We start from the raw sequence: 72089 nt of genomic DNA on the forward strand, positions 1-72089 counted from the left end.
GTCAGCCAAGGGCCTATCTTGTGTGGCTTTGGATTTTATTCTAATTGTGATGGGAATACATTAGAGGGTTCAGAGGTAGGGAGTGACATCATCTTTTACTGCAGAGAGAATTGCTTTATGAACTATTTTCTTCTCAGAGAGCTCTTTAGGGGATTGGCTGAGAATACAGTGATTCTTGAGAAACTTGAAATTTTTGGCTAATACTTCTTATACATCAGGCTCTGTGCTGGTAGCAAGAAGTTCTGGAACGTGTTCCCAGATTTGCAGATTCCTTCTTGAGGGGTCTTGGCTAGGCCAGTCTTTCTGGCTTAACACTGCTTCTTCACACTCTTGTATTCAAGAAAGCATAGAGAGTGAGGAGGAAAGACAGCAGAGCACTTACGGGAATTCCCTGGCTCGCTGAAGCCTCAAGGAGAAATATGATATAAATAAATTAGCATGCAGAAAGAGTTTGGGCCCTTTCCATAATTAATAAAAACCATCCAAACCAGTAAGGTCTCCTTTGGAATAGTTTCTGAAGGTTGAATGATTCGTGTGCATGAAAGACAAATGTGACTCTGTGTAAAGCAAAACAATCTCTGGGCTTTGTTTGACCTAAGGGTACTTGAATAACCCTCAAGGGTAGCCTAATTAAAAAAATTTTTTAAACTGACTTTCTCACATGTTTGGGCTTTATAGGTGAGGCAATTTCTGAATCAACCAGGATATTAATAAGTAAGTAATTACTAGGAAGGCCAACGAAGGACGCTTTAATGCCTGATCATAAATGGAGAAACGAACCAAAAGAGAATTCTCAGAGGATGGTGTATTCCATCCTTGAATTCTGGAAAGACTGCATTTGGATATTGTATTTTTAAAGACATGCACTTTTGTTTGATATGATTAAAATTGGGATGGTCCATTCATCTGGGACAACAGTGAGGAAATGGAGTCAGGCCATTGCTCTCTCTGTTTGGGAACCATGGTTCAGGCATTCAGCCACAGGTTTCCTGGGATATCCCTGCCTTTCATTTTCTTCTCACATTAAGTGAAAATCAGGTCTTCCAAGTACTCAAGAAAAACCTAAAATATCCCTCTCTGTGACTACAGAGAAATTCCTTCAAACCAGAGATTGAGTTATTTTCTACCTGAGCTTATTTGGGATACATTTTGTTGCTTCTTACAAAGGTGTGAAATGGAGGTTTGGGATTTCCTCATAAATGACCTTTTACAATGACTTCCTGTTATTTTATTTTTTCTGGGGAACCAGAACAGCCATGCAACACATTCCCACTGTGTGAGGTTGAATAAATCTTTGTAATTTGGAATTAGTCACTTGTGAGATCCTAATTAGCATTTTGAGTAAAGTGTCTATATTTATTTCTGACCAGTCATGGAATAAGGCTGTGTTAAATTCAGTGTAACATTTTGTTGGCTCCTGCAGTTTGAGAAGCTGATGTCTCATACAAGTGTTTAATATCGCCATCCTAGTCTATTTTTTTTTTCTTCTGTATTAGTGGGCTCCACTCACTTTCCCACCTCTTAACCACTGTTAACTTAGAACCTAATCATGTTTAGTAGTTAATGTGTACCTTGTGAACTTGGCAAACAAAGAACTGATTCAGAGAGAACTCAGAGAAAAGCAGGCTGGCATTTAAACTTTAAACTCAAAAGCAAACAGCCAGGCAAATAATAAAGCACAAAAATGGGCTGTTCAATGATCCTGACGTGGTGATTACAAAGCCCTGCTTTGTATTCTTCGTTTTCTTGTTGAGTATTGCAGCCTGTGCATTGGCACGAGTCCTGGTTTAGAGAGAAGAAAAATAAGATCAACCTCTGACAAATCAACTAGTAAAATCTATAGGAATGAACCACGTGATCAATCTTGTGTGAGTGAAGAATTTTAGAAGTATCTAAAATGCAATTAAAGTGTGACCTTGGAAGCAGGACTAAATTGTATTTACAGTCTGGTAAATGGAAACCTAGTCAATTGTCATGGACTCTTGTCTGGAGATAGATGTGACCACAGAGCAGGCAGGGACTGAAGAGAGAAGGCAACCTCAAGAAGAACAAATTTGGTGGTGTATCACAGCAATTTTACAGAGAGGATGCTAAGACCACTGAACGCTTCTGGAAGATTTGGCTGTTGGATCTCTGGGGTGGTTCTAGACTCTGGGGTGGTATCATACCTTGGCAACACTGACTCCATTACCAAATGTATCCCCCAAGACACCATCTGTGTATGGCTCTGGCTTCTGTGCTGTGCTTCTTTTTTTTTTTTTTTTTTTTTTTTTTCAGGGAGAGAGTTTTCTGATCAGCTACTATCTTATGCTGGATGGATAGTCTGATGGGTGCATTTCTCATGATAAACTAGGAAATTGACATTCTGGCTCTTGTGAGAGCATTTAAGGTGAATCTTTCCCAACAAGCAGATCACCCCTGGAAAGGCTGGCAAAGAAGAACTTCAGGGCTGCCAAGCCAAGGACCTGACCCTGGTTCCCACCCAGCTGCTGGCTCTTAACCTGCTGTAAAAAGAGTATAAGTGCCATAGTGAGGCCTAATAAGAAGCCACAGCATCTCTAATCTGCCATGGTTATAAACTGCATTTTTAATCACTGCACCATTTTGCCTCAGTTTTGCTTATACACACATACTTTGGTGATCTAAAGTCTGTTTCTTTCATACACATTTCCATATTTTTCCTTATGTGTCCTATATGGTAAATTTATGTCCAGGTGCAAGTCATTAATATTTTAGAATAAAATATCTATAGAAGAGGAAGAATGTTGAATACTGGGTATCCATTTTCTATAAACACTGTATTACTACTGCACGATGACAATTTTAACCCCTACTTTAGTTCTGAGCTGGAATTAATACTCTAAGTAGAGACAGTTGCTTTAAAATGTCCTGAAAAGAGAGGAGAGGCATCCTTCCCATACCGGATGCTTCCTATCTGGTGCATTTCCAGTGGGAATACACAAAAGGTTTTTATGAGCCAGGCTCCATAAGCACACAGGGTAGGAAACAGAGCATTGGGATCACATGAAAGCAGAAGAAGAATATTGGTCTCAGGAAGGCTAGAATAGGACTACAGCACAAGAGCCAAGGCTCTACTCCTGTAAAAGAGACCATAAAACCCCTCAGTGAGAACTCCAACTTTCCAAAAATAAGAAAAAAGGTTTTTCAAAATGAAACATGCTAAAAGCACCAGAATCTCTTCACTCAAATTGTTCAGAGTGTATGATCTCATGTCCTTACATACATACCCCTCAGTAGAGTCATAAGGAAGAGAAATCGCAACATTATGTTTTTGTTGCTGCTGTTAGCCTTTGAGAACATGAATTGATTATTAACAATGTCATGAAAAACAAATAGTATAGAGGGACAGTGATGATGGGAGAGTATAAAAGACGAGGAAAAAAACTAATCTTTTCTCTACAACACATGAATTGCTTTTTTACTGTCTACTCCATGGACAAATATATTGGGTAACAAGATGTTGGAAACAAAAATGCAAAGAGGTTATCTTTTCACCATGGTGTAATGCCCAGGAAGGCAGGGATTCTTATCTTGCTTCACAAACTACTATGTCTCCAGCACTTAGTCTCATGCCTGGAATATGGTAAGGATTCAATACATCCATTGAATAAATTTTTGAATATTATCTTATGGAAGAGAAGATGATATCATGATGAAAATATGAACTATCTGTGCTTAATTTCTGGTTCAAGTGCCAAATGTAGGCCTGGTTTGCCTGACGACTTAAAGAAAGTACCATATTTTCTGTGGGGTATTTGATTGTGCTGCTCATGCACTTTCCTCTGCCCTGAGCATAAGGAATCTCTCTCTCTCTCTTTTCCCTGCATGGGTTCCCATACTGCTATGAAAATCTAGTTCACTGATGACTGCCTCATGGAGACTTTTCACGATTAATCAAATTGGAATCATTATCCTGCCTTACTCTGTGCATTTGCTACAAGGAATAATAATTGGCATGATGGCAACATTAGAAAAACTTTATCTAAATTTACTTAGACTTTCCCTCTGTTCCTCCCCTCGATTGTCATTTCTTCTTATAATATCTCACTGTCCATTTCTTTCCTTACTGGCCTGGTCTTTCACAGGGTCTAAGATTTATTACTGACAATCTCCAACCCCTGCAACCTCCCACCACTGTTAAAATATCTGTTATATGAACATTTCTCAATATCTAAGACACATTAAATGAGTAATGAGTAAATGACTCATTCTCGTACTACAGAACTCAAGAGATAGTTGACGCCAGTAGACAGAATACTGATCTGATAATCCTGTGACCTTGTTTCTAGAAGATCTGTCACTAACCAGTTTTGTGAACTTAGGCTACTCAATCTGCCTATGCTGCTCTTTTCTCAGGTGTAAGAGTGAGAGTTTGTCTAGAACAGTGCTTCTGTACTTCTGTAAGTACATATGTATGTTCTGTAACACCGATCCTGAATGTGTCATTCAAAAATATGTTCTGAGATTATATTCACTTCAGAATTGCTATCACCTCCTTGAATATTAGAAAGTTGAAGGATCTGACAAGTCCTGAAATTAAGAAACTGTTTTTCTTTACCTAATAATTTTTTTAAAGGCAGATGTAGCATATTGGTAGTTCCCTAGAGAACCTTATGAGGAAATCACTAGTTGAACTTTCTGAGGAGCTTGGGTGCCATTGCAAATCTCTGTAGCTCTAATGCCAGCTACCATAGGTACAGAGGTGGAATAGGGTAAGATTTCTGCTTTTCAGGCATATAGAATCAAATCTGGGGGAGAGACACAAATAAATGGGACATAGTGGCAATTGTAGATTAAGGTCTGTTCAAATAATAATGGGCTTGAGGACTGAGAAGTAAGTAAATCTGCCCAGAGTGGGGACAGAGGATGAGGAAGGGAAGGCTCCACAGGGATGCTGCAATAGAGAAGTTTGGAAAGGATGTTCCAGGCAGAAGGAACAAGGCATAAAATCCAAAGGTGTGTTCTAGGCCTGGGAAATAATTCTGAGGTTATGGAGCCTAGAAGCGGAAGCTGCCTAGGAAGAAAGTGGAGGGACAAAGTTCTAGAAAGTGGGTGGAGGACTTGTTTGCCATGTGCCATAAGTGCTACCTTAAGGAATCTGAACTTAATCTTATAGGTAAAAGGAAAATATCCTTAGATTGGGTTTTCATCATTATCATTACCTAATCAATAAGTATTTCTCAAAAAGAATTTTAAAGTGCTAAGGCAGAGAGGAGCTGGGAGAGGCTGCCAGGGAAATTCATTCTCATTCTATTGACACAGCTCAAGTAAGAAATGATGAAGGACTGAATAATGAAATGCAAAAGGATGAGATGGAAGAAATAGTTTTGACAGTAATTTAGGAACTCCACAGACCAGTAAGAGTGATTGGATAGAAAGAAAGAGGAATACAAAATACCTGTACAAATTCAGCCTGGGAGAGTGTTGTATGATTATAATATTAATAGGGGTAGGAATTTCCAGGAGTGAACTGTTTCATATAGGTTCTGAATTGGACTAGGGGGTTCTGTTACACAGTAATTCTCCTGTACAAACATATCCATTGATTTTTGTGTTACAGAGTTCAAGAGTGATTTAACGAAAGACTATACAGGATTATTTTTAAGGATGTTCAGCATCCACCAAAATATCTATTTCAAACTAAAATGTGGTAGTATTCAAAACATTCTTGTCAACAAAGCAGCATTTAAATCTGTACTTTTTTTTGATTTTAGCCTCTAAATAGTAAATAATCATTTCTGGGACTATAATTCAATTTTGGTTTTCATTCAACCTGAAATTATTCTTTCAGCCATGGATTATTCTATATACAGAATATCTCAATAGAAGGTTGTGAAACTATTTCCATTTTCTAGTAGGAAACAGAACACAAACAATTTTAGTGATGGTTTATATATTAAGCCATTATTTTTGGAATTAATCCTAAATTTGGCCTTTAACACTAAATATTATTGTTGATAATGGATTAAAATATATTGTATTTGTAGTCAGGGAGTGGGATTGTTTCAAAAACATTGTATGCCAGTGAAAATTAGAAATAATACTTTTCTTTTGTAAGGAATTCATGCTTGCTTATCATGTAAAACTTAGCAAAGATTCTAAAGAGTAATTTTCTTAACAACCTTTTAAAGTAGAGGGTTCTTTTATTTAGGGGGAGAAGAACTCCCTTTGAGAGGCAAGATGTGGAAACTAACATGACCCAGGCTGTTTACACAAAGCAGTCCACACCTCCCTGATTATGTCAGATAATTTTGCCTTTACCTGAGACAGCTGTCTTCTATTAGCACTAGAAACAAATAGTAAAATCTATGGTCACTGATCCATGACCACCTTCTCATTTTGAATGTTTTGTCCAAGAGGACCTGGAATCCAGAAACTGAGTTGGTGGAAAAGAGCTGTTGCTAGACATAATTTATCAGAGGAAGGAAAGTACAGTGTCCACCTTAAAAACAAACCAAGCTATCAAAATGACTATGCATTATCAAATGAACACAATGTGGCAGTCAGTGCCACTTTATGATTTCTTTCCCTTTATATCATAAAAAAAAAAAAGATAAAAAGCAAATGGTCTTATCACCACAGGCAAGGCTGCCTCTCCCTCTGCAACTTCTGTGGAGCATTTACGGCAGCTCTGGAATTGTTTTGAAGTAAATTTAGATGTTTTGGAGGGCAGATACATGTAATGGTTGTTTTACTATTCTGGGTTTAATGATAACAGGTTGCTATGTCTAAGCCTTGATATTTTGCAGATTTCTAAATGCATTTTATTGCATTTAGAAGAAATTTTGTAATGTTGAGAAAATGCAATGCAAAAATGAGTAGATACAATGTCCACTTAACTCAGAACAAAACAACCTTATTTCCCCGTAGTTGAAATGGAGGGCAGGGAAGTCAGGCAGTGGTTTCTGAAAGCCAAGAACATAGTAACACTGTGCCATTCTCTGGCCTGATCCAGTGCCACTCCCTTCACTTGATATCTGTTTACTTTGGAGGAGGCAGTTTTTGAGAAAGGATAATAAATATCATGGCCCAGTGCCCCAGGAGCCATGACAAGCAAAGGCACATACTTGCCTGGAGATAGCCTTTGCGATATTTAAATGTGTGGGTTAATTTTTTATCCACTTTAATAACTGTTTTATTCCTCCTTCTACTTCTTTGCTTTCTCTTTCCACCCTGAAGCCGTGGGTACAGAATCTCTGCAGACAAGTTGCTCCAGAGCATATTGCAGGACAAACCTGTGACGAATAGTTAAATTCACGGCATCTGGATTCCTAATCCTTTTCCGAAATGGCAGGTGTGAGTGGCTGTGTAAAATATTCTATGTTTACCTTCAACTTCTTGTTCTGGGTAAGTGTTTTCCTTTTAATTATCAATTTTGTGCAAGAAAGGGGATCTTGATATACATATCATAAACAAGAACAGACTGTACACTAGAGAAATAGGAGAAGAGAGAAAATATATTTTCCGTGTACTTGTTTGGATTTGTTTGCTCTTTCTTTGGTTATTTCAGTAATTGAAAATGAGCCAGTGATTCAGAAAAGTGCACTTCAGAATCTGTGAGGATAAACATTTCATAAATGTTTTGATATTGCTGTAAAAACAATCACAAAGGAAAACAAATACCCCTTAACTAAAGGACAGTTATTCTTAGTTGTATATCAAGCAGGCCTCCCTAATTTAAGGACTCTGTGATAAAAACATGGTCTGATTCCATCCGGAGTCCGGGTCCTGATTCCCACCCTTCACTTCTGGGTTTGAACAGGTGAATCACAGGGTATGGGGCAATAAAGATCATTTTCAGAGCCTCAAAGAAAAAAAAAAAATGGGTCATGAAAAACTTGAGGGGGAAATGATAAAATTCCTACATCATAAGAAGATCAAACTAAGGCAGTGGATATATATATGTATTGGCATTTTAAAGTCAGTATTTTGATGTGTCATCACCCCACCTTTTAATTGACAGTATTTGTATTTCAGCAATTTGTTATGTTTCTGTTGAAAGCTCATTGACATAGACATAACCAACAAATTGATAAGTGACATCTGTCATTGGAAAAATGAAAAAACAAGGTGTGAAAAGAGCAGGCTGGGATGTTGGGAAATTGACCTTATCGTTTTTAGCATATATGGTACAATTAAAGATTGTTTAAATGTCAATCAGTGGAACTAGCACAAAGTATTTAAATGAAAAAAGTATTTCGTATACAGGATTAAAAGCTAGCTTATCCACTCCAAGGATGAAAGAACTCTGGTTTTCCTTCTTTAGTAGACCTCTGTTTAGGTCTTTAGTAAACAGACATCTTGTATCTATGTGTTGCTATATTTCTGTTCTATTAAAATAATGATGAACTTAATTAAACTTAGCTACATGAATACAGCTTTATTGTATAGACTGATTTTCCATTCAATGATCAGTACAGATACAAATAGATATATTGAGTACAAATAGATATATTGGTGAATTTTAAATAACTAAATATTTTGAAAAGTAAAATAAAGAAAGTAAAACAAATGGACTGTTTTTAGGTTAAAAAATGGGCTGCTTTTGCAAATACTAAATGTAGCTCGTCTACATATATGTCAGTTTTTTAGTTAGTTCTGATACATTTCTTCCCTTGAGATATTTAAATTGATTACGCATTGGGAGTAGGATATATATAAAAAAAGAAAGACCTGTATTCTTTGATTTTGTTTTGTTTCTAGCTTTTTTTTTTTTGTTATGGAAAACTTTGAATAGTCACAAAAGAAGACAGGATAGGTAATCAACTCCATTGTCCAGCCCCAATGACCACAGAAAGATGGCCAATCTTTCTCCATTTTTACTCTATTCACTTCCCCCACCCCATATTATCTTGAAGCACATCTCAGATATATAATTTTGTCTGTAAGCATTTTAGTATATATATATATCTCTGAAACATAATAATTCTTGAAAAAATGTAACCACAGCCAGGGCCTCCTGTAATCCCAGCACTTTGGGAGACCGAGGTGGGTGGATCACAACGTCAAGAGTTTGAGACCAGCCTGGCCAGCATGGTGAAACGCCACCTCTACTAAAAATACAAAACATTAGCTGGGCATGGTGGTGGGTGCCTGTAGTCCCAGCTACTCGGGAGGCTGAGGCAGGAGAATTGCTTGAACCTGGCAGGGGGAAGTTGCAGTGAGCCGAGATCGCACCACTGCACTCCAGCCTGGGTGACAGAGATTCCATCTCAAAAAAGAAAAAAAGTAACCACAATATCATTAAACTTAAAAACTTAATAAGAATTTTTCAAATCAATTGTTAAATTGATTTGACAATTTTAATCAATTGTCAAATTTGAGCCCATTCAGGGCTGAAAATTCCTATTACCTCATAAATGTTCCTGTTAGAATCAGGATCTAAATAAGGTCCACACTTTGTGATTGGTTAATGTATATTTCATGTCTATTTTAATCGGTTGATTCTCCCCCAGTCAACACCTCTTTTTCTCCCTACTGAAATTTTATGCACTGGTGTGTGCTGTTTGTTTTATCACATTGCCCACAGTCTGGATTTTACTATTTGCATACCTGTGGTGCAGCCTGATACAATTCAAGGTCCTTTTTTTTTGGCATGACAGTCATAAATGTATTCTTTCATGAGGAGGCACTAGATGTTTGATTGTTTCCTTCTTTTGTGACGTTCATAGCCATTGATAGTCAAGGGCCAAAATCCATCATTAGTTCATTAAGAGGTTCAAAGTGATGATATTCTAGTTTCATCAACTTTTCTCTATTTATTAGCTGGAACCCTTTCTATAAGGAGAAATTTCTCATCTACTGTTTCATTACTTGGGTATCCCATTTTTAATATTTTTTAAGTGACATAAAATACTTCTTTCTTATTCTTTACTTACCAGATTGCAAGTGATGAGTTAAGTTACTAGTATTATCCAACAGTGATAAGTTAGTATTTCTTTAAGTATCCTTATGAAATGATAGATCAGCTCCATTACAATGTTTACACTTATTAATGTGCAATTTGTTTGATCTCTGGCCATCAGGAGCTTCTTCCAAGTTGACCGAAGTTCTTTTGAAATGATTCTAATGACTTTGATAACCTCTTTAGTATTTGGTTTGACATGTTCCAGATCACTTGCTTATTTCCTGTCCAGACCTGGAATCAGCTATTTCTCCACGAAGTTCTAATATCTGTCTTAAAGAGCTGTAGTCATTGTTTTCCTTACATAATACAGAATATATATGGCACATGTAAACAAACCAAAATATTAATATGCTAATAAATGCAAGGCTCCTATTTTATTAAAGATGTTTCAAAGCACTCAAACCAGTAGCAATCTTTAAATTATGAAACAGTTAAAATATATCTTTGTTGTATTAAAACATCCTGGAAAGTGCTAATAGCTATTATGAAGACATCAGAGGTCAGTGTTTCATTAAACAGCTAATCAGAAATTTGAAATGGGTATGAATTATCAAAATAACAGTCTAGAAAGGGTAGGTTATAGATTCAGGATTATTTACCTACCTACCTTAATAGGGTTTAAGGTAGATTGTAAAGGTCTGTATCATGCCACACCCACATCATTGCTTTCTGGGGAGTTCTTCTTCTTCTTCTTCTTCTTATTATTATTATTATTTTGAGGAGTCTCCCTTTGTACCCAGGCTGGATGGAGTACAGTGGCATGATCTCGGGTTGCTGCAGTCTCTGCTTCTCAGGTTCTAGCAATTCTCCTGCCTCAGCCTCCCGAGTAGCTGGGATTACAGGCATGCGCCACCATAACTGGCTAATTTTTTTGTATTTTTAGTAGAGAAGGGGTTTCACCATGTTGGCCAGGCTGATCTCGAACTCCTGACCTCAGGTGATCCACCCACTTCCGCCTCCCAAAGTGCTGGGATTACAGGGATGAGCCACCGTGCCTGACCGGAGCTCTGATTATTTTACGGTTACATTATCTGTTTCTTTGATAACAGAGACAAGTCTTTCTGATGCTGTAGATTTCAGTTAGACCTTTCTAACTAATGTCCCTTGGCGATTCCTACCACCAGCATATGTGGTGAGATTTACAATCTCTACGTAAGAGATTTTGAAATGGAGTCTTTCAGTGAGAGCAACAGTTGTAAAAACCAGTGATAATTTCTTAGCCAAGAGGTGGCATCAATATTTTAAATTCAAATATAGGCAGCAGGAGGAATCTCTGAGGTTAGGGAAGGTTCCTATATCTACTGTCCCTTCTATGCTCACCTCTGAGCTCTCAGTTGGAATTTTACAATCCTTCATAGGAAATTAGCAATTTGTCACATTCCTAATGCTTACTTAAGTGAAAATTTTAATGACCCCACTGATGTGGTTTTGTTATAGATGCCCAGGGCCTTATGTTTTCAAATGCGTTCTTTCTGGTATAACTTGCAAAACTGAGCCTTTGCAAAGTAGAGCCAGATGTTAAAATATCTCTTAGATATGCATGTGGTCATTTAATCTAAACAGACCAGGTTCTTCTGGGGGACAATTTGAGATATACCACATAAGCATATGGTGATTTCCGTTTGTTAGAATTACTAATTGAAGAAAAACATGTAAAAGTGAAAGTTATTCCTGATTACTCATGCTGGAGTTGGATGCAAGTTAGAGAACTGGAGGTGCTAGAGATAATAGATAAATTATAGGTACAAAACCTATTTCCCTGAGTCTTGTTTCAAAAATAGATGAAATGCCCCAACTTTTTAATGCTTGTCTCACATAGTTCAAGCCTAGGAATATTGTAGATGCTTATGGTGCCTTAGGGGTCTGAGTAAGTATGAAACATGGGGCCTTTGGCTGCTGGATGCAATGGAATAATGGCTAGAGACAGAGAGCTATGGAAAGGCCAGTTCTTAATGAGGGAAAGAAGAATAAGGTACATTATCAATCTCAAATGAGTCATAGGGAGGAGCCAAATTGTAAAGCTGAATGTATTAGTAACTGAAGGAAGCCACTGCACAAGGAGGTTTGAAGAAAGCAGAAAGAAGCTGGAACTTGTAGAGAGTCCGGGATCCAGCGCTTCAATATCATCATTTTATTTTATTGAGATTGGATGTGCTGAGAGCAATTAAAAGATTGGAGGCAAAGCAGACATAACCCTGAGATGGTGGTACACTGAAAAGAATAGGACACAATTATATTTTATTGTGTCTGTTGATGGCATCTTTCAAGATGAAGACCTAACAATGGCTGAGGTGTATGAATTTTGTAAATACAGTGGTTGCCTGACCCTATGTAATTAGGATGGAACTAAAACAGCAACAAAAGGCATTAGAATCCACTGGTTGACAGAGCAGGCTGAACATCAGCTCCTTCATCAGCAGCCATGCTTCTCTGGGGAAACTGGTTAACCTCTCTGTGCTTTATGTGTTCTCATCTATAAAAATGGGGATAGTAGTATCTACCTCATGGGTTTGTGGTGATGATTAAATAAGTTAATACATATAAAGAAGTAGGAATTAACACTAGATAAATGTTTAAGAAAAAGACATTTCAACAGTATTTTATAGGCATTTTTATGAAGCAGATATATGTAACGGTTTGGCATAGTGATGAATAAATTTAAATGTTGAGTTTTAAAACAAAGAGGAAATAAGATAGCAAGAATATGGTAAGTCAGAAACTCTTCTATCATAAATTAAGGGAACGGGGGAAAGGTGGATTTTGTAAACAGACTGGCTGAGATTTCAATCCTGAATCTACCCCTTCTTGTTCTGGAACATTTCCCTTGGCTTTTCCGTACTCCAGTCTTTGCATTTGTGAAATAAAAAATGATCATTTTATCTGGCAGCATTAATTGGAAAGATTAACTAAGCTATTTTATGAAAACCTGTAACCAAGGACTGACCATCAATAATAGCACAATTAACATATTTTTCCTGATTCCAAACATCATAATTGCTTTTTCATTTACAACTGTTAGAATCTACTGTGACAGTGTTTTATACATAATGGACTTTCAAAAGGTAAATATAATTTTAGCCCTACTCTGATCCTCTTCTCATCTCACAGGGCGAGGAATATGCAGGAATAGAGGGATATGTCAGCCCCAAGGCTGCCTTGAATATCTAGGACCCAAATTTCCCTGCTCAAGTGCCCTGAGAATTCTAAATCAAACCTTTTCCTCCAGGTGATTTAAGTGGGCACATTTTTCAAGATAGGAAGATAGGATACATGTTGTCTGTGCATATTACCTTGACTTATAACTTCCTGATATAATGCCCTGTGGCCTGTGGGCTGTCATTTGTATTTTTCCTAGGCTTTTCAAATGGATGTACAGTTCTACAGGTGTTACTTATATGAAAGTTATACTTTTGAAACAATATGGTAAGAATATTACTGAAATTGTGTCATTTTTTGATTCAGAAACAGCAGGATACAGATTAAATGCTGAACATTCCTCTCTACATGTTTTGAAGTTAAATGAATATAGGGTTTTAGTGGTTACTGAGGCCCTTTGTGGGAGGAAAACAATGTGGTTGATTTATTTTCCCTAAATTTAGAGTTATTTAAAAATTAGAATTTGCAGCAGTTATACCGAGTGCTTGTTAGAAGATGCACATGAATGCAACCATGGAGACACATGGAGTGTACACTTAACACTTGTATTAGTCTGTTTTCACGCTGCTGATAAAGACATACCTGAGACTGGTAATTTATAAATAAAAAGAGGTTTAATGGACTCACAGTTCTGTGTGGCTGGGGAGGCCTCACAATCATGGTGGAAGATGAAAGTCACATCTTACATGGTGGCAGGCAAGAGAGAATGGGAGCCAAGCGAAAGGGGTTTCTCCTTATAAAACCATCAGATCTCGTGAGACTTATTCACTACCACAAGAACAGTATGGGGGAACCACCCACATGATTCAATTATCTCCCACCGGGTCCTTCGCACAACATGTGGGAATTATGGGAGATACAATTCAAGATGAAATTTGGGTGAGGACACAGGTAAAACATATCAACACTCAATACAATAAACACCATTCATATGAGGCTGAAGATTTTTTAAAAACCATGATTGCAGAGTCTGCTAAAAGTTGAAGATTTTAATTTACTCCACTGGTTTACAGCATCAGAAAATCCAATATTGCATGAGGCTTAGTAGATCAGAACAGCATCAGGCCATGCTTGTAAAGGGAATGCACATTCTACTTTTATTTATTTATTTATTTATTTATTTATTTATTTTGAGACAGAGTTTTGCTCTTGTTGCTCAGGCTGAAGTGCAATGGCGTGATCTCAGCTCACTGCAATCTCCGCCTCCCAGGTTCAAGCGATTCTCCAGCCTCAGCCTCCTGAGTAGCTAGGATTGCAGGCATGTGCCACCACACTCAGCTAATTTTTTTTTTTGTATTTTTAGTAGAGACAGGGTTTCGCCATGTTGGCCAGGCTGGTCTTGAACTCCTGACCTCAGATGATCCACCTGCCTCAGCACATTCTACTCTGAATGAACTCTAAATCAGAATTTGTCTCATCTTGTTCAAGGAAATTTAGCATAAGACCTAATAGAAAATACTGTTGAATAAGTTAAAGATATGTAACCCTGAAGACTTAAGAGGACAAGCACACATCCCTGAAAGAAATACTCTAGAATCTTGAAAAAATGTATGTAGAAATTGGTATCCACAATGTGATGCTAGAAAGTAACCCCTCATGAAACAGTGGATGGAGGCCATAAGAGAAGATAAAGTTTATTGGTGGAAAACAGGATGAGATAAAAATGGAAATAAATAAAATATGTAAGGACTGCAAGTAAACTACAAACATAATAGCAGAATTAAACTTCACTGTAGAGATTACATTAAATAAAGACGGTGACATAGAATCCCAAACTGATAAGCTCTCCCACAGGAAAATCAAAAAAGAAATCAAAATGTTGTCAAAGAAGATAATGGATACAGACAACAGAGAATGGAAACCCAAAATAAGCTGTGTTCCTGAAAAAGAGGACAAAATAAATGGAACACAAATAGTAATCAAATTAATATATGGAAATTTTGTGGAGCTGAAAACATACCTGTATGCAGATGGCAAGTGCCTGTTCTACCCCAATGAAAGAAGACATCTATGCCTAAATAAATATTAAGAAAACTACTAATTTAGTTAAAAGATAAATAAACATCTTACAAATGTCTAGGTACAACTGACAAAAAAGAAAACAAGCAAATAATGCATAAGCAAATAAGGCTGGTGATATTCTTCTCCTGTTTAACCCTGAAAGTCAGAAGACAGTGGAGCAATGTCTGCTGAGTATTCAGAGCCTTTCACAAATGAATAAGAGAGAAAGAGATCTTTGGGTATTCACACTGTAAAATTGACTGAAACGTATCCAAAATGATTAAGGTATAAGTAAAAATGGATAGTTGAAGCATGGGAAAATCATGGTTAAATGGCTTACCATTTTAGGTCTGGAAATAAAGAAGTCACGTGTCTTGATAGTTATTTTTTTATTATCTCAAATGTAAATTGGGAGGATATTTGGAAAGAGATGTAATAGAAAATAGCAGTTTAGTGACATTTACTCTGTGCTAAAGCCCAAGACTGATTACACTAAATAGCGTTTATTAGATTATATGGAGGAAACACTGTTAGAGATACAGAATAGTAAATGCAAACTCCACTAATGCAGCTTAATACAACCCGCCTCTCAGTTTTTGATAACTCAGGAAGGACAAGAAAAAACATGGATACAGGAGATCTAAGTGATTTAATGAATAAAGTATATTTAATAAATTTCTAATAAACTTTGTAGCCTCTTGAGACTTTGTTGTCTTTTCTAGTATCTCTGAATCTTTAGAAATTGATGAAGGAAATGCAAAAAAACTCAAAAGTAACAATCCTACAGTCTGCACTTTCTTACCACAATGCAATTGAACTAAGACTTTAAAATAAATGTTTAGTAAAAGAAGAGACTTGAAAATGAACAATAACAGTAGCAGCAGCAGTACAGTCCTAGTATGTTAGGGCTTTCGGAATCCTTGCTCCCTGTCATCGTGGAGTCGCCTCTAGTGTTCTGTGGTTATCATAAAAACAAATTTTGTAATTATCCACTTGCATATTTTCTTATTCTTTTTTATCCTCTCAGGAGCAGCACAGGAAGAGTTTCTTAAGCTTATCTAAAAGGTGTCCATTTTGGGACCAATTATGATGTAATTCAAAATCCACTCTTCCTCCTCACACAGCATTTTCAGCATTCTCCAAACATACTTCAATAAACACCCAAATAAAAGGATAGAATTTGGAGGGAAGGAGTAGGGATGATTGGAGACACATTATTAGAGAAGGGGACAAATCAACATTCTACCATTTATTTTTGTTCTGGGTGGTATCTTCCCCCCTCCCCTCCTTTTTTTCCCTGATATTTTATGTTCTTCAGCGTCTGCCTGTTCTTAGTCATCTGCTTGGGCTGTCATAACAAAATACTGTAGTCTGGGTGGCTTAAACCACAGAAATTAATTTTCTTATAGTTCTGGAAACTAGGAAGGCTAAGATTAAGGTGCCGGCCAATTGAGTTTCTGGTGAGGACCCTCATTCTGTGGCCATCTCATGTTTCTCACATGTTCTTTCCCTGGGTGTGAGTGGAGAGAGAAAGATATCTCTCCTATAAGGTCACCAGTTCTATCAGATTAGAACCCCATCTTCATGACCTCATTTAATCTTCATTATCTTCTAAAAGCCTATCATCAAAAACAGTCACACCGGAGGTTAGGGCTTCAACGTATGAATTTTGTGGAGACACAATTCAGTCCGTTGTAAGCAAATATCAAAATTGCCTAATTTCTTAGGATGCTGGTTCAGACATATTGCATCAAAATTCCATAAAATGATGGCTGTTCTGTGAAAGCTGAATGAAAACCACAGTGATTCTCTTCAAAGAGAAACCAGAAGCAGGGAAAAGTAGGCCTAGTCAGTTCTGCAGGGTCCTGGAATCACGATACTAACCCACTTTACTTTTATAATGTTATCAACAGAAAGTAGAGAGCAGGCATTTATTTATTAATTTATACTTTCAATTCTTTAAAATAGTATAAAAACATTAGGGGAAAAACCCTAAAAGCTAAACTTGGTAAAGGGCTCAAAGAACCATTATAATGGTCAATCTTTTAATAATGGGATGAAATAGTTCAGTATTATTCATGGCTCTAGGATGGTCATTCTTGATAGAAAATAAATTTACTTTTAAAGTCATTCAACAAAGTTATGAATAATTTCATGATATTAGACTGATGTTTACATGGGAATGTCTCCACTCAGATGAGAATGATATACTCTAAACATTTGTTTCATTTTTGAAATGAAGTTTGAAGAAAAGGTAGAGTTAGGGATGGAAATGATACTTTGGCCAGCTTCAAAGTTCCTGAAAAAGATTGTCTAATTCTGAAGATTAGTTGGGCAAAATATTTTTTACTTCTGGAACAGTTGGGTACTCTTTCTTTTAAATGTTAATGTTACAGAAAACTTTCAGTGGCTGAGAGCCGAGATGGGCGGATCACGAGGTCAGGAGATCGAGACCATCCTGGCTAACACAGTGAAACCCCGTCTCTACTAAAAAATACAAAAAACTAGCCGGGCGTGGTGGTGGGCACCTGTAGTCCCAGCTGCTTGGGAGGCTGAGGCAGGAGAATGGCGTGAACCCGGGAGGCGGAGCTTGCAGTGAGCTGAGATCCGGCCGCTGCACTCCAGCCTGGGCGACAGAGCGAGACTCCGTCTCAAAAAAAAAAAGACTAAAAGTTGCTGTCTGAGGGGCAGATATGATTGATTTAATACGATTTGTGAATGATTTGATGTCTAAATACCTTGAAAAAGTAAATAGTAATACACAAACAAAAAAGTTAAAGTTTTAAAAAATATCGCAGTGAGTTCTTACTAAGCTCTTACTAAGAATTCTTAAAGTTTTTTCATTGATAGTTTAACAAATATCAGGAAAGAATGCTACTCATAATAGCTATAAGGTTCATTAGTTACAACTAAAGGCCAGAATGACTGTTAAGCCAATCATTATGAATCTGCCTGTGAAAAAGAAAAAGAAAGAAGATAATCAGTGAACAAACTAAACAACAAACAACAAATTCAGTTGGTATGAAATTACTGAAAATCCCAGAGGGTCTCATTATCATTTGACATAAATTATCATTCACAAACTGTTTAACAAAAAACTGCTAAAATGAGCATTTGTATTCGTTTGCAAATGAAATTAGAATTTAGTGAAAGGATGCTGTAAATCTCAGGGTTAAAGAAGTAAGGAAAATTTTCAAACACAAAAGCTGTGTTTTTTAATCATTTGTATTTTATGGTGTATGTGTGTTTATGTGTGTGTATGAGATAATTGCGTAGGTTATTTGGTGGTTAAAGAGGTTTGGTTTTTAATTGCATTCGTTATTTTGTAGGAGTTGAAGTATCTTGTAAGGGCGGGTTGGTTAGGAATTGTTCCACATTTTCATGATATGATAATTAGCACCCAGGATTCCAATTTCTCCATTCAAAATGAGGGGTTTAGACCTAGATGATTTTCAGGTCTTTTAGGGAGCACAGAGTCTATGGTTACTCCACTACTCATTGTGCTTCCTAGTCCTTAACAGAGCCCTTGACTCTATTTCCCCTGCAAACTCAATGAGAAGCCATTAAAAGTGCTGTCTGGGGGTTCTAGGCATATGTCTCAACCATGCATGAAAGCAGTGATGCTCCAAGGACATTTGTCTGTTGGAGCACAGCAAGGTCAGAATTGTCTACTAAGTCCTCCAAGACCTGCTGTGTCTGGTATGTTACCAGGCCAGCTCTTAACATTCTATCTAATAATAGATCTTTGATTTTTGTTTTTGAAACCACAATGCATAACTTTTTTTAAAAACCCTGAATGACAAGAGTTTGCCTTACACTAAAGTAAAATGTGTTTTACATTTTATTGTGTTGGCATTGGTCCAAATTAAATAATCTGGTAAAGTCATTAAAGGAATTTAAGACTTTAAGTTCTGTCTTTCATTGTTCCTTCTCTCTGAGTAAACTTTACCACCTAAAAGAGCTTGTTTTTAAGATAGTTTTTTGGGTTCAAAAACTGTTGATTATTGTGTAGCCTTGTTGCTTAACTGCACATCTTGTCAAATGTTTTACTTTTTCCGGTCTATCCCAACTTCTCCCTTCCTCTCGAATCTTAAATGAATGGTGACTATTCAATCATTCCCTTTTCTCCTGGTCCAACATAGCTTCTCACAAACAAACCCAGAGGCATGATAAAGATATTTTATCTTTAAACTGTTGTGACTTTTCTTTTGTATGCTACAATCTAGCAGAAACACAAGGCTAGAGTTACATGGAAAAATAATCTTTCCAGGCCTAATGGAAATAACTTCTTGTCCATAGACCTATGAGTGAGTTGTGGATGAGAAATAGAATTATTCTCATCAAACTTACAAATTGCAATTTCAACAATGATCTGTACATGAATATGCCTCATGTATGTCTTCCAGGTTGTGATAGTATAGTCAATGATAAACTACTGTCACCGGATAGATGAGAGGGTATGGAATCAGAGTTTCATATGATCCTAATTGTATTCTTTTTTTGTTTTGTTTTTTTCTGCAGCTATGTGGTATCTTGATCCTAGCATTAGCAATATGGGTACGAGTAAGCAGTGACTCTCAAGAGGTAAGTATGCAAAAACAAGTCACCCTTTCCCCAGTGTAGTTTATTTCATTTATAATAATGAAAGTTATGACAATAATAGTAATAAACATGTCTAAAGTGTTTCTCTCAACTACTTCATGTAATCACTTATGCTGTTACGTGATTTTATAATTTAATTCAATCCATCAAAATTACTATGTAGCTGGCACTGTGCTAGTTGTGGAAAAATCTTTCTAGAGAATGGAGGAGGTGTTATTCAAAAAATTCAAAAACATTCAGTGAGATGCAGGTGGGAAGGCGCCAAAGTGGAAATTTTCCTCCTTTTACTATTTGTTTAAGGCCACCATTTGTTTAAGGCCTATATTGAGGATATAGGCCACCTCTCCTTCTCACCAAGAAGAACAGTTTTTATAATAGAAGGTATTGACAATAATTTAATTGATCCCAATGTGGTTGGTCTAAAAGGAAAGAAGATGAGAAGTTTTCTTGGAGAAGAATAATTTGAATCTGTATTTTAAAGGCAACAAGGTACAAGGGTACTTGTTATTTACCTGTGGCAACTGGCAGTGAAGGTAACCGCTTGCCAGTAGTGGCTGATCTAACTCAGTGTAACTCAGTAATTCTCTGGGGATGTCCAGATTTTTGCTATATGTGTAAGATTAACATGACCCATTTTCCTCCCCCACACACCATTCCGTTCCCAGTGCCAAAGCTCTTACCCAGATCTACAGGACTGGAGGAAGTGTATTTCGTTTGGTTAATTCTGGCTCCAGCTATTGGACTCCATATGTGTGGTATCTGTTCCATGCCACAGTATCCCAAATGTGGGAAGAGTTGCAGGAAGAGGGAGGGGGCAAGTGTGCGGGGATTGTTCTGTCAGTTTTATGGAACATAATGCCACCCTGGCACCATTTCCTGGCTCCCGTGCTTTTATTCTTTTCTCTCCCCTCTTCTATTCTGGGGCTCCATCCCCACAAATTATTATTCTAACACATTCAGAGCCATTTATTTGTTCTTTGTTTTCTGGGCTCTTGCCACTAAAGGATCACCTCTTCTATTGCTAGAGCCTTTTTAAGGTATTTGCCCACATAAAGAGAGTTTCTCCTCTCTGAGAAGAACTTTGATTCCAAGCTGATAATTACTGAGAGATTATTAAGCCAGCAATTAAGACAATGTATTTTCTACTAAAACATATTATATCATGGTGCAGCTAGATGTCTTTGAACACGGCCTAGTGGAAAGAAAGATGAAAAGGGAATTAACGTCTGCTCTGTTTCCTTTGCTACAGTGAGTGGCTTTTCTGAAAACTTCTTTCTCACTCTATCTCTGTTTTTTTGTTTTGTTTTGTTTTTTCTCTCTCTCCTGTTGTTCTTTTCCTTTTAAAATTTGCTTTCTGTCTTTAGAAAGCCCGGAGAATCACAGTGGCAATTAGTGGCTTCTACATTCTGTGCCTCACCATGGTGAAGAAATTGGGTGGGAGATGGGTGTGGCAGCTTTTTAGTAACATCCTAGTCCATCAGGATTTCACTGATTGTTTTCTACTGATAACTGGAATTGTGACTTCCTGATGGCCTGGAGCTCTGGTGTTTGAGTCCAAGAGGAGCATTTGAAGATGTGCAGAATTTCCATCCTGTAGAATCTGAAGTCTGACTTTGGGACTCATAATTAAGCACAGAGATTAACAGTCACCTACTTACAGGGTGCTTTGGCCCTTCAAGATGTGTGTGCAGCCTGCAATTTATTTTATTTTATTATTTTACTTCCTGTTGATATTTTCTTTCCTTTCCAGTGCTTCTAGTAAACAAATTTGGTGTTTAGTCTGTTAAAAAATTGTACATATTGGATGTATTAAAGGGGAACTGTTGTCCTTGAGAGGGTGCTACTCCACATCTGGGGATGAGAATGAATTAATAGAGTTAGACAGCATCTTTAGTTACATTTTGACTCACGCTTCATCAGCCTGTCACCCTGAACAAAAGCCAGTGTCTACCAGGACAACATTAACCAGCTTGACTTATATAAAATTGGCTTGGTTTGTATTTATCTCAAGCCAGTGACAAAGAATCAAGACTAAGAAAAGAGCTGAATTTTTTATTAGTGAAAAAACAGAGGTAGCTATTTTAGAAGGAAAAACATGAACATAAACACAGAAAAGAAGGATGTTAGGGGAATGACAGATCTTTCTGCTGAAGTGTCTCATAGGGACCCTTTTTTCTACCTCAGGATAAACTTAACACCATGAGGAAAAGCACATGGGCAGCCATCCTTGTCCCAGGAGGTCCCTTCTGATCCAAAGAGGATTCCTGAGTCCTCATCTTTCAGGCCCAGCTGAATTTCTCTGTCTTGAAATTCTCCCCTTGTCCTAAGACACACAGGGACACAGTGTTCATTCAAGACAGCTTTTCAAACCCTGCTGTCCCTCCCCTGGTGCAAATATCAGAACTCAGATTTCCACTTCATTCTTGAATAAGAATAACCACTTGTTGGGCTGGAATTGGAACAATGACCACTAGACAGTCAATACACTGCTTTCTGGCTAGTCTCTGGCAGTGGGTCACCCTGCCCAGGTTAGCCTCGTAGAAGTCTTTCACTACCTGCTGCACAAGTGCTGGTCACGCTATCTTGGCCTCACGTGTAGATATTTGAACTATTATTTGTATGTCTGGGGTATCTTCTCTAAGTTCTGATAACCCAGGTAGCGAGGCTTTCATCCTCTCACAGGGTTCGCCTGTACTGGCCACAATATTCTAGTGAAGCAATATTTAGCAGTAAGTCCGTAGAGCTAGTTTCCTAATGCTTCTATTTTTGTCACATTTATTTTTATTCCAATGTCATGCCTGTTTATTAACAAAACTGATTTTTTAGCTCTAATATTAATAAGAAAACAATAAAAACAAACAAACAAAAATCTTTAGGACTTAACCAAGCTTTCAAAATATGTAAATTGAAACATTATATGTAGGCATAGACTTTTGAGAGACAAAGGAGGCCTAGCTATCACAGAGGTTGACCCAATTCCCTTCTATAAATGGGGAAACTGGAGCCCAGTAGGTTGGGTGACTGTTCCATATTTATTAGGACCTTGACAAAATATAGATAATTTGTTTTAATGCTTTTATAACTTTAGCACATTCGTTCCTGTTGGTTGTTGAATAAAAGTTTTCTCTAGGTAATAAGTAGGATTAAAAAGCCTTGAAAAACAAAAATATCATTAAAGCATAGCAGTGATTTTGGTATTGACTCTTAAGGGAGCTGACCTCCATGCTATATAGCCCATTCTGGGAGGCAGAGGTTTCGAGTTTGTCTAGGAACTAGTGCTCTATGTAGAGAGAGCCTAGTAGATAGAGGTTATAGAAAACAAATGGGCTACATATAGGACTTATGCATAACACATGCACAAGGCTTTACTTTTTCATTGTGATTTACTTCTGGATAAATCCACATATCGAGGACAAGAGGTAGACTGAGGCTAGGTGTTATGAGGGTGGTGAAGACAAGTATGTGTGTGTTGTTGGGAGAACTGAATTATGCCTGATGGGTAACCCACCCACTATAAAGAACCCTAGGATTTTTTCCCTCTCATATCTCATTAACTAACAGTCAAAATAAAGAGTTTCTAGATGACTTTATGGACTATGGCTTTTGGGAACAAAGAGATAAAATTGATATAAAATATCAGGAACTGGATTTCTTTTTAATGAAGATACAAAGTGTTTTTATTAACCCATGGAAGTTCCCTCATGTCCCTTTTCAGTTAACTCTTATTTTCCCTTCTGCCTTGCTCAAAGTCAAGCACTGCTTTGATTTTTATAACCATAGTTTTGCGAATGCTTGAACTTTATAGAAATGGAATCATACAGTATTCACTTTTTTCTGTGGCTTCTTTAGCTCAGCATAATGACTCTGAAATTCATTTATATTGTTGTGTCTATCAGTAGTTTAAGAACTTGAACTTTTTAAAGAATTAAAAACCATAAGAACACATGCTTTATAATGATACATTATGTAGAATACACAAGATATGTGAACCAAAGATTACATCAAGAAGAGTAAAAGTAACTGTCCTAAGCTTTTTAAAATAGGGTTTAAAAAAACCTATTACATTTCTTCTACCCAGCTTTCAACATATCATTTTAGAAAAATATAAGATTGGAAACATTATTTGGGCAAATAGCACTTCAATAGAATGTGAGCTCCATGAGGGCAAAGATTTGTACTTTTTAAGATTACTGATGTATTTCAGGGTCCTGGCACAGGACTTGACACATAGTAGGCACTCAATGGATATTTGTTGAATGAGCAAAATCAACTTCAAGGAAAAGCATTTTCTGCCATTAATCTCTTTTTTACTTCAGGTTTTAAATTCTACAGATTTAAGCTCTAGCTCCTATGTTGCTGTGAACATATTGATTGCTGTAGGTGCCATCATCATGATTCTGGGCTTCCTGGGATGCTGCGGTGCTATAAAAGAAAGTCGCTGCATGCTTCTGTTGGTGAGTTCTCTAAACAAATCCCAGTGTCCAACCTTCAGACTCCAGAGAATTCTCTCCCATCCCTATTGTCTGTTAAAAAATACCATGATTGATGAAACTCTACCTCCAACTTCTCTTTAGAAGGTTTGAGTGTGTAAGCTGATCTGGCTTAGATTTGGCTTAGTTTGGCTTAGAAACTGGAGGATACTCTGAGAGGAGACAAATTGTAATCATTCATCGATTCATTCATTCACTCATTCAACATTACTGCCATACCTCTGTGTGTCAGATATTATGCTAAATAATACATAAGACCTTTAGAACCTACTAGGGGTGATTAATAAGTAAGCAAATAGCTACAGTGGGAGTGGCCTCAGAAACAAAGGGCAAGCCAGGGGATGGGACTTTCAAACCAGGGCAGAAGTGAATAAGGTATTTGTATGAGTGAGGGTAGGAAAAGCTTTCTGGAAAACTGGTGTGTTTGGGAACTGAGAAGCCTGACTGTTTCCAGCAAATGGTGGAAGATGAATCCAAGTGTGGGTTGTGGTAAAATCATAGGTGTTTTACGTGCCATGCTAAAAAAAAAAAGTTTAAATGAATGAGATAATCAGAATTGTCTCTTAGAGAACATCGAGGAGGATAAATGGTTTTGGATAATTCACAAGCATTCATTTTTAACATATACAGTAGAAAATGGATATAGTTAAAATATTCGGAAAAAATCAAGTGTTTAGCAGATACAAATGTGGCGTAAAAGTTTATCAGATCTGCCGGGCGCGGTGGCTCAAGCCTGTAATCCCAGCACTTTGGGAGGCCAAGACGGGCGGATCACGAGGTCAGGAGATGGAGACCATCCTGGCTAACACGGTGAAACCCCGTCTCTACTAAAAAAAAAAAATACAAAAAACTAGCCGGGCGTCGAGGCGGGCGCCTGTAGTCCCAGCTACTCAGGAGGCTGAGACAGGAGAATGGCGTGAACCCGGGAGGCGGAGCTTGCAGTGAGCTGAGATCCGGCCACTGCACTCCAGCCTGGGCGGCAGAGCAAGACTCCGTCTCAAAAAAAAAAAAAAAAAGTTTATCAGATCTAATCTAAACTTATTCCTCTAATAAAGTAAGGATTATATCAGTACCTGAGAAAAATGCTTAAAACTGTTTGATTATTGTGAGGGATGATAGAGACAGAGTTTTAAAGGGACTCTAATAACATTCCTACTGATTGCTTTTTGAAAAGCAAGGCCTCATTTGCCATTGAAGATTTTAATTACTCAAGGAGCTTGTTTTTAAAAAAACTAATTGTCTTTTGGCTGCATCCTTCTAAATTATGATTCAGTGTATCTGAGGCCGATTTCAGGAATCTATATATGTAACAAGATGCCAGATGATTCTGATAGTAGTGGAGATGCTGTTTCAAAGCCAGTTCTGAGTTTGTGTGAGGTTGTGTTTGATGAAGAAAGGGAAGGAGTAAAATAACATTCAAATAAATTCATCTCAGTTTTCAGACTTCCCTCTAGTCAGTATCATACAGATACCAATAGTTGTTTTGATAATTTTTTGCCTGAACCACTTTCCTCGATCAGTCTCTGGATCAAAGTTTTCTGATTAGTAAAGAACCCAAAATTTTCAGCTTGATGTAAAAAGTGGAATAAATGAAGAGTGTGACTGACACTCTCACTGTGATATAGTCCCAGCTGTAGAGAGAAGTGCTGTGCCAAAATGCCCCCAGATGTTACTGAATGCACTGAGGATAATGTGTATTTCTTTTCCTCTTCTTCAGTTTTTCATAGGCTTGCTTCTGATCCTGCTTCTGCAGGTGGCGGCAGGTATCCTAGGAGCTGTTTTCAAATCTGAGGTGTGTGTACGGATGTTTGAAAATTTTGAAAAAGTTTGAAAAATTGAAATACTACCTTGTGGCATGAATAATGTAAACTACTTTTCAATTTTCAGTCTGATCGCATTATCAATGAAACTCTCCGTGAAAACACAAAGCGTTTGAGCACCACAGAGGAAAGTGCAAAACAATTCCAGCAAGCCATGGTTGCGTTTCAAAAAGAGGTAATTAGAATTCGTTGTTCATTTTAAAGAGTTGGACATAGTTCTTCTGTGTTTGTTTAGTTTTTAACACATATTCCTTAAAGATTGAAAAGTGTCTCCATTTTGCAGATTTTGATTGATTATTCTGTCGCCATGCGATAAGAAATATCTAAGATATTTGTAATTACTTTCTCACTTCATACAAAGTTCTGAAGCAGTTTTGAAGGACAGACATTAAGAAGATATATTTATGACAGGTTAAGCCTCAAATGAGTCAAATGAATAACAGTTTTAATATTTTCCATTTACTATTTAAAAGGATAGTAGGTCTGGGAATCTCCTCTCTTTCTCTCTCTCCTTTTTTTTTTTTTTTTTTGAGACAGTCTCGCTCTGTCACCCAGGCTGGAGTGAAGTGGTGCAATCTTGGCTCACTGCAACCTCTGCCTGCCGGGTGATTCTCCTGCCTCAGCCTCCTGAGTATCTAAGACTACAGGCATGTGCCACCACACCCAGCTCATTTTTTGTATTTTTAGTAGAGACAGGGTTTCACCATGTTGGTGAGGTTGGTCTTGAACTCCTGACCTCAAGCGATCCACCCGCCTTAGCCTCCCAAAGTGCTGGGATTACAGGGGTGAGCCACCGCACATAGCCTCTCTCTCTTCTTTTTAAAAAATAATTAATTATATTGAGGACAGGGTCTTGCTGTGTCACTCAGCCTGGAGTGCAGTAGTACAATCATAGCTCACTGCAATTTCAACCACCAGGACTCAAGAAATCTTCCCACCTCAGGTTCCTGAGTAGCTAGGACCACAAGCACGCATCACCATGCCTGGCTACCTTTTTAAAAATTATTATCATTTTTGTAGAGAGAGGGGTCTTACTATGTTGCCTAGACTGGTCTCAGATTCCTGACCTCAAGTGATCCTCCTGCCTTGGCCTCCCAAAGTGCTGGGATTACAAGCGTGAGCAACCATGTCCAACCTCTCTTTTTCTCTTTCTCAGCCTCCACCACTTCTCTGTCTCATAAAAATGGTAATAGCTAACATTAATTGCTACTATGTACCAGGTTTTATATCCAGTAGCTCATTTAATACCCACAACAACCCTAAGGATGGGTAATATCATTATCTTCATTAACCGTATTTTACAGATAAGGAGATTGGGATTTAGGGAGGTCTAATAGCTACCAAGTGATGGGTTGGAATTTGAACCCAGATCTGTCTGACAAGTCTATTATTTTTTAAATCAGTATACTATCCCCTCCTTTTTTCTTTAAAATCAAAATATGGGTGAGCATTGAAGGTCTTCTACTTTCTGGCTCCTACCTGATATTTTAACTTTACTAAGTACTGCTCTCTAAAGAGTAAACTCTAGTCTAGCCAGGTTTGTGTACTCAGGGTCCCTTGAACAATTCTGCCTTCCTGCCTTTGCGTCAATTTCCATCCTTGGAGTGAGCTTACTGCTTTTTCCTTCTGAATATATGCATGTCATGGAAATTCACAGAATCTTAGGAGAGGCCTGAATTTTATAGGTCACTTAATCTGACTTCTCACTGATAAACATATTTTATATTTATGGTCATCTACCCTCAAATGAAATAGTAAAGAGGTGAAAGTTTACTAATTTTTGCCCATCCCGCTTATATACAAGTCTGATGATTAGTATGTTATTTCTTAATTTGAAACAAAATCTGCCTCCCTAGGATTTACATTATTTAGTACTAGTTTTTCCAGAGTTTCAGAGGAAAAAAAATTATTGATGCTTTTATATATGATAGATTTTTCTTTGAGAATGGCTATTGTTCGACTCCTAAAATCCTTGCTTTTCAAGTGGAAACATCCTTGGTTTCTCGAACTGTTTATCAGATGTCTTTTCTTTCTCCCCCAGAGCATTCACTAGTTCCTATTTGGATAGACGCCAGCTTGTAAAAATTCTGCTTAAAGCATCATTTCCAAAAGCTGAAACCTGATATGGGTCAGTCCCTGTTTAACTTCCTTTCTGATGTGCTTTTCCTAGCTCCCCCTGGTTGCATCCTTTGATTCTCTCCTTTCCAGGATCATTCTTACTCTAGAGCCCAGCTTATAACAGGCTGAAAGCAGGAAGAATTTATGTAGCCTCAGTACCTCTGCTGGGTGGGGCTGAGCATCCCAGACCCGTCCCAAGGTGTTGACCTAGGACAAAATATACTAGAGATAATCACTGAGCCTCTGGTTTGGGTCCTGTGTAACATCTGCTGCACACCTCCCTGGATTCAAGGTCTCCGTGCCAGTCCTGGGTTTCTAAATGTTCTGTTTGTTGTAGCATGTTCTCCTGAAGTGCTCCTGGTCTTGTAAAGAAATCCTATGGCTGAAGTTCCTTGTGTTCGTAGGACTATATTTATTCAAATGTCCGTTATGAGTCTTCTTCTTCTCCTTCTTCTCCTTCTTTCCTTCTCCTTCTCGTCCTTCTCCTCCTCCTTCTCCTTCTTCCTTTTCTTCTTCTCCTCCATCTCCCCTTCTTTCTCCTGCTTCTTCTGCTGATTCTTTTTCTTCCTCCTCCTGTTCTCCTCCTGCTGTCCCTTCTTGTCCCTCCTTCTCCTCCTCCTCCTCGTCCTTCTTCTTCTTCTTTCTCCTCCTCCTCTTCCTCCTCTTCCCTCTGCATCCTCCTCCTCTCCCTCCTCCTCCTTCTTCCCCCTCCTCCTCTCCTTCTTCTCCTCCTCCTTCTTCTTCTTTCTCCTCCCTCCTTCTCCTCCTCCTCTTCTTCCCCCTCCCCCTCCCCTCCCCCTTCTTCTTCTTCTTCCTCTCCCTCCTTCTCCTCTTCTTTCTTCCTCCTCCTCCTTCCCCTTCCCCCTCCCCCCTCCCCCTCCCCCCTCCCTCCTCCTCCTTCTTCTTCTCTTCTTCCCCTTCCCCCTCCCCCCTCCCCCTCCCCCTCCTCCTCCTCCTTCTTCTTCTTCTTCTTCTTCCCCTTCCCCCTCCCCCCCTCCCCCCCCCCCCCCTCCCCCTCCTCCTCCTCCTTCTTCTTCTTCTTCTTCCTCCTCCTCCTCCTCCTTCTCCTCCTCTCCTCCTCCTTCTTCTTCTTCTTTCTCCTCCTCCTCTTCCTCCTCTTCCCTCTGCATCCTCCTCCTCTCCCTCCTCCTCCTTCTTCCCCCTCCTCCTCTCCTTCTTCTCCTCCTCCTTCTTCTTCTTCTCCTCCTCCTTCTCCTCCTCCTCTTCTTCCCCCTCCCCCTCCCCCTCCCCCTTCTTCTTCTTCTTCCTCTCCCTCCTTCTCCTCTTCTTTCTTCCTCCTCCTCCTTCCCCTTCCCCCTCCCCCCTCCCCCTCCCCCCTCCCTCCTCCTCCTTCTTCTTCTCTTCTTCCCCTTCCCCCTCCCCCCTCCCCCTCCCCCTCCTCCTCCTCCTTCTTCTTCTTCTTCTTCTTCCCCTTCCCCCTCCCCCCCTCCCCCCCCCCCCCCTCCTCCTCCTCCTCCTCCTTCTTCTTCTTCTTCTTCCTCCCCTCCTCCTCCTTCTCCTCCTCTCCTCCTCCTTCTTCTTCTTCTTCTCCTCCTCCTCTTCCTCCTCTTCCCTCTGCATCCTCCTCCTCTCCCTCCTCCTCCTTCTTCCCCCTCCTCCTCTCCTTCTTCTCCTCCTCCTTCTTCTTCTTCTCCTCCTCCTTCTCCTCTTCTTTCTTCCTCCTCCTCCTCCTCTTCTTCCCCCTCCTCCTCCTCCTCTCCTTCTTCTTCTTCTCCTCCTCCTCCTCTCCTCCTCCTCCTCCCCTCCTCCTCCTCCTTCTCCTCCTCCTCCTCCTCCTTCCCCTTCCCCCTCCCCCTCCCCCTCCCCCCCTCCCCCCCCCCCCCCCTCCCCCTCCTCCTCCTTCTTCTTCTTCTTCCCCTTCCCCCTCCCCCTCCCCCTCCCCCTCCTCCTCCTCTTCTTCTTCTTCTTCTTCCCCTTCCCCCTCCCCCTCCCCCTCCCCCTCCTCCTCCTCCTCTTCTTCTTCTTCTTCTTCTCCTCCTCCTCCTCTTCTCCTCCTCCTCTTCTCCTCCTCCTCCTCCTCCTCTCTCCTCCTCCTCCTTCTCCTTCTCCACTATGCCCTCTTTTATAAGTTATGCTTCTTTGGGAAAATAATCCTACCACCACAAACCCTGGCTGGATGACCTGGGGTCCCATAACACATTGACAAAAGCTACAGATGCTGAGTGACTTTCTCTTTGGATTTCAGGGATTTCCCACAAAAATTCCCTGTCAACATACTGATGGAATGCACCCCTTTTGGATTCTTGCTCATTATTATTTGTCTAGAGGTGTTGTATCATCATGCATACTGCCTTTTTCATCCAGCTGTTACACCACTTTCAACAAGTCCTGACCAGCTTCTTCTTTAACTGCTCCTATCTCTGATGTAGTGACTTGATATCGTGACAAGTTTTAACCTTCCTCACTTCTACCCTCTCATCTATGAGTATGTCTTTATGCCTCCCTAAGGAGTCCTGAGGTCTACCATATTCCAAATATGAACTGATCTGTAAGTGAGAATATAAATTTTATAGTGGAACTTACTTTACATTTGACAGAGGATATCTGTATCAGTTAATACTACTCAAGATTATGTAATCAGAAAGAATAAACAATCATGTCTACCATGGGAACAGGAAAGGAGGTTGTTTCAAGAGCACCCTCCTTGCTAGTACTGACCTTGAAACAAACTGACATTTCCAGCTCTCTGTCATATAAACATCTGTTGAGTAATGTTTTTGTGTAACTCAGTCTTTGGACCTAAGTATAAGACTTCATATCTGCCTCAGTTGAATTTGTTAGTTTATCTCTGTTATTTAAACTATCTTTGAAATTTGACTGTTCTCCAGCATATTAATCATCACTCCTAGCTCTACATAAACTACAGAATTGGAAAGATATTTTTTCTATTTATTCAAATCATTGATAACAATGTTGAACAGATCATGTTCCCGTAAGAGCATAACAGAAACAACACCAACAGCAAACAATGAAAACAAAAACAATAAAAGCAAATGCATTATTGAGTGCTTTCTTCAACCTGGGAGTTCTTATCTTTACATGGATTTTCTCATGTTTATCTTTATGATAATTCTGCAAATTAAATGTTATTATTAGCAACTGTTATTATCTGTATTTTACAGATGAACAAACTTTGACACAGAGGTTAAATTAATGTGGGCAATAAACATGATTACCTGCCCGGTAAATGAAAATTCTTTCAGTATCTTGGCATTGCAATGTATCAGAGCTGGGAAAACCACTCAGTCTTGTTTCTGTTGTTTTCAGCCATTTTTTTCCTCCCATTTCTACACGAAGTGTTTTCCCTCTAATAGAGCAGATGGAAGCAAGATGAGGGATAATTATCTTTCTTTCTCCTATCAAATAATATTATGTGCCACATGCCCTGATTCTTGGGGTTATCATTTCCTTGTTTTTCTTCCTGAAACATGGCTATGAACCCTCCTTCCTCTCTTTTTTAGTGTTTTTTCCATGAATCAGTTTATTCTGGGGCTATAACTTTCCTGACATTCTAAGAGCTTGATTTTTCACTTGTGTTCCATCCCATATTTTAAAGATGTTCATAAAATTCAATCTTATGGGAGGCTCCTTGAGCATCTATTTTGGTCTTTGCAATATCTCTCATCTTTTTTCTCCTCTCTTTCAAAAGTGATCAGAAATCATGGAGTGGAAATTTCACTTTTAAAACTTCACGTGTCTTTTGAGCAACAATTCTTTGACTCTCTTGTGAATTCTTTGGAAACCTTTTTGACAATATCTAAGTTACATAGATCTGACTCTCTTTTGTCATTAAAAACTAGTAGGTGAGGCTGGGCACGGTGGCTCATGCCTGTAATCCCAACACTTTGGGAGTCTGAGGTGGGCAGATCACGAGGTCAGGAGATTGAGACCGTCCTGGCCAACATGGTAAAACCCAGTCTTTACAAAAAATACAAAAATTAGCTGGGCGTGGTGGTGCATGCCTGTAATCTCAGCTACTCGGGAGGCTGAGGTAGGAGAATCGCCTGATCCAGGGAGTTGGAGGTTGCAGTGAGCCAAGATCGTGCCACTGCACTCCAGCCTGATGACAGAGCAAGACTCCATCTCAAACAAACAAACAAAAAAACTAGTAGGTGAGTTTTTCATCTTCCCAGCTTCTTCAGATTTTTGAGTCTGCAACTCCATTTTTCCATCATTAATGTAAAGATCAAAATGAAAAAATCCTTAATTTTTACTTCTATATAGGGAAAAGTGAAAGGTGACTTACATGGTATTTTAGCATAATAACCATTTTAATAATGATTTCAGAAGATTATAATTTAATGTATTGCCAATGTTTTTAATCTTCTTACTGACTGCTTCTCATTCTACCCTTTATCAAATAGTTTAAATGCTGTGGTTTGATCAACGGAGCTGCTGATTGGGGAAATAATTTTCAACAATATGCCAACTTATGTGAATGTCTAGATACGCAGAGACCATGCACCAACTATAATGGAAAACTAGTTTACCAAGAGGTGAGAACTAAATCACATTTGATAAAATAAGCAATTCTGTTACTTTCTTTTCACAATTAAAGTCCCTACAAAAAATTAAAATGTATCAAGTACAATGGGAATCATGATATAAAAATCTCAGAAATTTCCCGAATTAAAAAAATCCTTATTTAAAGATAAAAGCAGATAGACTTCATTTATTCTATGAGTTGGCATCATTTAAGTCCAATCTTAATAGTCAAAGAAACATTCTGCTGCAATGGGAGGCAAAGTACAAACTAACATAAAAGTTTATTTTGTCCTCTCTTTGGTCATCTTAATCATTACTCTCCTTTATTTTTTCCTACTTTAACATGACTTCTAGAAAACAATATTTTCACTTTAATTTTCAAAGTCAATGTTTTTTGTTTTCTGATCAAATTTCCTTTTTTCAAGAAATGAGGTTTCTTCTTTCTCAAAATTAAAAAAAAAAGAACTCCAAGTCCTTCCCAATACGTTTAAGGGTTTAGGTTCTCTATGTTATTGACAGCTACCAATTTTCCTAGTTATTGCTGCAATTGAGAAGTTACCTTGAACATTTAAAGTCAATTTAAAAAGACAGGTTAATCTTTTATGTGTTGTAGAGGTCATATTTATGTGACTTGTGAATGTCAGTTCGTGGGTGTCCTAGTTCTTCTTATTGATCAATTCATCAAATACTTATTGACCACCTTCTATGCACCAAGCCTTCTACTAGTCACTGGAAATTCATTCCTGAACAGAGCACAATGTCTGTACTCATGGAGCTGATGCTTAAATAAGGAAGAGAGAAAGATAATTAGGCAACTTCAATCCAATGGCCTACTAGTATTTCATGGATAGAGATGGGTGCAAGGTGTTATGGGACCCCATCTCACTTAGTCTGTGGGGTTCCGGATATGGCTTCATGAAGAACATGACATCTGTCCCTTCGTCAGTTGTTCCTTCTGCTTAGAAAAAAATGTGTTCAAAAATTACAATTGATATTAGTATTTCACTTATTTGCTGTTATTCTTCAGTGCCTACTACATGTCAGACGGAACCTTGCTAGGGTTAGACATGCCTCTGAATCCTCTAGGAGATTACAGTCTAGTTGAGAGGCAGATACATTAAAAGCCACTATAAATTCACAATGAATTAATCTTAATATTTATAATACCCAAAGATTATTTTCAATCTAGAATTGTTTTGATTTAGTAACTGCTACTGACATTAATTTATAAAAGGAAGTAGAAAGTATCTCAGGGGAAACTACCCTCTCCTTGACTATTTATCTTTTTCACTGATCTTATCAAAATTAAAGAGGCTCTTCCCTGAAGGGGAATTGCTGTCATTAATACTTAAAGTATGTCTCTAAGATTTAAAATAACGCAGTAAGTAATCTACCAGACTACAGTGTTATACTGCGTTTTTCCTTGTCACAATAATATTACTACAAAAAGTTTGATTCTTACGTTTTATATTCTCCCTGCTCCCCTCCTCCCTACCTAATGTTAGTGACATAATATTTACAAGGAAAAGGGGAAATAAATATAATGTAAATGAAGATAGTTTCCACTTAGGATAATGAGGAAATCAGTAAATTCAATTGCAGATTGCTATTTGTCTCCTGTTCAAATTCAACTCAAAGATGTTTTTCCTCAAGACAGATTCTGAAAAACCCCTGGAACTATCCTAAAAACACTACTAGATAGTTTCGGTAAGTTCACACATAATTCTGCTGAATATAGGCTGATAGCTACACCAGTTTCCCAAAAGAAAGGTTGTAAATTCATAAAATACTTCCATCTGCCATGTGTAAGTTGCAAGAAGTCTGGTAAAATGAAAAATATGGAATGGCCATAATTCACGTTTCTTTTTTTTTCTCTTCTTTCTGCCCAGATAACCTTATTATCTTAGGGGAAGAGGAAGAGAAAAACCCCTGAAACATAATGAATGTGACTCAGTAGATATAATCATTAATGTCATCGTTAACCTAAATGACATAATAATTTCCTTGAATGTTTACCACTTTGGGTTAAAGGTGAATGGAGAAACTCATTACAGTCAGGAATGAAGGGGAAAAGATGACTTAGCCTTCTGGAGAACTTTTATTTTATTTAACAAATAGCAATATTTTGTTGGCCCTTTGCATATATATGACCATCCAAGGGATAATATATTTCAGGGCAGTACAAAAATAACACTATTATATTGTGTGGTCTTATTCCATTTTTTAAATTCTTCCCATAATTTACAATTCTTGAAGTTACTAGGTCTAGTCCAAAATGTTTTAAGCATGAAAACGCATGCTGGATTGTATACATTTCAAAAATGTAGCAGAGAGGCAACTTCCTAAATTCTCTTTTTTATCTAAAGTAATGGCATAATGGTAGACATAGTAAGTTTTTTCTTTTTAAGATAAAAATAGTCCTGATAAATATTAAGGGATTTTGAAAATGTCTTGTTTTTTTTTTCCGGTGGCGGTGACCTCAAGCCTGTTATCCCCACACTTTCAGAGGCTGAGGTGGGTGGATTGCTTGAGCCCGGGAGTTCAAGACAAGCCTGGGCAACATGGCAAAACCCTGTCTCTACAAAACACAACAAAAATTAGCCAGGCATGGTGGCACATGCCTGCAGTCTGAGCTACTTGGGAGGCTTAGGTGGGAGGATCACTTGAGCCCAGGAAGTCAAGGCTGCAGTGAGCCAAGATCGCGCCTCTGCACTTCAGCTTCAGTGCTGGAGGGAGACCCTGTCTCAAATAAAAAAAGAAGAAAGAAAGAAAGAAAGAAAATACCTTGTTTTAAAAATGAAAATTTGCAGTATTATTAGCTAAAATCTCAACCAGGAACCTTTCTGTTGTAGATTACAAACCTAAAACATCCTTAGTCAAGGTGGTATCAGCTCTAAAATGAATAAAGTTAAGATAAAATTATCATTTATACTTTTATGTTATAAAATGTATAGCTTTATCAACTATAAAATTTATAGTATAAATTATAAAATCTATCACTTGAGGATATGTTGGTGAAAAATCATTTATAATTATTAATCCCTAGATTCATCAATTAGGCAGTCAAGCAAAATTTTGTTCCTCAGTTGCTTTTTAATGTATAAACAAACCACAACAGTTACAAACTTTTGGAGCAAGGTGAAGCAGGGAGTGGAAGGAATAACCCAGTTCCTTGTTGTTAAGTGTTTTTCTTGTTAGCAATGTAAAAAGTCAAACAAAAGAATAAAAATTTTGATTAATATAAGGTCGAATTTTTCTGAAGTAACTTTTAATTTTTTTTTTTTAACAGCCCTGTATTTCTTCCATAAGAGACTTCTTGGTGAAAAATTTGATAATAGTTATTGGAATAGCATTTGGACTGGCAGTTATTGAGGTACAGTATAATCTTGTATTATTGACTCTTTTATTCTCTTGCTTGTTCATTAATTTTAAGAAATATTGATGGTAAACAAACAAACACAACAACCATAAAAAAACGCAGATGCTTTAGAAAAGCACTGGATGCTAAAGGCTCATCATCTCCCTCAGTCAGCCTGAGTCTGAGGAGGAGATTCCTGTCTTAGGAAGTGAGCAGGGCTGAGACTCTTGCTTTTGAATGACCTCTCTACCGGGAAAAAGATACAATTAATTTTCACATAGTTCTTAGTGCCAGGTATCTTCTTCCCACTGAAAACTAGCACAGGGGTTAAAATTTTCCAAAGTTAGAAGAAAAAGCACCAAACAAAGCAAAATGCGACCTTTACAATTTCTTATTTCTCATCTTGATTTTGAAACAAAATAAAAACTGAACTCAAGAGTGTGAGAAGCTGTTTTCTTGTTACTTATTATTACATTCTAGAGAAATCCAAGAAGTTCTAAAAAGTAGAAGTAATTACCTCTGATATCCTCAGCTTAAGTATTGTTGACTCACTTGGAGAAATTTTCAAGGAAAATTGAGGCTTATATATTACTTTCATCACTTTAATTATTGATGTTGGAAAAATATCCCACATAGGATTTTTGTCTGAATGAACTTTCTTGGCATGTTTAAAAAAAAAAAAAAAAAAAAAAAAAAAAAAACCTGAAAGACACTTTTCACATGACTTAAATTTGCCAAGAATATGAATTAAAACTGCTTCAGAGAAGCATTTTGGAATCATCCCAGATCTTGGGTAATTTTGATATCAAGTAGATCAAATTCACTCACAATCCTATTCCAGGACATTAGCAAGAATGTTTATAATATGAAGTATCTCCCTGGTTAATGCCTGTGAGAGCTGGTTAGCTCAGCTGAGTGACTTGTGCTTCATGCTCATGGAATGCTGTGCAAGGTACTCCTTGGGCTTTCTGGTAATGTTCTACCTCTTACTCGTGCCACATCACTGCCAGAAAGAAATTTTAACTGAGAATGAAGCAATTTGGTGTCCTACGTGGTTCTTTAGTTTGCTGGTGGAATTTCCCAGGCAACTATTAGAGAACGGTTAGGGACTATTAACAGCAAATTAAACTGTGGGTTATTACTTTCTTGTCATCCAAATGAATAGGTATAAATATGAAGCATTCTTTGTTGGTAGGTTATGGCTATCTTTCTTTAGGTCTGATATATGTTCAGAGTCAAATAGTGCTATGGATTAGGTCTATTTCTCTTGATTCTGCATTTTGTAAGATGTATTTTGTTTCTCTGCTTTGTATTCTGGGTTTATGCTAATTTAGAAATAAGGAATAATGGCCATGAAGATGAGTAAAAAATGAATGATTTAAATGAATCATTAGTGATTGTAAATGAATGATTTAAATGTATGAGACAGCATGTTTTAAATGAGATATTTAATATAAGAGTTATATTTCATGTTAAACTCAAGTTTTGACAATTGACTATCACTAGCTCAAATCACAGATGCTCCTCAGTTAGCAAAACCAGAAAAAGTAAGGACATACTTGATTGGGGAGATTGATGAAATACTTTGTGTCATAGTCAAAGGCATTTTCAAGAATTTAAATGCATCTAGTGGAAAATAAGATTACAAAAAGATTAATGCATTTCAGTATTTTATGAAATTGGTATATTCCATGTATTAATTACATGTTTAAATATTTTATTGGTTCTTCTAAAGACATATTCAGAGAAAAATAGCTTAATACAAACATTCTATACAGTAATTTATAGGTATGAAGTGTTTGTGGTACTATCATAAAATATAACCGTTTTTGAATTAGACCAAATTAATTGTGATTTCTAGACTATCTGCAGATATGGTAAATAGTTGGTTCAAGTAACTGAACTTTTTAAAATTGTTGTTCAGTTCCTCAATCTAAAACCTACCCTCCCTCTTTTAAAGGGAAACAAATCATTTTGTATTCCATCTTCCTTTATTCAAAAAGTAGATTGGAAAAGTCTTCTGATACCCAGTCTATAAATTATGTATCCCAAAAAAAGCATTTTATAGCTCATCTTACAGTCATTAGTACAAATTTTCTATTGCTCTTTGACTTGGCCTATCTCCCTTCTTTGTTTCCAAAGTTCAAGTTAAAAAAAACCACAAAGATACAAAAACAGAAAATCTCCTCTAAAAAATACTTTTAAGAAAACAGAAGCAAATATCTTCCTGCAGAAAATATGTTCAGATTATCTCCACAGAAAAATCATATAAAAAAAGACTGTCCCATATTTAGACCTTATGTTAGTACATTTAGGCATAGGTTTTAGTGAGATGGGCCAATATTTGTTTCCAAAGCTCTGTTAAGATTATATACCTAAGGGATTCTTCTCACATTGAATGCTAAAAATTATGCAAAATACCTTATTCTGCAAGAAAAATTTATCTATAGACATTTTTGGAATTCTCATTATTCTAGCTTAAAACAACCAGACTATCATATCTTTCCTCATTTGACTATAGCAACTTACAAGCACAAAAAATGATCAGCACTTTCCTTGCTTTAATAAAAAAAGAAAAACTACACACTGAGAGCCATCACTTTGTAGGATAGAAGTTATCCCAACAGGAGGTCCTAGAAATAAAGCAGTTAAAAGAAAAATGATAATTTTACATGTTTTTAGACTGCTGCATACCTCTTAGCAAATGTATCATGAGTCTTGGCATACATTATAAAATGACGAATCTCTTTTAATTGTGTGCAATTTTTTTGAACAATGATAAATGTTTTTTTCAGGGACAATGAAATGCAAGAAAGTGTGATATTAACTGTCTAGTCTGCTGATAAATGGTGGGCTTCTATTTCAAGGATGTAGCAGTGAAAGATGACAGTTGTCTTATCCCATTATTTTTTCCCATTAAAAAAAGTTCTTTCTTGATACTTGTCCCACAGACTTAAGGATCAGCATCAAGGCAAAAAGACTAAATTTCAGTCTTGAATTGTAGAATATTTTGAATGGAAATTATTACTTTTGCAGAGAATTGGTGTCAACCATTTTAAGAAGGAAGAAGTATTGGTTAGCAGTTCTCATTTGAATTACATTTCCAGTGAAGTGTTAGTAAGCAGAAAGTCTCAACACAGTAGAAGCATTTAAGTTGACTCAGCACAAATGGCACTTTGCCCTCCTCCATCCTCCCTTCAAAGGGGGCTGGTGGGGAAGGAAACTTTCTATTGGTAATGCACACAGGTCCTGTCTATCATTTCTACGTCAAAGACATAGCGTGTAAGTCACCAACTGTAGAGCCAATTAGAGCAAATTTTGGGGTCCCTCATTCTTGGGAGAGCTACTTGAGATGGAAATTATGCCCCAGATTTTCAGTTGTGTTTTTTCACTTCAAAAGAAATTCCTGAATTAAGCTATTCCCCATAGTTTAGAAGCTTTTTTAAAAAAAGAGTTACTTCATTTTTGTATTCCTCCTGAAAATGCCTAAAACTACAGCAGGAAAAATTCTAGACTCCTTGATTTTTATGCAGATGATTTAAACCAGATGATAATAACCTTTTTATGGAAGCAGTACGTTTATTTAGCCCCCAGGGACCTGAGATCCCCAGTGCTCCAGAGGAGACGCTCTGCAGAAGAATGTGTGTGTTCCAGGAAAGGGAGTGGGTCTTCTGGTGGCAGCTGCCACTGTGCGGTTATATAGGGCCAGTTAGATAGAGGCTGATTGGCCAGCTAAAAAATGCTGATTAAAACACAAAAAAACTTAGCGTTTGCGGTGCTCTTCTGTCCCACTGGAACCTCTAATTTTCCAAGAGAGATGACTTAGATAGGATTGAAACTGTCAGTATACAAAATCTTTTCATATATAATGTTCTTTCTGTTTATTTATAATGTGTCCAGTGTTTTCCCTTAAATTCCACGTTAATCCTCTTATTTTGTTCTCTAGATACTGGGTTTGGTGTTTTCTATGGTCCTGTATTGCCAGATCGGGAACAAATGAATCTGTGGATGTGTCAAGCTGTCGCCAGTCAAACCCCTTTAAAATGTTGCTTTGGCTTTGTAAATTTAAATATGTAAGTGCTATATAAGTCAGGAGCAGCTGTCTTTTTAAAATGTCTCAGCTAGCTAGACCACAGATACCTTCTAGACATATTGAACATATTTAAGGTTTGAGGGATATAAGGGAAAATGATATGAATGTGTATTTTTACTCAAAATAAAAGTAACTGTTTATGTTGGTGCTTTTCTATGTCTGATCCTTGTGTTCAGGTGGTACAGTGCTTAAAATGTTCTTCTGGAGCCACCCAGTGGAATAATCATCTCCAAGCTGACAGGGCCACAGATAGTTAAGACAGTGGATCTGGGGTTTTTCAGAAATGATACTCTTTTATGTGACGTATCAACCATTGGTGATACGATTGAATGAAGTCTAAAATGATCCAGGTAAAAGAGTCACCATCTCTTTTCTATTTATGTCACAACTACTAACAGTATCTCTCTTTTGCTGCATGTCTATTGTAGGAACAAAAAGGTCTGAGTGCCCAACACCCAGCCATTGCTTCTCTGGTACCCGTCTGGATCTTCCTCTCAGACACGACAGTTATAACATGTTTTTCTTTCTAGTTCTCAGAAATATTTAACATTTTTGCTTTTTATAGAAGTATAATATATAGACAATAAAGTCAATTCTTAATGTATAGCTCTGTGAATATGTGTACATCTGTGTAAGGACTAAGATCAGAGTTGGGCACAGTGGCTCATGCCTGTAAGCTCAGCTACTTGGGAAGCTGAGATAGTAGGGTCTCTTGACCCCAGGAGTTTGAGACCAGCCTGAATAATAGTGAGGCCCCCATCTCCAAAAAAAAAAAAAAGAAGGTACAGAATATTTCTAGCACACCAGGATGCTCCTTCATGCCTCCTCTCAGTAGTGGGCTGTATTTGGCTCACACCGACTTGCTGAGCAGATTGTACACATATACACAAAAGTTTTGTACACAAAGTTCTTCCCAACTTTGTGTTCAGTAACATGACATTGGTACCTTGAAATCTACCATGCTCGGAGTATTTATGCCATAGATACCGACAAATGCTGTGAATTCAGGGCTTTTCTTTCTTTTCTTTCTTTTTTGGAGAGCTGGTTGATAAACATTTACCAATACACTGCCCCTCTCTGTAAATACTTCCCTAAAGGTAACCACTTTTCTGACTTCTGTGACATAGAAGTCTGTGTCATTTTGCCTGTTCATGAATTTTCTCTAAATGGAATAATAAAGTGTGCACCCTGGCTTCTTTGGCTCAACATTTTGTGTGTGAGAATCAACCATTTGTTGCATGTAGCTATGGTTTATTCTAATAGCTATGTAGCATTTCATTGTGTATGAATATATCACAATGTGTATATCCATTCTTCTGTTGATGGGTATATAGTTTGTGTTCAGTTTGTCATATTATAAATAAAGCTTCTATAAGCATTCTTTTATATGTCATTTGGAACATATATGTACTCATTTCTGGCTATATATGCAGGAGTAGAACTGCTTTGCATACATATGTTTACCTTTAATACATTCTGTCAAGAAATTTTCTAAAGTTCCTTTTTTTTGAGACAGAGTCTCACTCTGTGGCCCAGGCTGGAGTGCAGCGGATATCTCAGCTCACTGCAAGCTCCGCCTCCCGGATTCACGCCATTCTCCTGCCTCAGCCTCCCAAGTAGCTGGGACTACAGGCGCCCACCACCACGCCCAGCTAATTTTTTGTATTTTTTAGTAGAGATGGGGTTTCACCATGTTAGCCAGGATAGTCTCGATCTCCTGACCTTGTGATCCTCCTGCCTTGGCCTCCCAAAGTGCTGGGATTACAGGTGTGAGCCACCGCACCTGGCCTTTCTAAAGTTCTTGTGCTAATGTATGCTGATACTAGAAAAGTATAATAGACTCAGTCGCATCTTCTGAGGAAGAGAAATATTATGGAAGGTAGTTCTTGTCAAGCTGATTAGAGTGGCAGCCAAGCAGTAGGAAACTTGGGGGAGCTTTGGGCTGGGTTAGGCACCCTTATTCTGTGCTTCCCTATTAGTGATAAAAATAGTGGCTAGGTGAGGTGGCTCACACCTGTAATCCCAGCCCTTTGGGAGGCTGAGGTGGATGGATCACAAGGTCAGGAGATCGAGACCATCCTGGCTAACACGGTGAAACCCCGTCTCTACTGAAAACACAGAAAATTAGCTGGGTTTAGTGGTGGGCGCCTGTAGTCCCAGCTACTCAGAAGACTGAGACAGGAGAATTGCTTGAACGCGGGAGGCAGAGCTTGCAGTGAGCTGAGATCACCTCACTGCACTCCAGCCTGGGTGACAGAGCGAGACTCCATCTCAAAAAAAAAAAAAAAAAAAAAAAAAGCTATCCTTCTTTGAGTACATGTCATCTTCCAGGAACAATACCCAAATCTATGCTTTTATTAACTTTTTTTTTTTTTTTTTTTGAGACGGAGTCTCGCTCTGTCGCCCAGGCTGGAGTGCAGTGGCCAGATCTCAGCTCACTGCAAGCTCCGCCTCCGGGTTTATGCCATTCTCCTGCCTCAGCCTCCCGAGTAGCTGGGACTACAGCCGCCCGCCACCTCGCCTGGCTAGTTTTTTGTATTTTTTAGTAGAGATGGGGTTTCACCATGTTAGCCAGGATAGTCTCGATCTCCTGACCTTGTGATCCTCCTGCCTTGGCCTCCCAAAGTGCTGGGATTACAGGTGTGAGCCACCGCACCTGGCCTTTCTAAAGTTCTTGTGCTAATGTATGCTGATACTAGAAAAGTATAATAGACTCAGTCGCATCTTCTGAGGAAGAGAAATATTATGGAAGGTAGTTCTTGTCAAGCTGATTAGAGTGGCAGCCAAGCAGTAGGAAACTTGGGGGAGCTTTGGGCTGGGTTAGGCACCCTTATTCTGTGCTTCCCTATTAGTGATAAAAATAGTGGCTAGGTGAGGTGGCTCACACCTGTAATCCCAGCCCTTTGGGAGGCTGAGGTGGATGGATCACGAGGTCAGGAGATCGAGACCATCCTGGCTAACACGGTGAAACCCCGTCTCTACTGAAAACACAGAAAATTAGCTGGGTTTGGCGGTGGGCGCCTGTAGTCCCAGCTACTCAGAAGACTGAGACAGGAGAATTGCTTGAACGCGGGAGGCAGAGCTTGCAGTGAGCTGAGATCACCTCACTGCACTCCAGCCTGGGCGACAGAGCGAGACTCCATCTCAAAAAAAAAAAAAAAAAAAAAAAAAAAGCTATCCTTCTTTGAGTACATGTCATCTTCCAGGAACAATACCCAAATCTATGCTTTTATTAACTTTTTTTTTTTTTTTTTTTTGAGACGGAGTCTCGCTCTGTCGCCCAGGCTGGAGTGCAGTGGCCAGATCTCAGCTCACTGCAAGCTCCGCCTCCCGGGTTTATGCCATTCTCCTGCCTCAGCCTCCCGAGTAGCTGGGACTACAGCCGCCCGCCACCTCGCCTGGCTAGTTTTTTGTATTTTTTAGTAGAGATGGGGTTTCACCGTGTTCGCCAGGATGGTCTCGATCTTCTGACCTCGTGATCCGCCCGTCTCGGCCTCCCAGAGTGCTGGGATTACAGGCTTGAGCCACCGCGCCCGGCCTATTATCTCATTTTTAATCACCATATCCTTATAAGGTAGGTACTATTATCATTCCCATTTCACAGGTAAGAACACTGAGGCTCAGAGGAGATAGATAACTTTGCTCAGAGTCCATTAGTAATTGGCAGAACAGGGAATCAAACCCTGTCAAATGTGTCCCAAACCCTGACTGTTGATCATGTTAGCTTTCCCATAATAAAGTTATCAATAAACTTGCCATATTTTATTATAATTACCCATTCATGTGTTTGCCTCTGTTAGCATCCTCAAACTCTTTGAAGGCATTGATTGTTTTTTCTTTGTCTTTATGTCTCCAGTACCTATTCTTGTGCTTGGCATGTAATAGATACTTAACAAATTGTAGCCAAAAATAATAGATTTATTGAGAGCATACTGTATGCCCACATATATTCTAACCACTTTACATAGAGTCACTCATTTAATTCAGAACAGTCCTCTTAGTTTTATACTATTACTAGACCAATTTACAGATAAGGAAAGCAGGGCTTGGACAGATTAACTTTTTTTAGGTCATGTAGCTAGTAAGTAGAGGAGTTGTAATGCAGTCTAAGCGACTCAAAATCCATGCTTTTTACATCATATCATTTTGTCATATTGTTACAGTGTTATTGGGCTAGATAAGAAAATGAATATTAACATGTCTTTTGCATGATGTCGGGTACATATTGCAGGCTTAACAAATATTATATAGGATCAATGATATAAAGAACTTGTATCAGTCAGGGTTGACAGAAAAATAAAAACCCTCCAGCTATTTCAAACAATGAAAAAATTATACAGGGAACTCCTATATTAGTCAGCTTGGACTGTCATAACAAAATACAGCTGACTAGGTAGCTTAAACAACAGATTTTTTTTTTCTCAGAGTTCTGGAGTCTGAGAAGTCAAGGATCAGGGTGCTGGCCTATTCAGTTCCTGGTAAGGGCTCTCTTCCTGACTTGCAGTTGAACTTCTTGCTGTGTCTTCACAAGGTAAAAAGAGAGAGAGTGTCTGCGCTCTGTTGTGTCTTCTTATAAAGACAATAATCCTATCAGTCCAGGGTTCCACCCTTATGACCATATTTAACATTAATTACTTTCTTACTCCAAATACAGCCACAGTGGGGGCTTCAACATACGAATTTTAGGGGGAAACAATTCAATCCACAGTAACTGCTTACAGAGGTGATGGAAAAAGTAAGAAGCCAATTAGGAGGCAAGGTAAACCAGAGATTAGCAACAGTAGGGGTTGCTACTACCCTTAGGACTGGAGAAACAGAGATCATGTTACCAGACCCCAGGATCCACGGCTGCCTTGTGGAAGATGAGCCATGGCTTGGATTCCAGAGAAAGACTGTCTAACAGGAACAGGAGCCATGGAGACTTAGCACTCATTATCAGAAGAAGAGAGGACAGAGAGAAGTGCCCTGGCTTCTCTTCCTCCCACTTCAGTCTCCTGTCAGACTTCCATTGACTGAGGCCACCTAGAAGTCAGAAAACAAGTGGCCCTAGAAAATATAGTTTCCTCTGACCCAAAGCAGAGCTGAGAATGGCAAGGGCTGGGCTGAGAGCAGACAGAAAGAAAAGACTGTTAGATTAAGTTTAGCTCAAAGATGCCTTCTTACATAGTAAGTTTTACCTAAAGGTTTCTCTGTGCACAGTGAACTGTAACCTAACTGGGTGTGTAAACCAACTATAACCTACTCTTGTGCCAGTCACTCAGTTTTAGTCAGTTAAAGGCAGCCAACTATTCAAACTCCGTTCAAGTAAGGCAAACACAGAACTATAAGCAATCCAGCTGTTTCTGTACCTTACTTCCATTTTCTGTACATCACTTCCCTTTGTGTCCATAAATCTTCCACCACCTGGCTGTGCTGGAGTCTCTCTGACTCCAGTGAATTATTCTTTCCTCAATTAAAGTCTGTTAAATTTAATTTGTCAGTGATTTTTCTTTTAACAAGACTGTAATAGCAAATTGAGAGTTAGAGAGCAGGCAAACAGATCCTGAATTTTTTGAGAAAAGGGTATGAAAATTGCAGAAAGTGTAACTGAGATTTAAAATTATATGAGACGTTTTTGGGATTCTTCCTCTTTTAGCTCAAGTTCACAATATTTTAGGGGTCTAGAAGACTTATAGCAGTTGTTCTTTACTGGAGGGGGGCATTTTGCCCCTCAGGGGATATTTGTCAACGTCTAGAGACATTTTGGTTGCCACAATGGGTAGCAGGGGGATGTTACTAGTATCTAATGGATGGAGGCCAGGAATGCTACTAAACTTTCTACAATGTACAGGTACATGCCCACATGTACCTTATTTAGTCTAAAATGTCAATAATGCTGTGATTGAGAGATCCTGCTTTAGAGAATCACACATGTGAATAACAAAATATCCTTGTTGGAAGACAGTAAAATCCGTGTTAAAAAGTGGATTGGATTGGAGTCGGTCCTAGACCAGGCTCTGACTGCTTGTCAATTTTGTATCCTTCACAAGTCACTCAGTTTCCTCATCTTCAAAGAATACATTTTATTGAAAAGATATTTAAGTTCCCTACCATTACTAGAATCTCTGCATGTACTAACTTCTTAAATGTGTTTGGTTTTCTGCTGTACTTTTAAATGTCAACATTTATTTGCTTATGATAGTTCACCTAGGCTTTAACTTAATTGTTTTCGTACTGAAGGCAATTATGAGAGAAACTTTTACTCTCCTGCAAGATACTAAATTCAGATTTAAGAATAGGCTCATTCTTTACCTTCATGTTTCCAAGGTCAAACCATAATATTTAAAAATATATTAAATTTGATTAAATTACTTAAGGAACATAGCAAGAACAAAATAAAGGTAAACTCTCATCAAATTAATAATTCAGTGTAGATGGAAATGCTGCTTTCAATTCACAGAAATGTAGGAATTATCTTCATTATGCTTAAGACTGTACAATTCTACTAATTTAGATATACAATATGTATATATTAAAGCTTGGCAAATGCTTCTCAAATCTGTCCACTGCTCTGCTTTCCTGTCACTTCCATCCTATCTTCTCTCTCACAATCCAGCCTGAGGTAGGATCATTGCAATTATCTTGTGATGAGTTTTCTATGCTTTTTTTCGTTCTTCATATCCATTTCCCATGGTGCCACAGGAGTGATCCATCTAAAATGCAGATGTTATCATGTTATATTACTCTCTTTCAAGGTTACTCCTCCACTGACTACCAGGTCCTTCATAAGCACCAACTCCACCTTTCCTTGTGATATGGTTTGGCTGTGTCCCCACCCAAGTCTCATCGTGAATTGTAACTCCCACAATTCCTGCGTGTCATGGGAGGAACCCGGTGGGAGGTGATTGAATTATGGGAGTGAGAGGTGATTGATTTATGGGAGTGGGTCTTTCCTATGCTGTTCTCATGATAGTGAATGAATCTCATGAGATCCTATGGTTTTAAAAATGGGAGTTTCCATGCACAAGCTCTCTGCCCACTGCCATCCATGTAAGACATGACTTGCTCCTTCTTGTCTTCCACCATGATTATGAGTCCTCTCCAGCCATGTGGAACTGTAAGTTCATTAAAACTCTGTTTCTTCCCAGTCTCAGGTATGTCTTTATCAGCAGCATGAAAATGGACTAATACAGTATATTGGTTACTAGGAGAGTGGGGCATTGCTGAAAAGATACCCAAAAATGTGGAATGTGGAAGCAACTTTGGAACTGGATAACCGGCAGAGGTTGGAACAGTTTGGAGGGCTCAGAAGAAGACAGGAAAATGTGGGAAATTTTGGAACTTCCTAGAGACTTGTTGAATAACTTTGACAAAAATGCTGATAGTGATATGAGCAATAAGGTCCAGGCTGAGGTGGTCTCAGATGGAGATAAGGAACTTGTTTGGAACTGGAGCAAAGGTGACTCTTGTTACGTTTTAGCAAAGAGACTGATGGCATTTTGCCTCTGTCCTAGAGATCTGTGGAACTTTGAACTTGAGAGAAATGATAAGGGTATCTGGTGGAAGAAACTGCCAAGCAGCAATGCATTCAAGAGGTGATTTGAGTGCTATTAACGGCGTTCAGTTTTATAATGGAAGCAGAGCATAAAAGTTCAGAAAATTTGCAGCCTGACAATGTGATAGAAAATAAAATTCCATTTTCTGAGGAGAAATTCAAGCTGGCTGCAGGAATTTGCATAAGTAACAAGGATCTGAATGTTAAATGACCAAGACAATGGGGAAAATGTCTCCAGGGCATATCAGAGGTCTTCATGGCAGCCCCTCTCATCACAGGCCTGTAGACGTAGGAAGAAAAAATGGTTTCATGGGCCAGGCCCAGGGTTCCCATGCTGTGTTTGGTGCCCTGCATCCCTGCCACTCCAGCCATGACTAAAAAGGGCCAAAGTACAGTTCAGGTTGTGGCTTCAGAGGGTGCAAGCCCCAAACCTTGACAGCTTCCACATGACATTAAGCCTGCAGGTGCACAGAAGTCAAGAATTGAAGTTACTTAACACCACTGCATGAAAGCAGCCTGGAGAGAGGCTGTACCCTGCAAAGCCACAGGGGTGGAGCTGGCAAAGACCATGGGAACCCACCTTTTGTATCAGCAAGACATGGAGTCAAAGGAGATCATGTTGGAGCTTTAAGCTTTGACTGCCCTGCTGGATTTTGGACTTGCCTAGGGCCTGTAGCCCTTTGTTTTGACCAATTTCTTTCATTTGGAATGACTGTATTTACCCAATGCCTGTATCCCCATTGTATCTAGAAAGTAACTAAGTTGACAGGCTCATAGGCAGAAGGCATTTGCTTTGCTTCAGATGAGATGTTGGACTGTGGACTTTTGAGTTAATGCTGAAATGAGTTAAGGCTTGGGGGACTGTTGGGAAGGCATGATTGGTTTTGAAATGTGAGGACATGAGATTTGGGAGGGGCTGGGGGCAGAGTGATATGGTTTGGTCGTGTCCCCACCCAAATCTCATCTTGAATTGTAACTCCCACGATTCCCCTGTGTCATGGGAGGAACCTGGTGGGAGACGATTGAATTATAGGGGTGGGTCTTTCCTGCTCTGTTCTTACAAATAGTGTATGAGTCTCACAAGATCTGATGGTTTTACAAACAGGAGTTTCCCTGCACAAGCTCTCTCTTTGCTTGCCACCATCTGTGTAAGATGTTACTTGCTCCTCCTTGCCTTCCATCATGATTGTGAGGCCTCCGCAGCCATGTGGAACTGTAAGTTCATTAAACCTCTTTCTTTTGTAAATTTTCTAGTCTCAAGTATGTCTTTATCAGCAGTGTGAAAATGGACTAATATGTCCTGCTCTTCTTCAGACCCTCTTCCATATGCACCCCGTGAGCCTTTAACTTCTACTCTTATCCCTTCACATCTTTGCCATGTTGCTCCCTATGCCCAGAATGACTTTCATATTTATGTTGTTGGATTCCTTCAAGGTCTAGCTCTGATGTCACCCACTCTATGAAGCTTTTCTGAATCCATTCAGGATAAAAATAATTTTTTATTTATTTATGTTTTTCATAGCATATTATATTAAAATATCACTTATCCTAATATATATGGCTAGCTTTTTGTTGAATTTTATTATAAACTCCCTAAGTACTCCTGAGCTGCTGAATTGAACTTTTACCCCAGAGGCTAGCATGGTACCTAGAATATACTGGCAGCTCAATAAGTATGTATTATTAACATCATAGTACATTTGCAGAATGGTATCCATTTTTATTTTATAAAGATATTCCATTGAATGTAGATATTTTATTTATAATTACAATAACAATAACTGATACATGTAGCATAGTACTTATTATATGTTTGGCACTATTCTAAAGAATTCATGCATATTAACTCATTCAGTTCTCGCAATAATTCTATTATTAAAGTTATGCTTATTTTACAGATAACAAAACTGAATGCAATGAAGTTAAGTAAGTTGCTCAAAATTAGTAATGCCAGGATTCAAACTCTGCTACTGATTTGAACAGGAGGCAGGAAAATACTGGGCCCTCTGGCCCTAAATGAGAACTTTACTTCCCTGTTTTCCCACCTGAATGTTGCCTTTTGGCCCGGCATGCCCCCTATCCTGTGCCCATAAGAACCCCAGACCCCAAACTCAGCTCACACACACACAGAAGAGAGAAGCATCTGAACATCGAAAGGAGAAGAAGCAGCTGGACATCAGAAACTGTGGTAAGAGAGGAGTTTGGCTGAGCTCTAGGGGAAGACTGCCTTCATATTCCATCCCCTTTTCAGTTCCCCATCCTGCTGACAGCCACTTTCACCACTCAATAAAATCTCCACATTTACCATCCTTCAAGTCGTGTGACCTCATTCCTCTTGGGCACTGGACAAGGACCCAGTTGCGGGTGCAGGAGGCTGTCACACTGACTCTCCACTGAGCTGTTTAACACTTAAGTTGCCTGCAGACAGCAAAGCTAAAACAGCACACTGTAACACATGCCCTCTGGGGCTCTAGAGGCTGTGGACAGCCCCTAGAAGTTGCTGTGGGCTGGTAAGGGGTTCATTCCTGCTGGTGCCCAAAGACACTCACCCCAGCTCCTGCACCCGCTCACCTACATCTTCTCCCTCTTTCAAGGGGTTTGAGCCCTGCAGGCTGAGTAAGCAAGCTAGCCCTTCACAAGTCCCGTGGAGTCAAGGGAATCTGTCTCACTACCCTGGCTTCACAGCTTACATTCAAGCAATAATACCATTTTCCATCTCTTGGAGAAAAGTTGATTTGGCTAAGAAACAGGGTTTTAGATCCTTTTTGAGTAGCTGAATTGCTGAGGATAATACTTGAACATTAGAGTATGTTGACCTGTTGCCATACATCCGAATAAAGTGGTCCCCTTCTACCCATCTTTATATTTTGTGTACACTCCCTTCCTAACATTACTCCCACTATATTTCAGGTTTATTTTCATTCTGCCTCTTTTATCTGATTGGGAACAGCTTGAGGTCAGAAATGTGTCTTTTTTTTTTTTTTTTTTTTTTTTAACTTTGTGACCTACTCATGCACAGTATGGTAACTGACAGATGTTTTCTCAACCAATGTTTATTGGATAAAATGATAAGGAATAGTCCATATATTTTAAAAGAAACTAAAATTGCCACATCCATAAATACAAGTTGGTAAGACCTGTGATTTACCACCAATGGAATTAATTCTAAGAAATGAGATTAGAATATCTTGTCCTTTTTCATGAGAGTTTATTTAGTTACTACTTTAACCTTCTCTTTCTATTACAATAGGTGGTGATTAAGAGCTGTTGAGTATGGAGTCAGATTTGTCAGCGTTCAAAATAATGCCTGTAACATCTAGGTGCTGAGTGATGTTGGGCATGTTACTTAATTTCTCTGTGCCTCGTCTGAAGACCAAGGATAAAAGAAATCTCTATAGGACTGCTGTGAGATTAAATAAGACAAATACATGCAAATTGTTTAGAACATATAGTGGAGTTAGCATTCTGGGTTAGTAGCTATAACATCATTATTATTGTAAAAATAATTACACCTAGAATTAGTATTTAAGTATACAATTAACAATTTTTGGTTTTGATTATGAAGCTTCTTTACACTTCAAAGCAAGTTTAGGCCCATCAACAACTTCATCTTCAAAGCCCTGAGTTTTTGAAATGGATTTTGACAATAACACCTCCCGGAAGGATGCATCTTCTGCTCAGAATCTCTTTCCAAGGCTAATATCCAGTTATCATATCAATAATGGAATAAAAAAGACAGAGAAGGGACAGTGGGCCAGGAACAGAGCCGCATAGAATGACCGACAGTAAATGAAAAGGCATGTAATTTAGGATCGTCCTAATGAGAAACAGCATGCATCAAGACAAGTGGAGCGATAGCACTGTCAGCTTTGCTGGCAAGGTGACCCCCAAATAAGTCATGTCTATTTAATACAATGTGAGCATCAGTTGTGGCAGCGCCAAGAGCAACAACTAACTAAGGCAAACACAACATTGCACCTGGCTCACAATATCTCCAAGAGTAATTTGTGATGCTATTTCAAGTGATTCCAATAGAACATGTTGTTCTCTGCAGAAATCATGCTTTTGGAAAACAGGTTAGGGTTCATGGCAAAATAGAGATGAAAATTATCTGGAATGTTATAAACAAGCAAGAAATTATTAGGAAGCTTATAACTGAAAGCCATGATAACTGGCAATTGGGCTTTTTTAATAACCAAAATAATACTTAATATAGAAACATACAAGTCAAGCAAACGAAGCCCAATAAGTACTCAGAAATAAAATATGTATCAAATGTGTGTAATGAGTAATAGGATGTGACCGGTACTGGTTGAATTGAGAACAAGGGAGTCTCCTGGGTTTGGAAGCTGGAACTGTGGCTTCTAAGACAGCCTGTGGACCTGGCTCTGTGTGATGCTGGCTGACTCCCCAATACCTTTTTTTATCCTCATTAATTATCCCTCAGTGGTTCAGAATTTTTGACTTTGGAAAGCACTTTCAAAAGATCTAAAAATCTAAAAATCCTCAGATAAAATGAATGAGTTTCTGATGGAAGAGCCAACTTTCTTTCCTGGGAAGCATCCAGCCATAAAAGATCTAAAAATATCTTAGAAACACCATATATTTGAAAAATGGAAGCAGAAATTTTATTTTTCTTACTACCCAGCTTACTCTCATATGTAATTATTCTATATCTTTATGGTCAAATTTTAGTAATGTTGGTCCTAAAGATCTGGGAAACTTATAATATTTCACTCAGAGGAAGTAAAAGAAGGAAAGGCAGTTGAAATTATTAGATCACTAAGTCTCAAAGAAAAATGGCCATTTAATAAGAGTTTTCTTAAGCTGATAGGTTACATTGCAATGTTGGATTATCTGTTCTTGCAAAAAAAAAAACGAGGTGGAAAGATAATTTAAATTCCTTATGTAATTAACCCAATCCTCAATGGAAAATGAAAGACTTTGGTATGTGGAAGAGGAAACTGGTACAGGAATCAATTTATTTAGTAGATGTCAGCTACCTGTCAGGCTCAAGGCTAGGCACTTTTCATGGTTTATCCCAAGGAAATATGTCAATACAATGCCAGGATTGCACCCCTAGACATTTTGAATTAATTAGTGAGTATAATGTACAGCTGAGGCTGAGAACCACTGACTTTTGGGTGTTCCTTGAAAGCTAGTTTATTCTCCCTAGTACCTTTTTTCTTGTGCTGTTCAATTCCATAAATTTTCTTAGGCACATTTCTTTAAAGCACCTGAATGCTACCTACGGTAACAGGATAACCTTGAAACATACCCAGTAATTCTTAAATATTTTCCGCTCTTGAACCTGTGTACAAACCTCACAAATTCAAGGTTAGTCATTGCTGTAATTTGAATGTGTTTCCCAAAGTTCATGTGCTAGAAACTTAATCCCTAATGCAACAGAGTTGAGAAGTGGGACCTTTCAGGGGTGATTAGGTTGTGACGGCTGAGTGTGGAAAAGCTCACTCAAACTCAAAATGACTTTTCTATTCCTCACTCTACAACAACAATCAACACAGAAGACCTCTGTGAACAAATGTGTGGAGGTTTTCCCCTACCAATAAGTAAGCAATTAATTCTGCAGCAGACACCAGCTGGTTGTCCTCTAATTCAATTTTGACACTATCTACCTGGAGATAACATCAGTTTCTACAGGTTAAGGACTCAGTCCCCAAGGCCCACCCCCTCCCTGCTTACTTCTGATGCCAGTTGCAAGCCTTAGGTTGCTTTGTCTATGCTTCTGACCAACTGGCTATAAATTGGGGTTTCCACAATCCCCTCCTAAGGTTCAATTAATTTGCTAGAGCAGCTCACAGAACTAAGAAAAACACTCACACTTACCAGGTTATTGCAAAAGATATTGTAAAGGATACAAATAAACAGCCAGATGAAGATATACATAGGGTAAGATCTGGAAGAGTCACAAGCACGAAGCTTCTATGCTGGTGGTGTTGGGGTGCACCACCTTCCCAGCATGTCGATGAGTTCTTATTTACCTTCCTGTAGGCATAAACATGTTCAGCTATCTAGAAGCTCTCTGAACCCAGTCTTTTTGGGTTTTTATGGAAGGTTCACTACATAAGCATGATTATTAAATCACTGGGTGTTGGCAATAACTTTCAGCCCCTCTCCTCTTCCTGGAGGCTGAGGGTGAGCTGAAAGTCCGAGCCTCCTAGTCCTTCTTGGTCTTTTCAGTGACCAGCCTCCATCCTGAAGCTACCTAGGGACTCCCAGCCACCGATCAACTCATTAGCATACAAAAAGACATCATTTTGGAGTTTCTAAGGATTTTAAAAGTTATATGCCAGGAAGCAGCATCAAAGATCAAATATATATTTCACAATACCATAGGACTCTGCTCTCATGAATGAGTGTCATTATTGCAGGAGTAAGTTTGTTGTTGTGAGAGCGGGTTTGTTATACTGCGAGTTCAGATCCCTCTTATATCCACTCTCACACGTGCATGTTGTCTTGTCCTTTCAGCCTCTGCCATGAGATGACACAGCAAGAAAGCCCTTGCCAGAGTGCGCTTCTTGACCTTGGACTTCCCAGCCTCCAGAACTGTAAGAAATAAATTTATTCTCTGTAAAAATTACCCAGTCTGTAGTATTCTATTATAGCAACACAAAACAGACAAAGAAAGTCTTTCCATGGGTTCCTCCTTGGTCCTAAATTCAGAGTGGAATTTGGGGCCTCCTGCTAAAAGCTAATGAGGAACTGAAGTTTCTTGCCTATAGTCATGTGAGTGCGACATCTTGAAAGCAGATCCTCTAGTCTCAGTCAAGCCTTCAGATGATGCAGCCCCCTGCAACAGCTTGACAGTAATCTCATGAGAAATTCTGAACCAGAACTACTCGGCTAAGTTCTTTCCAATTCCTGGCCCAGAGAAATTAATACAATAATTAATTGTTTCTTTTAAACCTCTAAGTTTTGAGTAATTTGTTAAGCAAAAAATCAACCATACAGTAAGTATAAAGATAAAGTAATTTTCAGAAATTAAACACCCTAATACCCAGATCAAAAAACAGAACATTACTCTACTTCAGAGACTCCCTTTATGTTTCTTTCCAGCCACTACTGTCTTCCCTGTATAGTACCTATAATCCTTACTTTTAACAGCATAGTTTCTTTTGGCCTTTTTGAACTTTTATGTAAATGGAATTTAACAGTATACACTATGTTTTGTCTGGCTTCTTTTACTTATTATGTTTATGAAATTTATGTACATTATTGAGTTTAGTTGTATATGGTTAATTTTTATTGCTGTATAGTTTCCAACATATACATATATAAAATGTATTCATCAAAAACATATATTGTCAATTTTATTTAATGATTTTTATGGCCACATTTAAAAATAAAGTTTTAACGTTTAGCAGTGTAGCTGCCCATAATCCCTAGTTTCTTTTCCATTTGGAGAGAAAGATTTTACTGTTGACTTTACATTCAGACAGACCTGACTTTGATATTAATTTAGGTCAGTGTTTGTGTGTGTGTGTGTGATCAAGTTAATTAAATTCACACACACACACACACCCTCTTTAAGTCACAAACATATAAATGCATACATATTACATATATATATATATAAATAAATATATCTAATATACAAATAGAATAATAATAAGAATTATATAATTCTCTTCATAGACACCAAAATGCCTTGAATGAAATTAAATACCTATTCCTGAAAAAACAAAACATAATTAATAAAATAAAAATCTATGGATACTCCCTTAGCACATACATCAGACCCCAATTTGATACTTCCCTCAGTGGGGAAACCTAAGAAAGTCAATGCTAAAACTAATATAATCAATGATGGTATATTAGAATTTTCTAGAGAAACAGACCCTATAGGATACATAGAAATATATAGGGGGAGATTTATTACAGGAATTGGCTTATGTAATTATGAAGGCTGAGAAGTCCCACAATATGTCACCTGTAAGCTGTAGAATCAAAAAAACTGGTAGCATAATTCATCTAAGCCCAGAGGCCTGAGGACCAGAGGAGCCAATGGTGCAATGTCAAGCCCAAGGTTACTCATAGATTAGTGCTATCAGATATTAAAAACATATTCTAAAGCCTCTGTAATTAAAACAATATGACATTGAGGAACAAATAGATGAAAATTTTATAAATAGATTCAAGCCCACCTAGAAATTTAGTTTATGGTAAAAGTGGCATCTTAAATCATTATGGAGATACATGAGGTACAATAAATAATGTTAAAGCAACTAAATAGCATTTGAAAAAGATAAAGTTGTATTCGTACTTTGCACTGTGTAATGATGAAATCTGAATGAATTACAGAAAATAAATAATACAAATGGCAAAAAGAAACACTGAATTCTTTTATAATCTGGAAGCTAAGTAAAACTATTAAATTATTTCATAAGATAAAGAAGCAATAAAAAATTAATAAATTTAATCCCACAAAAATAACAAATGTTTGCATGAGATATAACCATATTATTGCATGTATTAAAGAGTGGTATAAAAAACTAAATTACTATAAGAAAAGTCAAAAGATGAAGGACAAACTAATAGAAAGTATTTGCAACTCCAAGGGCTAATTTTCTTCATATATAAAGAGCTATTTACAATCAAGAAGAAAAAGTTGAAATGTCCAACATAAAAGTGAGGAAGAAAACATACAGATAGTTCATGGAAAAGAAATGCAAAGAACCGGCTTGGTGTGGTGGCTCAAGCTTGTTACCCCAGCACTCTGGGAAGCCAAGGTGAGAGGATTGCTCGAGCCAAGGAGTTTGAGACCAGCCTGGGCAACATAATTAGACCTCATCTCTACAAAAACAAAATAAAGAAATGCAAATAACCCTCAAAAAAGATAACTATAAGTTAAAACTGCACTGAGATATCATTTCTGACTTCTCAGATTAACAGACATCCACTTGCTTGAAGATATGTTTTGTTGGAAAGACTGTAGAAAATAACCCCTTTAGTAGAATACTGATTGGATTGCAGAATAGTTTAACCTCTATGGAAGAGGATGAAGAAACCAAGCAAAACTACACATCCAATTCTGTCATTTTGCAATCTCAATGTCTAGGAATCTACCTTGCAGCTGCACTTTCACAAATATGAAACAAATATTTTTTCATTGTAGTGTTATCTGTGATAACAAAAGATTGGAAATGACCCAAATGTTCATAAGTAAGGGATTAAATGATGATCCATCATTGGGGTACTATGCATCTGTAGAAAAGAATGAGGAGTATCTCTATGAGCTGGTGTGAACTGATATCTAGGCTATATTGTTAAGGAAAATATCAATCAATATTATTATATGCTATTTTTGTGTGTAAGAAACAAAGAGAAATAACATATATATATATTTGCTTATGTGCTTATATATATTTGCAAAAGAAAACCAAGGAAAGATAAAATAGAAATCAATGAAAATGATTACCTGTAGAGGAAGCATGAAAATGAAGCATGGTAGAAGAATGAGAGTGAGAGTTCTTGGAATATATTCCCACAAAAGTGTGTTCTGTTGATTTTTAAAATGGTTTTAAATTAAGTGCTTCACATATGCAGAATTAAATGTAAAATAAGCCAAAGTGAACACCCAAATTTAACACAAATAGAAACAAAGGACCCAAATGTACAACTTCTCCTCAACTTATGGTGGGGTTATACACAGACAAACCCATTGTGAATTGAAATTATCACAAATTGAAAGTAGATTTTTGACATGGTATTTTCAATTGAGGATGAGCTTACTCAGATGTAACCCTATTGTAAGTCAAGAAGGGTACTAAATGCATATTGCTTTTGCATCATCATAAAGTTGAAAATTAGCAAATCAAACCATCATAAGTTGGGGAGCATTTATATATAAAATTGGTAACATCACCAAAGATCAATTTTAAGTAACTTTTGAAATTGTACATAGTTTAATATATTCTGAAGACAAACAACAACAAAACTTTTAAAGAAATACCTCACTAAGTAATTTTACTGCTAGTAGTACTGTAAGTATTGGCATTTTGAAACTCTATTATGTATATTGTTATGATAAGCAAATAAATAACTATATTACTACTACTCGGAGCCAAGACGTTTTAGTATAAAAGAAAAAAAGATACAAACACAAGGCAAAATAAGTTTTAAAAATCTGTAATAATAAATTTGAATTGGCAATATCAACATAAAATTATACTGTAATACAAAAACATGTATTTCCTGACTCAATTCACTACAAGGGCTTAAAAAATAATAGAAGCAATGAAACTCTAGTAACAATGACCACACTGAGCTGCCAGACCGTTGTTTCTAAATGCCCATACCATAAGTAGGCAATCAAATCTGTTATGACTAGACTGGTACTGCTATGGTCTGAATTTTTGTGTTCCACAAAATTCACATGTTGAATTCTTATCTCATAAGATTACCATATTAAAAGGTAAGGTCTTTGGGGAGCTCATGAAAGCGGAGTCCTCATGAGTGGAATTAGTTCTGTTATAAAATAGGCCCAAGGGAGCTTTATTTGCCCGTTGCACCACATGAGGACACAGCAAGAAGACATCATCTATGACCAAGGAAGTGGGCTCCCATCGGACACCAAATCTGATGGCACCTTGATCTGAATTTGCCAGCCTTCAGACTGTAAGAAATAAATTTCTTTTGTTTATAAGCCACCTAGGTTAGGGCATTTTGCTATAGCAACCCAAATAAACTAGGACAGGAACTAAGTGACACTATATGCCCCTTCATGCAACATAAAGTAAAATAGACACAATCATCTACTAAGCATGTTTTGCCAAAATTATTTAGTCTGAATCTCATTATGCCTGTACATGTAACTTCCAGTTTACAAAATATTTTGTGAGTAGGGGTATAGGTTAAATGACACCATCATGGGAACAGGTGTTAGACAAAAACAGAATGTGGTACTACAGCCACCATTTTGCTCTACTGGCAGCAATACCCTAACATTTAGATCAACAATCAGACACAATACTCAATAGGCCTCGTCCAGTACTAAATTTACTTAGCCTTAAAAAAAAGTCAGGACAGAAAAGCAAATTATATGCACATCAACAATATAGTGAAGCTGTTGTTATTTCCAAGGGCAGCTCTGCATTTGGGACTCATGGGGTCACCAGAGATGAGGCTGAGCTGGGTCACATGAGCCTCAGCTCTAGGAAACCATCAGCTCTAGCTTTCATATATAGATGATGGTGTCCTGTCTCAGGAGTACATGATTAGCTTCCATTCTTCAGTGTTGTTACATCATTTCAATATTGATTTCTTGTTACTTGATTATACAGAAAAAGAATTACATTGTGTATGTATACATCATATGCACAATTCTTTCTTGAATTCCCATTTATTTGAATCTGGTATCAGTAACCTCCTAACAATTTTTTGAAAGAAAGATAGCACCAATAGTCAAATCCCCTATATGTCTTTGAGGCTAAAATAAAAATATAGAGCCAGTTGTTAAACTTTTCCATGTAGGGACATTATACTATAAAACTGGTCTGAACTTTTTGGAAGGTCATGAAGAAAGAAAAGATAGAGAAGCCTGTTTAAGATTTTTAAAGACTACCGAAAAGAATCCCTCAATGTAATACATGGACTCTGTATTCTGATTCAACTAAAGTAATGATAAACCCTCCCACTTCTTTTTTTGGAACAGTTGGGGAAATTTGGATATTGAATATACTAAATGAAATTGTATAGATGTATAAGTATCAGGTAATATTTTGGAACTATTGTTAATTTTCATCTAGGAAAAGGCATAAACCTGTTTATTGCAGTATTTCAATTTTTCTGTGAGATGTTGACCATTTTAGTAATAGAAACCTGGGAAAAATGTATTTAAAGAATAATAATACCATTTATAGTTGAATAAAATATGAAGGTGGGAGGAGATGGAGCAAGATGGTAAATTAGAAGACTCCACTAAACTTTCCACCCACATGGACATCAATCTAACAACTATCAACAGAAAAAATGCACCTCTTTAAGAACCAAAATTCAAGTGAACCGTCACAGTACTTGGCTTTAACCTCAAATTTCAGAAAGAGGCACTGAAGAAGTAGAACAAAAACAATCTTGATTCACCAACACCACCCCCCTCCCCCCCGCCCCAACCCCATGTAGGGAGCATTTAAACCAGCCCTAGCCAGAGGAGAATCTCTGATCCCAGCATTTCCACAAGCCTCACCACTACCACCACCATAGGCTAAAGGGCTCCGAGATACTAAATAAACTTGAAAGGCAGTTTAAGACACAAGGATGGCAACTCCTAAGAGAGTCTTAGTGTTGAAATAAGCCCAGAGACAGTGGACTTGGGGAAGGAGGCATGCATCCTACTGAGACACCAACCAGGGTGGCTAAGGGACCCCACCCCAACCCCAGATTGCATACTCGTTGCTTCAAAAGAAATATTTTCTTCTTGTTTGAGGGGAGGAGACGGAAGAGTGTCTTGCATCTTGGATACCAGCTTAGCCACAGCACAATAGGGTACCAGTCAGAGTAGTGAGGCCCCCGTTCCAGGCCCTAGCTCCCGAAGACATTTCTAGATGCACTTTGGACCAGAAGCAAACTCGCTGCCCTGAAGGAAAGAACTCAGTCCTGGTAACATTCATCACCTGCTAACTGAAGAGCCCTTGGGTCGTGATAACCAGTGATACATAGGTACTATGTTGAGGGCTTTGGGTGAGCCTCTGAGACTTGCTGGCTTCAGGTGAGACTCAGCACATTCCCAGCTGTGGTGGCTATAGAGTGAGACTCCTTTTGCTTGAGAAAAGCAGAGTAAAAAGTGAAGAGGAGTTTGTCTTGCACCTCAAGTGCCCACTCGGCCACAGGGGAGAAAAGCAACAAGCAGGCTCTTGGAGTCTCTGATTCTAGGACTTGGCTCTTGGATGGCATTTCTGGACCTTTCCTGGCCAGAGGAGAGCCCACCACCCTGAAAGGTGAATCTCAGGCAAGGCAGCATTTACCACAAGCTGACTGAAGAAGCCTTGAGCCTTAATGGAACATCAACAGTAGTCTGGTGGTTCTCCTCATGGGCCTGTGGTGGTAGTGGCCATTAGGTAAGGCTCCTCTGCTTTTGTAAAGGAGACAAAAATTTCATCCTGTAATTTGAGTGCCAGCTCAGCCATAGTACAATAGAACACCAAGTAGACTTGTAAGGATTTTTACTGTAGTCCCTGATTTCCAGATGGTACTCCTGGACCTGCCCAGGGCCTAGGGGAACTCACCACCCTGAAGTGGAGGACACAGGCCTAGCTGGCTTTGCCTCCTGTTGATTGTAGAGCCCCAGGGCCTTGAACAAAAGACAAAGAGGCAGTAACCAGGGAGTGGTTACAGCAGGCTATGTGTGAGACCCAGTGCTGTTCCTTCTTCAGGTCTGACTCAGCACAGTCATAGTGGTGGTAGCCACAGGGGTGCTTGTGTCACTCCATCCCCAACTTCAAATGGCTCAGAACAGAGGGAGACTCTGTTTATTTGGGAGAAGGTAAGGGAAGAAAACAAGAGTGTCTGCCTGGTAATCTAGAGAATTCTCCTGGGCCTTTTCTAAGACCATCAAAGTGGTACCTCTATGAGTATGCAAGAACTACAGTGTTATTGGGCCTAGGGGGTTCTCCTAAAGCAGATACAGATTAAATCACAACACCAAGTGCTTTAGAATATCTAGAAAGCCTTCCCAAGAAGAATGAGTACCAACAAGCCCAGACTGCAAAGACTATAATAAATACCTAACTCTTCAATGCCCAGATATAGACAAACATCTACAAGTATCAAGACAATCCAGGAAAACAGGGCCTTACTAAATAAATTAAATAAGGCACCAAGGACCAATCCTGGTGAAACAGAAATATGTGATCTTTCAGGCAGAAAATTCAAAATTGCTGTTTTGAGCAGATCCAAAGAAATTCAAGGTAACACAGAGAAGGAATTGAGAAGTCTATCCAATAAGTTTAAGAAAGAGATCAAAATAACTAAGAAGAATCAAGCAGAAATTCTGGAGCTGAAAAATGCAATTGGCATACTGAAGAATGCATGAGTCTCTTAATAGTAGAATTGGTCAAGCAGAAGGAAGAATTCAGGAGTTTGAAGACAGTATTTGAAAACACACAGTCAGAGGAGACAAAAGAAAAAAGAATAAAAAACACTGAAACATGCCTGCAGAATCTAGAAAATAGCCTCAAAGGGGCAAATCTAAGGGTTTGTTGGCCTTAAAGAGGAGGTAGAGAAAAGGGATCCAGGGTAGAAAATTAATTCAAAGGGATGACATCAGAGAAGTAACCAATAGAGAAAGATATCAACATTCAAGTACAAGAAGGTTATAGACCATCAAGCAGATTTAACCCAAAGAAGACTACCTCAAGGCATTTACTAAACTCTGAAAGGTCAAGGATAAAGAAAGGATTCTAAAAGCAGCACGATACAAGAAACAAATAACATACAATAGAGCTCATACATCTGGCAGCATACTTTTCAGTGGAAACCTTACAGGCCAGGAGAGAGGGGCATGGCATATTTAAAATGCTGAATAATAATAATAATAAAACTTTATATCCTAGAATAGTATATCCAGCAAAAATATCCTTCAAGCATGGGAAAGAAATAGCGATCTTTTCAGACAAACAAAAGCTGAGGGATTTCATCAACACCAAACCTGTCCTGCAAAAAATGCTAAAGTGAGTACTTCAATCAGAAGTAATAGAATGTTCAAAGCAATGAGTAATCACTGCAAGGCAGAAAACTCACTGGAAATAGTAAGTACACAGAAAAACACAGACTATTATAACTATGGTGTGTAAACTACTCAAGTAGAAAGACTAAATGATGAACCCATCAAAAATAATAACTACCACAATTTTTCAAGACATAGATAGTACAGTATAATATAAATAAAAACAACAAAAAGTTAAAAAGCAGGAGGATGAAGTTAAGGTATAGAGTTTTTACTAGTTTTCTTTTTACTGGTTTGTTTATGTGAACTGTGTTAAGTTGTTATCAGCTTAAAGTAATGGGTTATAAAACAGCATTTGAAGCCTCATGGTAACCTTAAAGCAAAAAATGTACAGCAAATACACAAAAAATAAAAAGCAAGAAATTAAATCATATCATCAGAAAAAACTACCTTCATTAAAAGGAAGATGAAAAAGAAAGAAAGAAGAGAGGACCAGAAAACAACCAGAAAACAAGCAAAAAATGGTAAGAGTAAGTTCTTACTTATAATATTGAATGTAAATAGACTAAACTGTCTGATCAAAAGACATAGAGTGGTTGAATGGATGAAAAAATAAGACCTATTGATCTGTTGCCTACAAGAAACACACTTCACCTATAATAACACACATGGACTGAAAATGAAGGGGAAAAAATGTTCTATGCAAATGGGAACCAAAAAAAAGCAAGAATAGCTATACTTTTATCAGGCAAAATAGATTTCAAGACAAAAAATATAAGAAGAGACAAAGAAGGTCACTATATAATGATAAAGGGATCAATTCAGCAAGAGGATATATCAATTTTAAATAAGTATGCACCCAACACTGGAGCACCCAGATATATAAAGCAAATATTATTAGAAATAAAGACAGAGACAGACTCCAATACAATAGTAGTTGGAAACTTCAACACCCCACTTTCAGCATTGGACAGATCTCCCAGTCAGAAAATCAACAAAGAAACATCAGACTTAGTTTGCACTAAAGACCAGATAGATCTAAGAAATATTTAAAGAACATTTCACCCAACAGCTGCAGAATACACATTTTTCCCCCAGCACATGGATTATTCTCAAAAGTGGACCATATGTTATGTGACAAAGCAAGCCTTAAAACATTCAAAAAATTTAAAATAATAGTAAGCATCTTCTCTGAACACAATAGAATAAAACTGGAAATCAGTTACAAGAGAAATTTTGGAAACTGTACAAATACATGGAAATTAAGCAATTATGCTCCTGAATGACTGATGGGTCAGAGAAAAAATTAAGAAAGTTGAAAAATTTCTTGAAACAAAGAATATTGGAAATACAACATAGCAAAACCCACATGATACAGTAAAAGCAGTATAAATAGAGAACTTGATAGCTATAAGTGCCTATATCAAAAAAGAGAAAAATTTCAAATAAACAATCTAACGGTGCATCTTAAAGAACTAGAAAACCAAGAGCAAACCAAACCCAAAATTATTAGAAGAAAAGAAATAATAAAGATTAGAGCAGAAATAAATAAATTTGAAATGAAGAAAGCAATACAAATAATCAATGAAACAAAAGTCGGTTTTTTGAAAAGTTAAATAAATTCAATAAAACTTTAGCCAGACTAATGAAAAAAAAGAGAGAGACTGAAATGAACAAAATCAGTGATGAAAAAGGAGACATTACATATGACACCACACAAATTCAAAGGATCATTAATGGCTACTATAAGCATCTATATGCCAATAGATTGAAAAACTTAGAAGAACTGAGCAAATTCCTAGAAACATACAACCTACTCAGATTGAACTGTGAAGAAATCCACAACCTGAGCAGACTTATAACAAGTAAAGAGAGAGAAGCCATAACAAAAAGTCTTCCAGTAAAGAAAAGACTGGGACCTGATGGCTTCACTGTTGAAATATACCAGACTTTTAAAGAAGAACTAATACCAATCCTACTCATGCTATCATGATAAATAGAATATGATAAGGGAATATTTCCAAACTCATTCTATAAGGCCAGTCTTACCCTGATACCAAAATTAGACAAAGATACATTAAAAACAGGAGACTACAGGCTAATACCTCTGATGAATATTGAAGTACAAATCCTCAACAAAATGCTAGCAAACTGAATTCAACAATATATTAAAAAGACCACCCATCATGACCAAGTGGAATTTATCCTAGGGATGCAAGGATGATTCAACACATGTAAATCAATCAGTGTGATGCATCATACCAAAAGAATGAAGGACAAAAAGCATATAATCATTTCAATTGATGTTCAAAAAACACTTGATAAAATTCAACATACCTTCCTGATAAACACCTTTAAAAAAACTGGGTATAGAAGAAACATACATCACCATAATAACAGCCACGTGTGATTGATCCATAGCTAGTATCATACTGAATGGGAAAAACTGAAAGCCTTTTCTCTAACATCTGGAACACAAGAAAGACATTCACTTTCACCATGTTATTCAACATAGCATTGAAAGTCCTAACTGGAGCAATCAGACCAGAGAAAGACATAAAGGACATCCAAGTTGAAAAGAAAAAGTTAAATTATCCTTGTTTGTAGATAATATAATGTTATATTTAGAAAAACCTAATGACCTCACAAAGGAACTATTAGAACTGATAAACAAATTCAGTAAAGTTGCAGAATACAAAATCAACCTACAAAAATCCATAGCATGTCTATATTCTAACAGTGAACAATCAGAAGAAGAAATTAAAGAATCCCATGTATAACAACCACAGATAAAATTAAATACCTAGGAAATAGTTTAACCAAAGTGAGAGATCTCTATAATAACAGATATAAAACACTGATGAAAGAAATTGAAGAGGAAACACAAAAAATGAAAAGATAGTCCATGTTCATGGATTGAAAGAATTAATATTGTTAAAATGTCCATACTACCCAAAGCAATCTGTAGATTCAAGCAATCCCTATCAAAATACCAATTACATTCTTCAGAGAAATATAAAAACAATTCTAAAACTGATATGGAACCACAGAAGACCAAGAAAAGCCAAAGCTATCCTTAGCAAAAGAACAAAACTGGAGGAATCCCATTACTTGACTTCAAATTATACTACAGAACCATAGTAAAACAAAAGCACGGTACCAGCATAAAAACAGACACATAGACCAATGGAACAGATTCTAGAAACCAGAGACAAATCCATACACTTACAATAAACTCATTTTCAACAAAAGTGCCAAGAACATACACTGGGGAAAAGATGGTCTCTTCAACAAATAGTGCTGGACAAACTGGATATCCATACACAGAAGAATGAAACTAGACCCCTATTTCTCAACATATACAAAAATCAAACCAAAATGGATTAAGTGCTTAAATCTAAGCCATCAAACTATGAAACTACTGGAAGAAAACATTGGGGAAAATCTCCAAGACATTGGTCTGAGCAAAAATTTCTTGAGTAATACCCCACAAAAACAGGCAACCAAGGCAAAAATGGACAAATGGGATCACATCAAATTAAAAAGCTTCTGTACAGCAAAGGAAACAATCGACAAAGTGAAGAGACAACCCACAGAATGGGAGATATTTTCAGAATACCCATCTGACAAAAGATTAATCACCAGAATCTATAAGGAGTTCAAATAGCTCTAGAGGAAAAAAGTCTAATAATCAGATCAGAAAATAGACAAAAGTTTCTAAAATGCATTTCTCAAAAGAAGACATACATACAAAATGGCAAACAAGCATATAAAATGGTGCTCAACATCATTGATTATCAGAGAAATGCAAATTGAAACTACAATGAGAAAATATCTTGCTTTAGTTAAAATGGCTTATATACAAAAGACAGGCAATAATAAATGCCGGCAAGCTTGTGGAGAAAAGGGAACCCTTGTACATTGTTGGTGGAAATGTAAATAAGTACAACTACCATGGAGAACAGTTTGGCGGTTCCTCAATGAACTAAAATTAGAGCTACCATATGAGCCAGCAATCCCACTGATAGGCATATGCCCAAAAGATAGGAAATCAGTATATCAGAGATATCTGAACTCCCAAATTTGTTGCAGCAATGTTCACAATAGCCAAGATTTTGAAACAACCTAAGCGTCCATCAACAGGTTAATGGATAAAGGAAATGTGACCAGGCCTGGTGGCTGTCACCTGTAATCCCATCACTTTGGGAGGCCAAGGTGGGCAGATCATTTGAGGTCAGGAGCTCCAGACTAGCCTGGCCAACATGTCAAAACCCCAACTCTACTAAAAATCCAAAAAGTAGCCAAGCATAGTGCTGCGTGCCTGTAGTCCAGCAACCCAGGAGGCTGTGGCAGGAGAATCGTTTGAATCCCCGAGGCAGAGGTTGCAGCGAGCAGAGATCATGCCACTGCACTCTAGCCTGGGCAATGGAGTGAGACTCTATCTCAAAAAAAAAAAAAAAAAAGATGTTGTACATATACACACTGGAGTACTACTTAGCCACTCAACCCTAAAACGAATGAGATCCAGTCATTTTCAGCAACATGGATGGAACTGGAGATTATTATGTAAGTGAAATAAGCCAGACACAGAAAGACAAATGTTGCATATTCTCACTTATTTGTGGGATCTAAAAATGAGAGCAACTGAACTCATGGTGATAGTAGGAGAATGATTACCAGAGGCTGGAAAGGATAGTGGAGGGTGGAAGGGTACAAAAAAATAGTTTTAAAAATGAACAAAACCTAGCATTTGATAGCATAACAGGGTGACTAAAGTCAATAATAATTTAATTGTACATTTTAAGATAATCACAATAGTATAATTGGATTGTTTGTAACACAAAGAATAAATGCCTGTGGGGAGGATAGCCCATTCTTCATGATGTGATTATTACATATTACATGTCTGTATTAAAACATCTCGTGTACTCCATAAATATATACACCTACTATGTACCCACAAAAATTAAAAATTAAAACAAAAACGGTGGTGAGTGAGATCAGACTGGGTAGTGGCTTCAGGATTTCTTCTTCAAATCGTACCCAATTAGGATTTTTAAATTGAGCTTTAATTGTAAAAAAGAATTATTTGGCACTAGTTATATCCTAATTGAGTAAAATTAAACAAGGCAACTAATTACAGATATCTTCTATAGATATGAGTTTGGCTTTGATTCCCTATCATTTTCATTTTGTTTCAAAGTTTATAATTTGAAAAAGTTCAAACATATGACAAGAAAAGAATAAAATAGTCTCCCATGTACAAATGCATTATTTAATTTATATCTGTCTCATATAAAAAAATAAGTAAATATTGCATACGTAGCTAACGTCTTGTTTTCTTCTGTCTTGCAAAACCTCTTTCCTCCTTATCTCCCCATAAGTAATCCTGACTCAGAGGTTAATGTTTACAATTCTCATGTATGATTTTGTGCTTTAAATATATGTATACATAACCATGCAATTTGCATTTTAGAAATTTAAATGAATGATATCAACCTGCTCACATTCTTTTTCAAAAAACCTCAGCATTGTAATTTTAGATTTATTCAAGGAGAGCTAATTCATCCTACTATATGAAATTGCCTTCAACGACCATAGTTTATTCACCTACTGAGAGACAGCTTATTTACTTCAACTTTTGAATAACTAACAGGCTGTACTCTACATCATGTATACATTTATATCTCTATGTACACATATACAAAAGTTTCTCTAGGGAATACATTTAGTAATGGAAATGCTGGGCCACTTGAGAATGTATTGCCAAACTGACAAATCACTTTAAAAAATAATTTGTTAATTATCACACCAATCAATTGTCACTCCATCAATTGTCAATATTGATGGTGTGTTTTGACTGCTAGATGATTATTTTTCTTACAGTTTTATTTTATTTGTTTGAGCTCTTTGAAGTTTGAAATGTAGTTGAGCTTCTCCAAGATAATTTATGTTTACTTCTGTTTATTTTATCAAGATACCAATGACCTGTGACCACTTTAAATAAAATCCTCTGCTTGAGGTTTTTTAGACCATAAAGTAGCATTAATTCAGCTCATAAACTACTGAGTGATGACTTGTGGTTACAAATCCTCAGGGTAGATTTTTGCTTTTTTACTTTCACTCAATGGAAAGTTTCACATAGGACTAAACATACTGAATAGCCAGTTTATTTCTTCTTCATGTTGACATGGAAGGTAGAGCCCTTTGGTATACCAACTTTATGTGGAAGTTTTCTGTTAGAATCCCCACTTTGGCTAGACCCAAGTGCTGTTCTCTGTCCTTCTTGACCCATGCAGTCATCAAATTGGAAGCTCCAGGTGTCCAGGATTTAGCCAAACTCCCTAGGATGAAAGCATGCTTTAATGCACCTGTATCATATGATTCTACTATTCCATCAGTTTTGGCTTCTGCACATTCCTTTTATTTCTTTTTTTTTTCACAAGTTTAGCAAAGTATTTTAAAAGACTTTTGACATTTATATACATTCTCAGAAATTTAACTCAAAGTATCTAGCCTGTACTTTCCCCAAACCAGAAATCACACTTAGGTCTCTAATTCATGTGTAATTTTTTTTTGTATATTAAGTGGATACATGACACTTTCCCCTCCCAAATGAATAATACTGGGACCATTTATGAATTAATCCATTCTTTTCCCACCAATTTGTAATGGTGGGAACCTCTGTCACATACCAAACTCATACAGATAAAGAGATAGACATAAAAATAGATATGTTCCTAAATTTTATTTTCCATACTTTTGATTTTTGTACCTACCCTATTATGGTACCATGCTGATTTAATTTCTGTATATTTGTAATTGTAGGAATAATAATGCAAATCCTCCCTTTTTATATTCATTCATCAGAATTGTTTTGTCTATTTTTGACTTTTAGTTCTTCTGTATGAATTATGGAATGAATATGACAATTTCAAGAAAAGAGCATTGTTAGTATTTTTATTGGTCTTGCATTTAGTTTGCTATTTGATTTAGAAAGCTCATCATATTCATTTTAAACTGTTTTATCTCTCTCTATTTGTTCTATGTCTTTGAATAAATTCATCAACAAGACATAATGATTCAAAATGTGTTTGCACCTAATAATATAGTAAAAAAATGGCAGAATATAAAAGAAATACAGAAAAACCCATAATCAGAGTTGAATATCTTTCAGTAATTAACAGAAGTTGAATATTTTTTCAGTAATCAACAGAAGACACAACAAAAATAAGTCTATAGAAAACTTGAATGACGTTATTACTCCTCTTGTTTTGACACTTATATAACATCATACCAGACAACTGCAGAACACACAGCATTTGGCAAAAGAGACCATATGTTTGGATACATAGTAAACACTAATAAACGTGAAAAGGTTAAAATTATACTGGTTAGGTTTTCTGAGCAAAACAAAATTCAACTGGAAATCAATACCAATAACAAAAATTCTAGAAAATTCCCAAATTGAGGCAGTATAGGTAGTCAAGGAAGTAACCATGTCCTCAGGACACTGCAAATGTGCAACCCTTCAGTCAACACAGTAAGCCCCATATATGCACTGTAGTTAAACTCATTGAAGCAAAAACTATCTTCAGTTGGGAATTTCACCTGTAGAGACCAACTCTCAAACTGACCCTTCGCTCATTATAATAATAAAAATCAGACCCCTGGGTGGAGATTTAAGATGCTGATGAGAAGTGCAGCTTATGAACAAGCACGTACAGCTACTGCATATGTGCACCCAGAAGACCACCCAGAACATGTTTACTAGTAACACCGCTTCCCACATCCTTATGAATAATCATGTAAAACCTTCATACGAGGCGTTTCTCCAGCAATAGTCAATGCTGTCTCATTCTTATGAGCAGCCCACCCTGAATTATCTCTCTTTCTCTCAGGGCACAGTGTTGATTCCACACTTAACTTTGAAAATATTCATTTTCCTTTGCAATAAATTACTCCATTCTGCATCTCCTTTGCTGTGTATCTTTTGTTTAAATTCTTTTAAACTAAGAAGACAAGAACCAAGGCCTCCCAACAGCTGCCAACAAAATGTTTGGAAATTAAGCAACGTAAGATTTTTTAAAATACTTTGAACCAAATGAAAATAAAAATGCGACATCAAAGTTGGTGAGATGCAGGCAAATCGATGCTTTGAGGTCATCTTTAATCTTCAACAAGTTATAAAAAGACAGCAAATTTAATACTGGAAGAAGAGATGGGGAAAATTTAAAGATGAAAACATCAACAAAATAAAAAGACAGATAATAGAGAAAAACAACAGTCAGAAGTTGATTCTTTGAAAAGATTAATAAAATTAATAAACATCCAACAGTATTGACCATGATAAAATAGAGGAAAAAACATTCCAATATAAGGAGTAAAACAAAGATGCCATTACTGAACCTTTGACTATTAAAAAATAAGAGGATATTATGAACAACTTTTGACAATTTTATGCTGATAAATTTGACAACTCTGTTTAAAAGGACAAATTTCTTGAGAATCGCATCTTATCAATCAAAACTACAAAAGAAGAAATGGAATCTATAAACTATTAGAAGTAATAAATTTAACAAAGTTGGTGAATATAATATCAATAAGAAATAGTTTTTTAATATATTGACAAAAAACAAATGGAAAATGAAATAGGAAACTATACCTTTTATAGCAGCATCAAAAACACCAAGTACCTAAGATTAAATCCAATGAAATATGTGAAAAACACTATGATGAAAGCTACAAAACATTTTTGAGATAAATTATGGAATTCCTAAATAGATATATTCATGAATATATATTTGTTTGTTATGAAAAAAATCAGGCCGGGCGCGGTGGCTCAAGCCTGTAATCCCAGCACTTTGGGAGGCCGAGACGGGCGGATCACGAGGTCAGGAGATCAAGACCATCCTGGCTAACACGGTGAAACCCCGTCTCTACTAAAAAAAAAAAAAAAAAAAAAACTAGCCAGGCGAGGTGGCGGGCGCCTGTAGTCCCAGCTACTCGGGAGGCTGAGGCAGGAGAATGGCGTGAACCCGGGAGGCGGAGCTTGCAGTGAGCTGAGATCTGGCCACTGCACTCCAGCCTGGGCGACAGAGCGAGACTCCGTCCCAACAAAAAAAAAAAAAAAAAAAAAAAGAAAAAAATCAACATTGTAAAACTTCAATTATTTTACAAATTGATATATAGATTCACAACAATCCCAGTCAAAATGTCTGCACATTTTTAAAATGAAAATCGATAAGCTGATTCTAAAATTTTGGTGAAAATTCAGTATCTAGAAGGGCCAAGACAATGGTTGAAGAAAAAGCTGTATGACTGATACTACTAGATATTAAAACTTACTGTAATAATCCAGTAATTAATACAGTATGCTACTGGCACAAGAATAGTCAAATAGACTCATAACATAGAGTAGATGCCAGAAACATATCCATTTATATGAAGTCACCTGACTTACAGTAACATTCCACTGCAACTAAGGGGGTGAACAGATGGTGTATCAGTAAGAGTTCAGTCAGGTGATAGAAAATTGAACAAAGAGAATTTAATATAAAGCATTGTTCACAGAATAAAATGTTATTAATTACTAAAAAGTAAATGGAGAACCTTAGGGTGTCACAATTTCAGAAAGCTACCACACGTCTGGCTGAAGGATCAACGGGAAAAGCTTTGAAAACTAGAGAAGAGCTTGCAGGCTGATGTCCAGCTGGTGCTGTGCTTATGATCCTGGAGGGAGGAGGCCTGTGAGACTGGGACACTGGCCTCACAGGAATGGGGTGCCACTCACAGAAACC

General features: G+C 37.6%; 1 protein-coding gene across 1 annotated transcript; it reads left to right on the plus strand.

Annotated features, from left to right (window-relative positions):
- Window positions 1–7040: 7040 nt before the first annotated feature.
- TSPAN8 (tetraspanin 8) lies at window positions 7041–40218 on the plus strand. The gene is made up of 8 exons (XM_033221268.1): window positions 7041–7368; window positions 19607–19669; window positions 24004–24141; window positions 25895–25969; window positions 26065–26172; window positions 32501–32632; window positions 35911–35994; window positions 39926–40218. The coding sequence occupies exons 1-8, from the start codon at window positions 7309–7311 to the stop codon at window positions 39977–39979; spliced, it is 714 nt and encodes a 237-aa protein (XP_033077159.1). The 5' UTR covers window positions 7041–7308; the 3' UTR covers window positions 39980–40218.
- Window positions 40219–72089: the final 31871 nt, after the last annotated feature.

Source organism: Trachypithecus francoisi, unplaced genomic scaffold, assembly GCF_009764315.1.
Source record: "Trachypithecus francoisi isolate TF-2019V2 unplaced genomic scaffold, Tfra_2.0 Lachesis_group11, whole genome shotgun sequence".
NCBI classification, from domain to species: domain Eukaryota; kingdom Metazoa; phylum Chordata; class Mammalia; order Primates; family Cercopithecidae; genus Trachypithecus; species Trachypithecus francoisi.

Excerpts from the sequence above, each read along its gene's own strand:
- TSPAN8 (XM_033221268.1), top strand. The coding sequence starts at position 7,309 with ATGGCAGGTGTGAGTGGCTGTGTAAAATATTCTATGTTTACCTTCAAC. Across the intron at positions 19,670-24,003 it reads TAAGCAGTGACTCTCAAGAG|GTTTTAAATTCTACAGATTT; the intron begins GTAAGTATGCAA and ends TTTTTACTTCAG. Across the intron at positions 32,633-35,910 it reads GAAAACTAGTTTACCAAGAG|CCCTGTATTTCTTCCATAAG; the intron begins GTGAGAACTAAA and ends TTTTTTTAACAG.